Below are 72,089 nucleotides of genomic sequence, written 5' to 3' on the forward strand. Positions count from 1 at the left end.
TGACTTTTCTCAAACAATCTGTCCCAAATAAGCAAATATGGACAGTTAAATTATATGTTCTGTCAAGACTTGCCAGGTACAGAGAGGCAGTAAGAGACAAATTACTATATCTGTGGCTGGTTCGTCAACAAAACTTTAAGTGTCTTAACTGGAAACAAATGGAAACATGGATGGAAAATCTCATCTCTATTACTGGAGAGAATCCTTCTTTGAACAGTGAGGGATAATAGAGATAAGGATGAGAAACCTTGATTAAATAAAGCTTATAGACAAACCCAGTTGATCCATGTTCTTGTTTAGGCCCCTGGATTCAATTATGGAAGACTGTCTTGCTAATACATGTTTTTTTTCTGTAATACACTGCTTTTTGTTTGTATTTTTGTATTTTGTATTTTTTTTTTTGCATTTTACGTACCACATACTCATATAAAACACATGCTTTAGGCATGTTTTTCACTGACACCAAGATTTTAGTCATTTATTTATCTTTGACTTCTTAAAAATAAAAAAATAAAAAATATATATAAATGCCTAAACTGCCAGTCTCATCTTATTCATTGGCTGTGCACTTTAGCACAAACCACCCACTGCCAGACCTCACCTACCTTCCTCCCAGACTGAGCTGGGGCTCATGAGGCCTCAGACACACTTAATGGGATTATGGTAATATAATTTTGTGACGCTGACCTCGGGCTGGTGCCAGGTTTCTTCCACATCCTCAGACAAAGGCACAAAACTCACCAAGGGTTCTAGCAGGCTGGCCCGGCTCGGCCTCTTGGCACAGGCCGCTCTCCTCCTAGGGCCTGTGGAAGATGGATGGCTTTGGGGCAAAGTCTTATTTCCTAAGTCTGCTCCAACAGTAACAAAGCAAAACTGAGCAGTGACGGTTGTGAAATTTTATTGTAAATATAATCTCACAATAGCAAGAAGATTCTATTGTTGCTCATGTAATCACATTGCGATTTCGGCTATACACCACCTAATGCAGTTCAGGACGGAGGAAATGTGCCCTTTATTTGCTCCCCATTTACTCCCACAGTAGTTCTTCAGCTGAGGGTGTAGCCTCCATGGAAACAGCCTTGTAGTCAGCTTGTCTTGCCATGTGATTTAGCGTAGTTCATCTGGATGTGTCTTAATAGTTTCAGACACACTTTATGGACTGGATGAGTAATTTAAATTCCTTATACAGGTCATTGAAACAATCCTGTCATCAATAAACTAAATATTATCCATAATCTTTGGTTTCATTGAACATATGCAGTATTTGTTTTTTAAAATTGATGTTCCAAGCAAAAGACAAGCGCACCCACAAAGTCCATCAGTGTACGGTGTGCTTCCAGTATGTTGTTGAGATCTACTTTTGGTTTGTTTCGTTTTACTTTATTGTGTATCTTATTGTCGTCCACTCACCGTGGGTGTATCACCAGATTTTTTTCAGCTTTCCTTTTCTTTTCCTCTTCCTTTTGCCTTTAGAAAGACCACCCATAGGGTTCGGAGGGGGCAGACGTCTCTGCGGAATAATAATGGAGTCGTCCTGGGAAAATTGCCCATGGAAAGGCCTGTCTGAAAAAAAAAAAAGAAAGAAAGAAAGAAAAATTTGGTCTTGTTTCCGATCCTTCTCGGAAACATTCATCAGGGCACTCCTGCTGTTTGGTGGGCAGCCCCATTTCAGCCCCAGTCCACTCACTAGCTCGGCAGGCTGGGACGCTTGGTTTAGAAAGATGCTTTTCTTTTTTCTTTTTTTTGCTGTGCCCAGATTTGTTTTTAATATAGATCCCCAGTAATGATAGGCTGTGACTGTATATGTCGTTTCCTGAATATCTGATGTTGTGCAGTTGCTTTGAATTGTTAACAGAAGTTATAATCAGGGAAAACGTTATTATCATTTCTTGTGGCAATTTTTTGGCATGAATTACATTAAATTTAACATTACTTTTGACTCGCCTCTGGCCAAGACCGCCTGTGCCTGCAGAAAAGCCTGAGAAATGAATCACTGTGGTCTCACACAGGGAAAACCTCAATACTGATGTCATTTCCTGGCGTGGTGCTACCATTTGACAACACTACATGACACATCATTCTGATGAAATACGATGAAAGTCGCTATCATCATGTTCTCTATTATCCACGTTATCTGTTTTTTCTTTTTTCTACTGAAGTCAGAGGCTGTATTCAAACATGTCCTATCTAGACTCTCTGTGAATAATAAAAGATAAACATTCAAACACCTTTCCTTGTTAACAGAGTGACTTAGACTCACTTGATTCACCCTGAATCAATCAAGTGAGTTTAACTCGCATAGAAGGAAAACAGAAACTATACTTAGAGAAAGGATCAATTATAAGAAATTATCAAAAATATACTTTTTAGAAATATTAAAGCAAAAAAGGCAGGCTAATATTTTACCAGAAGTGTTAATATGATCACCTTATGTGTTCTGAATTGATCTGGATTGATTTTCTGGGGAGCTGGACTTGCAAGTGTAAACACTTCACATTTTCCCATGCACTAACACTGCCAACAACCTGAGAGTGAAACAATTTAGCAAAAATGTTTTGGTCATTTCCTATAACTAACGAACCTGTGTTTACTAAAGTTGACTTTTTTTCTTTGTTTACTGAACAGAAATGTTGGCCCTAGTTTAACTTTCAGGCAGCAGTTTTCATGAGGAGCCAATCATGTCCTTAGCACCGAGTCACGCCTGCTGGAGCAAGCTCAGGCAGCATCAAGACATTTTAAGTCAGGTAACATTTTATTTCCATTAAGAACACCGTGCTTAACAACTCTTGATGGATTTTTTTTCCTGAGATTTTCTGACAATCAGTGCTTTTAATGACAAAAGGGGCACTTTTCTTTAATGTTCTTCTGTCCTTTTCTCATGAACGCCCACATCACCGTTCTGCCCTGCTCTGAATCAGCGGTAACTGCCTTCCTTTTGCCCTGCTAAGCCCTGAGGCCCCGCTGCCCTGTTGCCTAGCTCCACGTTTGAGCCACTGGAGGTTCAGTGATGGATGTGCCTCAGGGGCTCTCTGTGGGAGGTAGGTTGAGGGCCTCACATGCCCCACATGCTCCTCACCGTTAGAGGGGAAGTTTACTACCTTTGTATTTAACCAGAGACACCAAAGTCAAGCCTTAGGACAGTGTCGTGTCCTCAACACAATAAACCTTAAGTGACCGCATATCAGTTTCTGAACGCTTTACCAGAAGCCACAGAAAATCCCAGATCAGATGAATGAAGTAAAGCTGGCGTTATGATGTCACAAAGCATTACTTTTATATTTTTTATTACTTTGATCATAAAACTAAATGTTAAACAGCCACTAGACATTTTTCACTCAGAATAGCAAACAGTTTAGATTATCTAATAAATAAATTAGTCTGATGGACATATTTTTAGAGAAGCAATTTCTCTTTCGCCCTCTTTAAATAAGAGTGCAATGTATGGTTAAAAAAAAAAGAAAAGAAAGAAAAAAAACACATAAAAAACTTTGGGAGAAAGTTACTCAGACCGATTCCAGTCTGCATTACAAGGAGGTGTTGAAATGGTTGATGGATCTAGTTAATATATCTGGCTCTCTATCCATAATACATGTTTTGTGTACCTTAGTATGATGTCTAAAAAGTAGCTACAGAACAAGGTAAAAAAAAATGTCCAGTCATCACAGTCAAATGAAGTGCAGCAGTGGATGGCAGGAAAAAGAAAAAAAAAGATTTTAGTCCAGTTGACGTGAGGAAAGAGACGTCATCTGTGAATGTGCCTCAAATTTCAACACAGAGCTATAGTACCTGATTGTGTTTACACTGTCACTGATTTATTAAGGTCAGCCATGCTCCAATGTTACGAGGCCAGTAATGACTAAAAAATATTCAGTATTTAGTTTGTTTCTTTAAGCCGTTGAGTATACAGGCGAGGGGGGCTGGGGGTGGACATACATCTTGGCAGTAGTCCATGGTAATAATGGACCTGTGACCTCACGGTCTGAGAAGGCAGAAGTGTCGATGTGCAGTTTTACTAAACTTCTGCTGTTGGTGGATGACAAGCTGGTTCCAAGTAATGCGGAAATTAAATTATCTGTGTTGTCCCCCCCCCCTTTATGTTCCAAGGTAATTCAGACTCATCCAGTGGCATCGCCAATCTGCTGATCTCATGTCAGCACCTTTTTGTAACTGGTTTGATGGGGATGTCTTTCCTCACATCAACTGAACTAAATCTTTTTTTTAAAATGCCACCCATTGTTGTTCTCCATCTCCAGTTATGACTAGATGCCTTTTTCCATAACTACTTATTACACACCGTATTAAGGTACCCGTACTGCCAGAGTGCCCCTGAAACTCTCAGATGTGTTGGTGAGAAATGCTGACAGATGGAAACCACAAGCAGCGCTGTACAAAAACACAGGACGAGACAAGACGGCCACATATTTCTCTGTTTTGCTTTTATTGCAAACAAATATAATACAAAAGATAAGCTTTTAAGAAAATGCCATGTTTACCTAGGGAAACTGCATTAAGAAGACGACAAAATGGGAACTAATGAGACAGAATATAAAATGGGGAACACAATGTTTTTGATAAACAAACAAACAAACAAAAAAAACCATGTTGATTCCAGCAAATTCTTTACAAAACGGCTGCTTTTATATTCATTTAGACATTTGTTAGAAATAGAGTGACAAAAGGAAAGACTTCCAGTTTTTCTTTTTACTTACTCGTGTAATTATAAGTATTCTGTACATAACTAGATCATGAATAAAGGAAACTTTTATAAGGAAAACATTTACAAATGATAAATAAACAAATTTGTACCACATATGACAGCAACCTATTTCTCCTCAGCTAGCTGCTGCTGAATTAAAACGACAATTGCAAATAGTTATTTTCAAATAAAATTAATGCTAAAGAATAAATTAAGACAAGGGTTAGGAAAAAAAGTTGAGGCAGAAGGCTTGATAGAAACACACCGGACTCAGACTTGATGGTTGCTGAGAATAATGGGGTCAAAGGTCACTTCTTGTATCTCATCAAGCAGGAAGTCAGAACTATGCTGTAGTTTTCACACTGCAATTCAAAGTGGACGAAGCCTCACTACCGTAGCTCTTGAGGCACCAATGGTTTCAAGGCAAAAAAACAAAACAAAACCAAAACAAAGCAAGCATTGCTGTTACAGCTAGCAACACAGTAAGGCCCTTAGGAGAGTTACATGGCACCTGCTATAGCGTTTCCAACACAATAAATTTGAGCTAAAGCAGACAAGAAGTAGAATATTTGACTAATTCACTGATGACACGGTCATATCATGGCCAAAAATTCTAATCTATTTCAAACGTGCGTCGCTCAATCCTTGCATCTCATTGGAATTACATTAAAATATGTACAGTACAAAAGTTCAAAGCAGAATATAGGCTATTATGAGACGGCAGTGTCAGTAAACGGTTTCTTACTTCCTGTACAAAAATACATTAGTCAGAAGTAAGGCCACTGAAGGGTGTTTTTACCCGGCATTCCTGCTCTGTTATGTGTGTTAAACCTTCAAATCGTGACGACGAGGGTGCTGATGACACTGAATATGATAGTAATGACAAGAGCAGAACACATACACAGTACATACTAATATATTTATAGCCAGTATGTCCTCACAGAGGATTTAACTTTTTTTAAAACATTATATCTAAAAAAATATAATCACAATTCAAACCAATACAAAAGGCACTGTTGTGAGCCAATCCAAAGATGTATTTTTTCAGAACCTTAAAAAAAAAAGTTCTTGTCATGTTTTTCTGTTGGCAATGAAAGGTGTGTGACGTAACGGTGCAAAGGCCACCGAGCAGAAAGAAGTCTGGGATATATGTGTTATATAGTCAGTGCTCAGACTGCCTCCTCAGGGCCTGGAAAGTTGTGTGTAAATGGGCTGCTCCCAGTGCTGCGGACTGTGGGTCTGCGGCACAGAGGGCACCCCGGTGGTGTCAGCAATTGGGGTGTACATCGGCCTCTGGCTGGGGCTCATGTAGCTAAAGGTGGAGTACAAGCTTGAGCCTTGGCCAGCTGCGTGACTGTAGTAGGAGTTGGCACCACTTTGGTGGTCTGAATAGTCATATTGTGATCTGGTGATGGAGGGGTAAGAATTGGTGCTGTAGTGCTGGAGGTTGAAGGACCCATAGGTGACATGCTGTGGGGAGCCCTGCTGCTCATTGTAGTGGCTGGGGCTCAGCTGCTCCGTCTTAATCTGGGTGGTTCTCTGTTGACCCTGCTGGCTTTGCTCTCCTCCTCCACCCAGAGTGGTCAGAGAGAGCTGCTGTTGTTGCTGCTGCTGCTTGGACATCCAGGCGTGGGCTCCAACACTGGCTGGCTGGCCGACAGAGGAGCTGTTGATAGGGTAGCCGCTGCTGTAGCCAGCCTGCGCTGCACCATTCACCCCAGCATGGCTGTGTGGTGGCAGGTACTGATCAAACTCATCAACATCGAAGCTTCCTATATTGGAGATGACATCAGTGCTCAGCTCACCGATGTCCACAGCTCCAAAATCAATGTTGAGCTGGCGGCTAGTGCCCTCCTGCATGGGCCGCCCCTCACGTTTCAGATCAGCTTTGCTGGAAGGAAGGTCTGTCTTCGGGGTGGTTGGGGGTGTTGGTGGACCCTGTGACTGACCTAGTGAGACAAAGGCAAAGTTAGACATTTGTTTAACATAACATTTTTCTTAAAAAAGTTTGAATTTAAGAACATGTTTCCCACATGAGATATAAAAGCTTAACTGTACATGCCTCCAGGAGAGGTTTATTGTAACTACAGACAGGTGTATTTGCATGATGGCTTGTAAAACCTAATAATCATTAACTACTAATCATTAACAGTTCTCCAGTTAAGGCCCTGAGGGCTTCTAAAAAATATCTTTTTAATCCATACTGAAACTTTTGAAAAAACATAAACATTACAGAAAATATATTTGCTTTTTATTTCTTGTTCCCTCACCTGAGTGCTCTCCCGGAGAGTGCACCTCGCCCATACTTGAAGCCGGAGAGTCGGCCTGCTGCAACGCCTTGAAAATGGCATTTGGAGAGATATGAGTTTGGTCGTTGTCCTCCGGTTCGCTTTGCCCGTTCTTGACAGACTTTCTCCGCCTTGGCTGATATTTGTAATCGGGGTGATCCTTCTTATGTTGCACTCGCAAACGCTCAGCCTCCTCCACAAACGGGCGCTTCTCTACCTCATTGAGCAATCTGAAAATAACACACGGAATTGTACAAACTTGTTAAACTGCGCTTGGTAAACAGTTGCAGAAGCTAAGCACACTGATTGAATCTGTGCAGTTGGTAATTAGCATTGATCATTACAAAAAAAGAAAAAAAAGTTAGCATCGTAATTCTTTAGAAGTCATTGTATGCATAACAATAAACTTAAAATACTCATAAAATCAAAAGCATAGGTGAGTAAAAGCATTAAAACCAAAATATTGCAAAGCTAAACTTGAAAGAGCAGGAATCTGTACGTTAATAAATAATGTGCCGCGCACAGCGGCGCGTAATAGCTCACTGTAAAAGTGAAGGATAAACTAAAGCGAGCCTACCTCCAAAGTTTGCCCAGGGTTTTGCTGAGTTCTGCGTTGTGCAGGTGTGGGTATTGATCGGCCAGCTTTCTCCGTGCAGCTTGAGCCCACACCATGAACGCGTTCATGGGTCTTTTGACGTGGGGTTTGCTTTTACTCGAGCCGTTGACGCGCACCGGCATAGGCACGAGCGTCCAGTCGTAACCCTTCAACACCTGAGACACCGCGTCTCTGATACACACGGGAAACTTTTCCTCTTCGGTTTCCTTCTTGTAGTCTTGACCCATGAGGAGGTGGTTGTCGGACGGACGAGTGTTTTCAGTGTCCGAACCCGACCCGGACGGACAAGGCGAGCCCGCGGAGTCCTCAGACATGCTTGGGCTGGGAGCGTCAGAGTGACACTTCTCCTGTTCTTCTGTCATCTTCAGGTAAGGGTCGAGGAGATTCATGCGAAAAAATTAAAGAACAGCTTCTCGCAGTTAAAAAAAAATAATTTAAAAAATAGGAGGAAAAATCCTTCTTTCTATATCCAGGTGATATGCCCCAAAGCTGCAGTGTCAGCTTGCCGGGGGCAAACTTTAAAATGAAAAATAAAAATAAACAAAAAAATAAGAAAAAATAAGTAAATATGGAAATATTTCTGTTCCGCTGAATGCTCACAATTTCGCAGAGAAGAAAACCATCTGTAACTGGTCGCTTTCGAATGCTTAGCTTCGAAACTGTGACTTTGAAGACAAACGTGTTGCAGGATTGCTGAAGAGTCTATAGACACGGGAGGCGATGCCTGGATTTATGTTTTAACGGCAAGGAAATGATTGGGGGAAACTTTTTAGTAGGCGGGGACGTAATTTGACTCTGCTCCAGAGAAGTCTTGCAGTCAACAACTGAAAACTCAGCTCAAGTTAGGAAAACGTGTTTTTCCCCTTATTGTCTTTCATTTCATTTCAACTTTGTAACTTTGTAACTTTTAAAAGAGCATGCTAATGATATAAACTGATTTAGTTACTCGTACATTAAAATCAGATAAAATGAACTTTCTTTTTATGGTAACAGGCACAAAACCCGCCCTATCTTTAATATAGGTATGATTCTCATTAAAACTCTTGTATTTTTCTTTTTTTAAACTTGATTATAAAATCACGTTTGTTTTTGTTTCTTTACTGAAGTCATACTTACTAATCTTCAACTTTTCTTTAACTTCTTCTTCTTAGATTTATTTTATTACATTTGTTGGTAGAATGTAGATTTGGGATGTTGCAGTTTTAATCCTTTGCTTTACCAACTAAGTTTATCCTTGTTTTTCTGCTATTTTTCTATGATAAATATTCAGCGGTGTGAGTAATTTACAGGAAATAAGTAGAACATTTTATTTATTTATATTTTATAAATACAGGGTCAGTTACGTTAAATCAGAGCTGAGGAACCGATGAAGAGTAGAGCTGATGTTTATGGGTCTTTGAATACAGGGAGGTAGTTATTGTCAAAAACTAGTGCTGCACAGAGACAGCTCTGCCAGTGAGTCCCTGCAGAGCTGCTCCGGAGCGGCAGCCTTCAGTCATCTCAGCTCCCTGCACAGTGCACATTGACCAACAGGGGGAGACAGCAGTCCAGAAACTTGAGAGGAAGCCGTGGATTTGTGGCGGTGCTGCAATGATTAAAACAAATCAGGATGGTATTTAATTTTTTTTTTCTTTTAATAATTTAAATGTAATCGCCAGTTCAAAATTGTAGCTTCCTATCTGTGGACAATTAGTGGTCCAAACAGGTTGACCGCTCACCCTCATGTTTTCCCCTAAACAAACTCAACAAGTGACATCACTGGTGGTTATTTCTAACGTCATTTAGACAGACTTTCAGTATTATTTGAGTGAGGTAGGTTAGCTTTGGATTTAGAATTGGACGGGTGATTTGTCTTAAGAACTTACACGCAGGTTATATTTAAAAAAAGGTTTTGTCACTCTCTACATATTTAGACACTAACTTCTACTGATAGTAGATGTACTGTCTTAAAAAATATAATCAGAATGCATAAAAACATTCATTGATTTTGTTTATACATTTCACACATTCAAAGTGAGGGCAACTTATTTTTATAAAAAGAGTGCATGAAAAACATGTCACAATGGCAAAATCTACTTTTCTGGATTTCCTCCAACACTTGTTTTCCTGTGGACAAAGGACACTTTGTTCAGAGTTCAGTCCCTCTAATCCATGTATTCAATTTTAGAAATGAAATCCAACTGTAAGTTATGAGATCACATGGAGCCACAGAAAGGGACTGAAAGCTTCCTATTTTTATCACAACTTTATGATTTGGATTTCTATTAGTGAACATTTACAAATGCCACTGTGAGAAGTCTCAAAATCTTTGCTGTTAATACATTTTGATATAGCTTTAATGTTGCTTAAATAGAGAATATTTGTCATGGTATGGTGTAGTCAAAATATGTGTTGTAAACATGTACATAAACTATTTTACACATGTTAATTAATCTCTAAATATTTTAAAGAACTCCTTTTCCCCCATTTAAGTGTTCTCTTTTAAAGGTAAAGGTCTATTGTTTCCTGTCTTGTTCCCATGATTTTCATTACATTTATTTTAATTCCCTTCTCATTGTGCTCCTTGCCTTCTTGGTCGACCAGATGTTGTGGCAGACGGCCCTTACAGCTTCCCTTCATATAACTAGATGACATAGATTCAAATGTAAAAAAGGCTGTTGGAGAGAAATACAGGCAGTAGAGGAACATAGTAGAGGTTTGTTGTTTTTCCTTTAATACAGCCTATAATACAGAGAAATCAGGTTCTCTGTATTTCGGCTGTAAACCTTGAGTTAGTAAAGTAACATTTCTGATGTGCCCCTGAGAGCCACTGACATTATGTGCTCTTGCATCAAAAGTCTTTTCCAGTACAAACATACTTGAATCTCATTAGAAACTGAATATTTGATCTAATTTACAGAATTTTCAGCTTTTAAACAGACATGGGAAGTGCAATAAGAGCTGTTGCCTTTTCAGTTTGCGAGGCAGCTCGTCTCGACACACTGAGGAGTAAACCCTGTGATGGCTAACACACAGGCATCAGAGGAGTGGGACATGTTCGCACCCTCACAGTGCTGACTGCTAAGAGTTTGAGGTGCCCTACACAGTGGCGTACGCTCGATCAAGGGGACACACATCCTCAGGGGCCAGGCTCAGTGCTTTCACGGAACACCCACCTGCAGGCTGAGCAGGTCTTGGGAAACTTCTCAGCTTGACTTCGAGCCATGGCGTCAAAATGTTGAGGCAAACACTGGGGGTAAACTGCCAAATCATGTCTTCCACCTCTCCTAGCGCTCTCAGATTCCACTGCAACTGTCTGAACAGACCGCCCCTCGTTTTTTCCTTCTTCCCCCCCCCTTTCATTTGTGTGTGAATGTGTTAGTTTAGTGGGTGTGCAAATCTTTGTGGTGTTCCTATTGAAGTGTGTGAAAGAAATAGAAATTATAGTTTATATGATGAGAATTGGTATTGGCATTGATCTTTTGTTTTCCATATTCTTGTTCTTTTAAAAAAAAAAAAAGAAAGATTTTATCCAAATATCTAAAATAAAATAAATAAATAAAAACAAAAAATCCCCCCAGAAGTGGCTTCAAGCACTCACAACTGACATCACATCTGTGTGAGACGTACCACAACTAGCACATAATTCACTAGAAATGCAAAAGACCACAAGAGGGAAAACTAACAAAATCCTTTTTGGCAAAACAAATCAAGTGTCCTTCCGGGTACTTCCTCAGTTTCTCTGTAACTGATTCTTAAACAAGCTATGTCTGAAACAGACCACACTGGTTGCGGTACCCACTGTCAATGGCATTCTCATAGGGATGGGCTTCCTCAGTGTTTGCCATTCCAGGTCAGAGTGCTTCGGCACTGCTTTGGCATTTTGCGGTGAGTAAAATTTAAGAGGGACTTTTTAAGACTTTGCCAGCCTTTTACTCCCTGCTCTGACTCTCTTGCACCTCCCTGATATCCCATTCAGAACCACAACAGCTCCACTTCATCAGAAAGACAGAGGAGACAAAAACAGAGCCGAACGGCTTTCCGCCCAAAACACTGCAGATACATTTAGAGGTCAATATTTCAGGAAAATTCTGATTTATAATTAACATAATTTTTAAAAAGCTGATTTCAAATGATACTAAAGTGCGCCATGCAGTCACCTCACTCGTGAGGTCAAATCAGATAACAGATTATAGCTTATCTATGTAACTAAGGAAATACCTTCCAACTGAGAAGCAGATGTATTCTGGCCTTCACCCCTGTACAGGTTCAGCTGTGTGTACTAGTCACTGCTGTACACTTTCTTGCGTATTTTCTTCTTGCTTTGACCTCCCCTGGAGATAGTGCAGCAGTAATCTCAGTCTTATCTGCTCTTGGCTTCTAGTAAACTGAAACATTGAAGGTACCTATTGATAGTGTATCTGTAAGGAAGGAAACACACTCTGATTTGGGAAGACAGTGGAACCAATGGTACTTGGTAAACATAAGCTGTTTGGATAGGTGCAACTGCCAAGCATCAGTTTTTAAAAATTATTTTTAATTGTTTTCTTCCTGGAAGCACACCTGAAAAGAAAATCCAATATTGAACTCAGCTGAGTGACTTTCAGGTACCTTTCATGCCTGCAGGTGAAGTGGCCTCAGACTCAGTTTGAATGACAATGAAATGCTAATGAAAGCAGAGTGTGATATCTGTAGGTCAATGGCCTCCATTTCCAATGACAGGGCCTGACCTATAATTATGTCTGAATGACAATAGCTCATTCGGAAGGTGCTGACAAAATGTTATGACATTACCCGAGTCTTTGCAGAGGTCGCTAAGGTGATTGCACTCTCAACAGGGGACCTCTGGAACGAGAGCAGGTGACAGTCACAAAGCATTACTTGAACAACATTAATGAGCTGCTGCTTTTCTTTTGACGTCAATTTTTTTTTTTTAAAGAAACACAGTAGATAATTTTTGAAAGACTATATAAAGAAAGTAGAAAGTTGAAAATCATACTCAATAAACTGTACTCTTGTTCAGTGTAATATACAGTCAAACAACCATAAAAAGCCTCATCGCCAAGATAAAAATGCCACAGTGACAATTTGCATAACAAACGCCAATAAATTGCAGTTTTTCTTTTTTGTTGCCAGTGAAATACTTTACCCCCCAAGCGCCGGGCCTTCTTGTTTAGGTTATTTTGAACAGAATGCAGGCAGAGTTGTGAAACTCGTCTCTGTCATGGATTTTTGCACATTTGTGTCTAGAGAGTAGCGCTGACTCAGACTGGCTGACAGTGCTAGCAGCTTCCTGGCACCACTACACATAAAAGCTCCCATCCACGACTCTGGGTGATGTCAGACCAGCGCCTACCCACAGAGACGCTTTTCACGTTGAACCTGTATGCGCCTGGGTCTGGTCTACGAAATGGAATATTATACCCCCTCCCTCCACCTGTTTCAGCGATCAGGTGAAAAGGAGACTTTTGTTGTCGCCCGTACTGTCGCAACCTAAAAATAAACTCTAATGTGTTTCCCCTACTTCCCCTTCTTGTCCACGTCACCTGCGCCTGTTTAGATCCCCATTTGTTTATTTCTCAGTACAGCGTTTGTTTATGTGCTGGCTGATATTTGCTTATTCTCAGTGACATTATAGTGTTTACACTGTTCTACACGTGGGTTTAAATACTAAGTAGAAATTACCCACACTGCACCTTTTTACTCCTCTGTCAGCTTTCTCCCCCCTTTTCTCTTGTTTCATTATCCTCCCAACTTAACCTGGCTCTTTCAGCACGGCTCATTTTCTGGGAGCACCGATGAAAAGGGGCCATTCTTTCCACACGGTCATGGAGATACTAGAAATACCAAGTTAATGAAAGAGTGATGATATCTAATCACCTTCCAGAGCATAGCACCTGCATCAGAGCCAGTGCCCCAACCTTTGCAGAAATCTCGCAAACGGATGCTCTACAGATGCACTTCCTCTTAGCTGCTCACCATGTGCCTTTGATACCGCTTGTTGCAGGAGAAGCAGGAATATCTTGTGTGGTCAGAAAAAAACTAGTCTTCTTAGGTGTTCAGGGATTTCAGCATTAGACCGTGGCAATAAGATTATTACATTCAGAAAGGGCAGAGGTGAAATGAACAATGACATACTTCAAGGGCTTTAAAACAGTGTCTTATTACAGTGGGGTGGGGGTGGGGGTGGGGGAAAGCCAAGTCTATTCTTGTTAAAACTTATTTCAGAGAAGGAAAAAGAGAAGGTGAACAAATTGCTTTTAGTGACTGTAACCTGTGGAGACGGGGTTAAATTTGAATTTTGACAACTGACAGCGAGACTCTGACTCCAGACAGTTTGGATTATTTCCACAAAATATGCTGCTTTTACTGTTATCATTTATGTGCAGTGGAAAAGTAATACCTTTTAAAACATAGTTAAAACTTAGTATGTTATTAATGGTTTAAGTGTAATAATACAACATTTTAAAACTCAGTAAGTTACAAATTACCTAATTGGGTTAAAAAAAGGAGCAATCAATATCAACTTTACTATTTTCTTTACTATTCCTACACCATTCAGTCCAATAGTTTCATACACAAAAAGCATGAAAACTGTTCTTAAATATGAGAGGCTTTCTCCTCACATTAGTCTTCTGAGTTTTCATCTTTTTTGAGTTGTCTAATGATCACTTTGCAGCATGACCCGCAGCGTATGTAGACTGTGAGAGACATAAGGTGATACGTGCCAAACATAACACAGCTCTCACGCCTGTGTGTATGTATGGCTCCCTTCTCTCATTCCTCTATTTCTTCCTTCCAGCTCCCTTTAGGTGCTTCTGTGTTCTGGCTGGGTCAGACACAGCAGGGAAGCGCCATCTAATTGGAGCAGCCCAGCGGTGCTGGCCCTGAACCTCCGGGAGCCAGTCTCATGCATTCTAATGTTACTCTGAAAGGAAATTGTTCTCCACTATTTCCTGATATCCAATATTTGAGCAGTTTGGTTACCTTTCTTAGTAGGAGTAAGAAAACTAACTGATTTACTGGATTTGCTGCACAGTTGAGTACCATCTTGTTTGCTGTAGCTTGCTGTGTCCGGGCATCAGTTTCTGGGCTATCTGATTATTGGCCCTGTATTTTAAATAGGAGCTTACACTATTAGCCAGTCATGCCAAAAAACTTGTTTTTCAAACAGCATTGCATCTTGTGGATGGTGGCTATTGGAACACAAAGCAAAGCACTGCTCCTGCTCACGAATAATTAACTATAGCAGAATTGGATCATTTAGCTTTAGCCTTTAAATGAGTGTCTGAACGTGTCAGTTTGGGAAACTGCAAGCATGCAGGTAAAAGTAAAAACAAGGAGGCAATAGTCAAATGAATAAATATGTTCTATATATTCGCTGAAGTAAAAAACAAACCAACAGGTAATTATAACGCACTGTGGCAAAGCTTCAAAGAAACTCTTGCAAACAAGAGATGGTGAAGTGAGGTGGGTGCAGCAGAGGAGCAGATCAGATAACTCTAATGATCGGACATGCAGGCAAGCAAGCATCATTAAATTTAGCTACAAACAAGCTTTTTTTTTATTATTATGAATGAATGAAACCCAAAACAAGAGAAGCAAGCAGATGGTGACTCTTGCTTTGATTTTAGAAGAAGTTGAGAGATAACACTCCATCTGGACAGAGAAGAGGAACATTTGAATCATGAAAAAGAGTATCAGGAAGCTATGACCCTCTTATTTCACTGCCACGCACACACTGTAATTAACCATCTAGAGTTACACAGCACCTACACCTCAGCGCACTCCTGTGACCTGAAACTGTGGCTCCAGCGCACTTTGGTTTGGTTGAAGTTGCTCACTGAAGCTTAACTCTTTTTTTTAACAATAGTATCTATGTAGAAGAACATGCAGGTGGCAGACCCTGAGAAGGAGCTGATGAAAACCAGTGGATGTATACAGTGTTGATGAGCATGTGGGGAGTGGAAGGCTTGGACGGTAAACCCAATCCATGTCTCTTGGGATGGCGCTTAAAGTCGTGCATGGAGCAGGGAGAAAATGGAATACCTCCGCACGTTTCCCACCAGCCCAAAGATCACAAGTGCAAGGGAGGGAGAGCTTGCAACAGAGACTGCGTGCAGTCCCACAGGGGGTAAAATGGGCAGTTTTTAGTGCTGGCTAACAGCAAGTAAAAAACAACAACATAAGGAAAAAAGGAGAATATGAGGTGAAAGGGAAAGAACGCAATGTTACTTGGCAGTTTTAGTTTAGTTTATATAAGAATTTTGTTTAGGAATTTTGCCATCTGGCTTTGACTTAAAGAGATAAGAGAGAAAACAGAAAGCATATACATAAACAATTATTTGTTTATTTTAAGAAACAGCTGTGAAATCCTTCATTCATATTGCATGGCACACATTTGGCCACTTTCACATTAGTACGAACCAAAAGCCAAATGTGAAAATGTAAATCCTCTTTTTAGGCGTGACTAGGAAGAGTCTTGTCCTTGGCGGTGACAGGACATACTGTACTCGGGCGCCTCCTCAGCAGGCGCCAGCTGATTTTTATCTGTGTTGAAAACTGTCTCCGCTTCCCCAACTTCTCCGCTCTCTGGGGTTCTGCATACATTTCTCACTGGCATGATTGAAATCAGGTATTTCTTTATCAGACCGGTCCAAAATCTACCATCTTTTGGCTTGATCATGAAGCAGTTATTACTTCTACTTACTCTACTACTTAACCCATCATTAAGCAAATCTAGCAGAGTAAAATGGATTTTCTAGTCTGTTGATACTATTCTGTTTTGTTTTTGTTTGCATAGCTTGTTTTGCTTTCATCCTCGCATTAAGGCAAGCCATTTTTGAACTGTGCCGTGCATCAGCGTTTATGTAAGGTACATAGGTCTTTGGTGACTGAATGTTGGTGATATATTTGTTATGGATACTGTTTTCCTTATGAATATTTAGCAGCTGAAGGTTAAAGTAATTCCTTTGTTGTACTTAGCTAGCATCTGGGTGTGTGCTGAGTGAAACCTGGATTCCCGTGGTATGGAATTAAAGAAAATCCTCTGGGTTTCTTCTTAAATCAGTCTAGCATTACCCTTAACATTAAGAGGCAGATTTTCTTTCTTTTCTGTTTTTTCTTTTTCTTTCTTTTTTTTTTTTTGGAGGACTTCTGGTCTTAATTAGCCAGTGAGGTGCTGTTTGCCTGAAGGTTGGCAGGGTGGCTGTCTCAAATACGGTGGATCTCAGTGCTCTGCACTGCCATTACAGTTTCAGTGCAACTATAATGGTGGAGCCAATTGCATAATAATGTTCTCATCCATCTGTACTGGAGACTAGAGAGGATTAGCATTCCTATAATGTAAATTGCTTAATAGGTAGACACATTGCTAACAGAGTTTTGCCTCCATCTGTATTATTTGGATCAGTTTTTTACTATGAACAGCAGAATTATTAATTTATCTTTTTCAGTAAAACATTCTGTGACATCAATGTTATCATCATTATCATCACCACTATCTATAAAATCCACAGTTTGATTACTGAGGCAGGGTGAAAAGTCACATTACTTGGGGAAAAAAAGCATCAGCATTGCTGGATTCATCACTTCACTTCCATGCTCAGTGGTATTAAATTGCTTTTTTTTTCTACTCAGGCAGCACTACTATGCAATTGATGAAGTGTCACTCCCAAATCAAAACCATAAAGGAATGCCCTTGCCTGCAATTCACTAAACCGTCTCTTCCCTGTTCTTCCTCTACTCCACTGCCAAAAAACAAAAAAAATAAAAAATCTCCCTGCTTTACCCTTCAATGAAAATCCAGATTACTAAACCTCACAGCCATTCACTCAGACAGACTAATGGAGGCCAGATATGCCTTACATTCTGTCATAAGATTTCTGCAACACTCAGAGCCTGATCACCATTTAACAGTTGTCTCACCAATTATTGCTTATGCTCTGCAAAATCTTACCTATTGCATATGAAAAGGTAGAATACGGTGAAACCAACAACAGATGTGTGAGCACCGCCTGCCTGAAAGAAAAAGGCCAACAAAGTTGCCACAGGACACATGAGCAGGACCGCTGCCAAAAAAGCATGCATTTAGGTTTGAAAGAAATGCATCAATAAGCTGATTAGCCACTCGGTGGCATTAGGAGTTGCAGCTTTAGCGATTAACCTGCATTTTCAGATGTAGCTCTGTTGCCGTATTAATGTTGCACATGAAAATTATGATATGCAGACAAAAATTTAACAGCAAGAAACCAATGTTGATAGTTAGGGTCCAATAACAGTTTATCACTTTTTTTTTCTGTGCAGCTCGCAACATTAGTTTTTGTGGTTATGATAAAATCATTGGACAGGAAACATGAGTTGTCTGATGATAAAGTTTTTAATTATGAAACCATTAGCAGATTAGATAACAGCAGTATTTGAAGTCAAAACATTATTCAACATTATTCATCATTAGTCAAGCATTATGGAAACCAAGTAACAACTGCAACTTTTTTTCAGAGGGAGGTTTGTGATCAAAAACTGCTTGTTTTTGCTGATGTTGTTGAGTTGTGAGAGTTTACCCTTGAATTTGGTATAAGGTGGGAGGATATCCGATGTCTTCTGGACAGCTGAACGGTCCTCTCTGCCTTGCTTCCTGAAGGGCACGAGATTCCAGCCCGAATCTTTAAATCCTAGGGGCTGGCTATAGCACCTCCATTTTCATTACTGTAGCACAATTTGTGATTTGCCTCAAGCAAATAATGTTATGGTTTTTAATTGTATGCATATTTACAATCCATCCATCCATTCTCTTGTCCTTCTTTTTCTTTTTTCAGGGTTGCAGGGGGCGCTGGAGCCTACTATCCCAGCTGTCATAGGGCGAGAGGCAGGGTACACCCTGGACAGGTCGCCAGTCTGTCGCAGGGCTAACACAGAGAGACAGACAACCATTCGCGCTCACATTCACTCCCACATTCACACCTATTGGCAATTTAGAGTAATCAATTAACCTATCCCCACAAACTGCATGTCTTTGCACAGTGGGAGGAAGCCAGAGTGCCCGGAGGGAACCCACGCAAACACCACGGCCTGATGGTGGAATTGAACTCAGGACCTTCTTGCTGTGCGGCAACAGTGCTAACCACCGTGTGATTGTGTGAAATTGTCACGTTAGCTACTGTTACTATTTAAAGGCAAATGTCCTGAGATCATTTCATTTGGAGAAGATTTTTATGATATTTCCACAGCCATTCCAAAGCTGTTCTATCTGTTATATCTTCTTCCACTTTTAACCTACTAATCGAAACTATATTTTGTCATTACCACAAACGTTAGCCATGCTTGAATCCTTGAAAACACAGACACACACAAAAAAGAAAACACCACTCTGTAAGGAGTACATCGATTTGGTCGTAAAAGCCACTTGTGAAATAAATGTATCCCTTAAAAGTAGTGAAAGGAATATTTATTAGATCTTTGTGTATTAGATGACTTTATTTTAAAGGGGTTTTTTATGCTTCCTCGGGGTGACTATAACCTTTACCTTTATTTTAGGGTAGTTTTTATTTGTATTTGTGGAGGTTTTATCACCGGCTTTCTCGAAAATCATCTAACAGTCATATACTTTAAAAAACATATGCCATATTGTTTTCAACTCCTTATTCGAATGTATTTTGCAGAATCAGCACGGAAAGAGAGACAGAAAGACATTTCTGCTGTGCAGCCTTTACACTTTCTCAGCTAATTTTCAGCCTTGCAGGCATTCTCATGCGCTGAGGTTTGAGCTGTAACGCATGTGCTTGGCAGTCATCTCATTTCTCTGTTTGAGTCCAGATGTTGCTTTGGCTGATGCACAGCACACTTGTCAAATGAAACCTAGTGATGTTTAAGTGGCAATTAGTCTCTTTGTGCTCAAGTGTATCTACACACTTGAATGTGCACAGACACACATACTCAAGCAGAAATCTGCCAACAAATCTGCATTTGCCAGGAGGTAATCATTTCCATGTTGTGCTATAAGAACTCAGCAGCTTTTTCTTTGCAAGTGTCTGCAAACATATGCAAATTAAAGCAATATTGCAACGGTTGCAATTTAAAAGACCTGTTGTGGGACTGTTTGTTATAAAACCCTATTTTGGAAGGAAACACAGCAGATTTTCCACCTGGTATGTGGTTAAATAACTTGTGCTATAAGTCCAATTTCATCTCATAACATTTGATCAGTTGATCAATAGTTTTGCTTTTCTTTTAAAAATAATGCCAGCAGTTGCTAAAACTTGAATTTTGTTGGCAATCCTGTGGAAAGGTTTGGGAGGGAAAGGAGTGGCAAAAGGAAAAGGGTGGAAACACTGGGTAGGAGGGGTGGTGCAGTGGCTGGGAGGGGCTGCTGGAGCTGACATTCCAAGTCCTCAGCCCTATTTAGGCTTGTAATATTTTCTTCATGTCCACACGGACACTGGTCATAAAATTGTCTGTTGACTTATTGCTTTATTACTGGGATATTTTTCATACTCAGATCAAGTAACTGCAGATCAGGCAAGCTTGATTCTGACCCCCACTAGTGAACAATCACTGTTTTTCCTGCTTATATTGGAAATTACTCACGTTGAAACAAAGCCTCCACTGTGGTTATTTTTCACCATCTGTGGTCTGACCTCTGATCTTCAGCAAATAAATCAGCTCTTATTAATCCCCAATTGAAAGAATCATGCCCAAAATATTGCCACGGCATGTTTATGTATGAATTGTCTATTTGTCACAACACTGAGAACACGTGGAGAAAAAAAGAGTGATCCCTGGGGCACTTTTATGGCTCCTGGTTTTATAAGACAAGGGTGGAATGGTAGAGGTGAGGGGGAGTCAGTGAGCTTTAACGGGCACTTGGGGTTTGATAGCTGCTGAGGAGCTACTTGAGGAGTTGTGTCATTTTACAGCTTGTGTTATAGAGGCGCACGGCTAAGTTGCATCCAAGACCTCAGCTGTGTAACAGACTGGCTGGGCTGCTCCAGATAGAAATGTGAGTCACGCAAGTGATGCTTTTCTCCTGTTATATGGGGAAAAGTGGGAGTTGGGTGGTGGATATAGTGTGAGTGTGAAAACCTAAATAAACCCACTGTAGGTTTCAGGAAGGTAAATACTACAAACACCTGGGTGTGAAGTGCCAAAAACCACTTAGATAGAAATTAGGAAATGGGAATTTGAGTATTCCCCTGTAAACTCTGGGAATAATCTTTTTATAGAGGGAAAATCTATAAATGTAATCTTTGGAAAGCTATGAGTAGGGTGACCCTAACTGATAAAGGAAGCAAATCTTTCTCAGTTGTTACATCAAAGGGTGAAAAAGAGTAAAAACTTGATATAAGAGAAGCTTAAAGGTTTGATGATTACTCTCTGATTACCTAACAAAATGCAACACTTTCACTTAGCACTTACTTGTCTGAGTAGTAAATCTGTTTGTTTGTTCTGAGTACACGTCTGAGGCTTGAAAACAAATCTCCCCCTCATTTGATTTCATCTATTTGGAGAAGCTCTTTTAGTCTTGTTAGCCTTGTTAATATGAGTGCATTAAGACTGTATGACAGGTGAATGATCACTGATCCCAGTACACAAACCAGATGTCCTAAATGTAAGTTTAAGGTCAGAGGTTAACGTACTGCTAGAGGCAATACAAGACAGCGTTCTATATGTGGGATTTTATAGGATTGCCACTGGATCCCAGGAATAGAAATTTATCAGATGATTTGTCTCAGTTTCCTGACAGAGAACAGTGGATTTGTATCCTCAAAATGTTATTTAAATCTAATAATTAAGATGCCACATGGATCAACAGCTTATTCATACATCAATTATAATGTTTATCTAAAAGTTTGCTAGGAAACTATTCCAGCAGTAAAAAAAAATTTCTTTAAAAAACTCAGTTATTAGATTGATTGTATTTGACTAATACCTCATATTAAAATAAAAATAAAGACATATACAAATAAAGGGCAAGCATCTGTTGGTAATTACTGACCATGTAGCAGTGGCCTTGATGAGAAAGAACACTTTTCTCACTGACTCTAAAGAAAAGTCGGCGTATGCCAGAGAAAATTATCAGTGGCTGTGTCCCTTGAGTTCTGCAGCTCTACATGCAGACCACCTGAATAGCTGTGAAATGCTGACCTGATCAGGCCTTCCTGTTTCCCGTTGTGTGAGCATGCATGGCTCAGTGCAAAGCAAGCACAGAGATGCTACGTGTTGGGCTTGCTTCAGATCCTGCAGTCAGCCAACTGTGTTGAGACAGATTGGACTTTTGTTTGGAACTGACATGTCGGGCCGTCTGCGTCTTGCCAAGTAGCCTTCAGAGACGAGGAGGGAAAGGAACTGCTCAGTAAGCCTGTCTCATCTCAGCATCTACCCGCTCAGCCCCGCTTTCCGGCCGGGGCTTTTAATTGTGTCTCTAGGTGAAGTGGTAGCGGCCCAGCAGTGGGGAGCTGACACCTATATGTGATGTGAATAGGACCACACACACACACACACACACACACACACACACACACACACACACACACATTCACACAAATACCATTATGTATACAGTACAATCACAGTTATAGGGATTAGACATGACTAATTTGGGATATTTAATGTCCACAGAAGTCCCTGGCACATACTAAGGTTCCCCTAATCATGACGCTTACACAGAGGCAGATACCACTCCAATCCAAAATGATGTCATTGCTCAGATATTTTGAGAATACTTCAACGTTTCATGTTTAGGATAGTGTGTATATAAGCAGAGCCAGAAATAACCAAGTTGCCTCCACCTTCAGAAGGCTATCCCATAACAGTGATGTCACCAAGTCTTCCTCACACCTATCTGAAAGTTGTCTTTTTTTTCCAGTACTGACTCAGGCTGACCACAGTCTGGCCAGCTTCCTGTCTGACCATCAGCAAACACAGAGAGACGGGTAGTAAACATAGGGGCATCCACCTGTTAACAGTGCCAAATCACACAGCCAAAAACAGCAGGGGAGACAGGATCAGCTCCTAATGGAGATATGTGCATGGTATACGTCTTGGGCTGAACTGTATTTTTACACTATGATAGAAAACCTTTGCTCCAGTTTCACGCTTCTCTTTCTGTAATGTCAATGACTTAACCATTTAACCATGGAATACAGTTGTGGTGAATAAAATTACTAATAGTAGCCTCTCCAAAACACACAAAGATTGGCACAGCTCGCAGTTTTTTTAGCATTAGGCTCAAACTCACGATCTTTGAGCCCGTCTCCAGTTGTCAGCTGTGTTACGTGACGTTCGACCACCTAGGTAAATTTATCTTATGCGTGTGCATGCAGCCGACCGGCCATCGTGTTTATGTAGCAGTAATTTGTAGACAGGTGGGATGAAGGCCTGTTGTTTTGCTTAACCTTCTCTGTGGTAATTCAGAACCCAGCTAACTAGACCTTACTTAACCCCCTGACTTTAGCCCCAATCAACACATGGATATTAGCCTCCATGTACCCCTACTTTTGTGTATCTGAGAACTGGTTTGTAGTAAAAACCTGTCAAAATATCCCACTGTCATTTCTCTTCAGCAACAGCAACAAGAGCTCTACAGTAATTTCCAGAAATCTGTCGAAATTGCTTAAGTCTTAAATTATGTATAATTGGTCCCTGCATTAGGTTACTGGAGGTAGCCCCCAATCATGTGGTTGTAAGCAAAAAGGGCTCTAGTCACTTCCAGCTGGTTAATAGCCAAGTGACTGCTTACTAACATCTTGCCAGTTGCTGAAGGCTAGCATAGATGAGTATTAGCTTGATGTAAAGTAAATTTACCTAAATGGCAGTGGCCCTTAAACCCAGCTCTGGTGAGTGGCTCTCGTTGACTGTGAACAATTTCAGTCATTGTATAATCCTGACTTGTTCTACTTCTCAGTTTCTCTTCTGTGACAGCTTCCTCCTTCATCTTTCCTCGGCGAATTAACTTCCTTGAATTTCTTCTTTGCTAGAGAACGTTCTGTGGATGTTCTTACTACTTCCTCCTAACTGAACCCCCCCCGCCCACATAAGCAGCATACGCTATGTCAGTATTATCTTTTTAGTACCTGGCTCACCTGTAACCTGAACTCACTAAAAAGCAGTGATAACAGGCTTCTCTGCATGGGGTCACACTGCATTAGGGTGAAACAGACTCTCTCTTTGTGCTTTACCAGTGAAGTTTAGGACCACGGCTAATCATGGGGGTGAAAGCGTACACCGTGCCAAATCAGCTCCAGCCAGGCCAGCTAAATTTATCTCAAACTTATTAACTTTGCTCAAGGCACAAATTGAAACCAGCTCGGGTGCTCACGCTCCAGAGGTGCCGAGTGTGAGAAGTGGCAGTATGATTTACAGGGGGAGCCCTGCCACAGATGCTGCAGAAAGGGGGAAGGAGGGGTGAAGTGAGGCGTTTTATATCAGAAAACTCCGGAGTGATCACTGATCAGGGAAAACCCAAAGCTGAATTAAACTCAGCTCATTTTGATGCCATCATTGTGAACACCAAGAGGTGGTGCCGCCATATGAATATTACTACTTAAATCTGCATTAGCAGGAAACCACCGGGCATCATCACATGAAATGAAATGCCAATTAAAATGCCACCTATATCTTTTGAAGCCCTTTAATCAGTTTTCTAATTTACTTTTCAATTTATCAAATTATCAAATTATCATAGCTGTTCTCCTTTCGCTTTATTCAGAATTCAGAGTGTTTTTATGGTGAAGTTGTATTGAGAATGATGATGACAATAATTAATATACATACATATAAAAGTTGTGAATTTTTAGTATTACTTCTACTGAGACTTCACGCTATATATCTGATGGCGTCAATAGGAAATCCTTTTAAATCCCCTCTTGTTTAAATGATTTAGTTGAAGTCAGATAGCGTCTGTGAGTGTGTGGTTCTGTGGATGCATGCCTGCCTGCATGCTCATCCCTCCCCTTTTTCTGGGCTTTGTTAGGCCAGGTGTGCCTGTTCTCAGTGCAGTGCCCGGGGAGCCGTGAGAACGCAATCGCTGGGCCTTCTCTCCCTCCTCTATCTGATTTATTTCAGCCTCTTTGGCATTTCAGCAAACAAAAGTGCCGCTCAGTATTGATCTGGATCTTTCCCATTTCCCCACTCTGCTCCCTTTGTTTTGCTCAGGTCTAGGATGGCTGCTTTAAATCAGACCCTCTTGACGTTTGCTTAATGTCTAATTAGCCATGGGTGGGCATGGCCTTTGATTATAGGAAGTGCCTGGGGGTGGGGCTGCAAAGACGGCTGAATTTTGACAAAACACTACAGACTGATCAATCATACCCTGACACATTGTTTTGTCTTTAATTTTAGAGTGCTTGGTTTAGGGATATGTCCTCCTGGTCACCCTCTCCTGATTTCCTCTCACCAGCCCATGTGCCACTTTTCTTGGACCATGATGCGTGTCTCAAGATCCACTTACACTGACTCCAGGGTGTGCTGTGACTGACTCATCAATCTAAAATTCACTCAGTTGATACTGATAACTAAGCCTCATTATTAGTATCACAGTTGTTTGTATCTGATCTTAGGCAAATATGTCCCCCATCATAAATGCTACTGAAGGACATTATTTATGTAACTGGTGTATTGTGATAAGGACAAAAGCAAGTTTAATTTATTCAATACAGCACCAAATCACAACAACAGTCGCCCCAAGGTGCTTTATATTGTAAGGTAGACCTACCATGCATTTTGTTTTGCTAAGAGGTTTGGATCGGGAGTATTAAAAATACAGCTTTCTCACTCAGGCTCCACAAGCCTTCAAGGCTTTCCCCTCTATCCCAAACACTGGCCAGATGGCCGGAAAGTTGACTTTATTTAAATCTGGTAATTCCGGCTCCTTCCCTACCCCTCCCCACCCCCCACAACACTCCACTCCCACTGCTCCTCCACTCCTTTGCCTTTCTATCTTCTCTCTGAAGATCACCGCAGTGGTGTGTCAGTGGGTAGCAGCTTCAGCTTAGCGTGGACATGTGAGAATGACACAGCGATGATATGGATTACGGTTTAATTCACACACAGAGAGCGCTGAAAGGAGCGCAACAATAACATTAAAGTCAGTTAAACAGAGAAATGTACTAAAATAATTATCTCAGGATGTACAGGCTTTTATTTTCTCTCCAAACGTTTAATTTGAGCTATTTTGCTCATTATACTATGGATACCGAAGAGGTAAAACAGCATTTTTTTTAAAAAGTGGGCAAAACATTGTAAACTGTGACAAATTTGCATCTATTATAATGTGCATACTGTACATAGCAAATACTTTTTGGCATGGACACCTCCCACTTTGGCAACTGTCACACTTTGTCTGTTAGATATCATTACTGCACCTGCCTCTCATTGTCTGTTTAAACTGTCATCCCACCTGCAGTCCTCACTACAGTGGCTACCTGTCATCTAGCTATTCACCTTTGACCGAGATGCCACGCTGACAGAGTAATGCCACTTATTACAGCCTTCATTAAATTGAAGGTCATAGGTCAACAAGCAGGCCACAGGACATCAGGCTGTCATTAAGGCTAAGTGCTTGCTTGTGATCGTCCTCTGTCCCACAAAAGATTCTGTTTGGTCTTCATGACTATATTGTTTCATTACATTTCCATCAGAATGAAATTATAAATGACTGATAGAGAAATACTTGAAAAGATCAGATCTGTGGAACATAAAGTAATCATAAAGATCTATGTCACTCTTTTATTACTCCCTACCATAGCAGGTCTGCCTTTTAAGCAGCCCATTTTCTGAAAAGAGAGTACTCCACTCCACCAGTCCTCTACTGTGTGTCCATCTGAGAAGGAAACTGAATATAAATCCCCAACAATGGGCAGAGTGCCGGGGGAATAGGTCGAAACGGCCATTTAACAGGTGCACCTTCGTGGCCTCCGAACAGTTCCCACACATATCACCGAGACTGGTGGCCTGCCCTAGAGAGTACCCCTGAATCACCATCCAAGATCAAGTAGCGATCAATTAATGGGAGAACAAGGTATCCGCTGGGGGGATGTCCAGTGTCCCACCCACCCCTGCTTTGACTCATAGAAGTGCCCATTTGCAACCCTATCTGTGTGGTTGCTCCATGTCAATGAGTGTGTGGCTGGAAGGACGGAGATATTATCGGGGTGACTGTGAGAACCGACACTGGCATTTTCACTGGGCTGACCTTTGTTTGCGTGAGCGAGGGCTGATTGGCGAAACTGTGATGAGGTCACCTGGCACAGCAGCTGGGGGTCCCATATCTATTGTTTACCTGAAACACAGGGATGAGAACTGGGGAGGGGTGACAAATAGACTCCCTGGTTTTGTGAGCACACATTAGACAGGCGACTTCACAAAGGTTTGTGGCCATTGTAGCCAGACTACATGGGAAATTGTATTTTTCTCTTACATAACATCAGTTGAACACTTGCAGTCAACTATTTGGAGTTTTAATTGTATTTGACATTCCTTTCCTATCTGTTTAAAGTAAAAAAAAAAATTGTGTTTGCTCATGAGCTGTTACCGATAGGCCAGCATTGATCAGTGAGTGTGACTGTGCTAATTGCATTCTTGTTCCTGAGCAAATATACTTAATCCCAGTCGCTGATAAAGTCATGAAAGCAAGTCTTACGCTGAAAACACAAAATGAAGGCAGTGACAATACACGAGGAAGCCTATAACTCATATTGAAGACTCGATAACCTTGATAATACACGACGGGTACAGAGCACCTCCTTATTCCTAGAATCTTCTTGTTATGTAAACATATACCTGTGTTCATACCTGTAGATTTTTCAGTTCACTCCCAGAATCCAAGTTTATATCCATATTGTGGCTTTTCTTTTTAAGGCTGGGAATGTGGTAAAAAGTTATTCATAACTTTTCCAACCCAGGCAGCTCCCAGGTGGCAGCACAGCCACCTCTGAAAGCCCAGGCAGTGAATAAAGCTGTAAGTTATAAACAGCCTTATATAACTTCACACCCTCAAATATCACTGGAACATTTTTTTTTCTTTTTTTAACTTTTGGGTAACCAGTGAGCCTCATTAATGCAATGATTGATGGCTAAACTGTTCTCTCAAATAACCTTAAAAAGGGGGATTAAAATCACAGTATTTATGCTAACACTGTTAAATATAAGAACGTGCAGTAAATATATTGCATGTTCTGTATAAAATATTCTATATGATATTTATAAGATGCATCAGTCCCGTTTCAGTATTGTAGTTATTTGAATTCACATCATTGTGAAGAGTCCCCATGCAATATGAGTCTGCTTTCCCCCTCTGATTAAATGGATCCTATACTTCCCAGCGCTCTGCGTTGACCTTTCTTTTCACCACCAACAGGCCACGGAGTGACTGACAACTAACCTGCAATTACTGTGACCAGACAACCTCAGCAAAGTAGCTTATAATCACTAGTATCAGGCAAAGTAGGAATATGGAACAGCCGACAGAGGAACACCCCCTAACACACACACACCAGACACACACACACACACACACACACACACACACACACACGCACACGCGCACATATCCCATTTGTCCATTACCCTATAAGACCAAAGGAGAATTGCACAAGGTATTAGTAAACAAGGGAGGTCTCCAGATTCTTAGGGGTTTCCTTTTGTGTTCCCTAGACAAATTAATTTAGCACCTCTGTTACAAAGCTGTTACTATGACAGTTATCATAACTGCTATGTTATCATAACTGGAGGATGTCCAAAAAAACCCAAGAGTTACATGTTAGACTCTGCAGGCCACAGCTAGAAAGTTACATATTAAAGTTCATGGCAGCAGTTTGAAAAAAAAAAAAAAGAATAAGACTGAACAACTGAACAACCATTCCTGGTTAGAAGGGTTGCAACAAACAAATTCCGGAATAATGTACTTTGAATGGACAGGAACAAAGTGGAGATGTTTAGCCATAACACATAGTGACACATTTGGTGAAAACCAGACGCAGCATATCAACACAAACAGCCCATATCAGCTGTCAAGTACAGCGGTGGAGGCGTGGTGATTTGGGCTTGTTTTACAGCCACAGATCATGGACTAAATTTGGTCGTGCAAGAGGACTAAGACACTCGTAAATCTATAACAAATGGCTGAAAAAAAGAACCAAGGTGTTAGTGTTAGGCTCAATCAAGGTCCAGAGCTCAAATAAAATGCTTTGGGGAGGACCTTAAGAAGGTCATGCAAAAATAAATCCCTGCAACCCTCAATGAACTGAAGCAACATTGTAAAGAACAGTGGGCTAAGATTCCTCCACTGAGGGAGAGACTGATCATTATACACAAAACAGTTACTCCAAGTTAGTGCTGCTAAGAGTGTTTCTACATGACTCTGAATCATGGAGTTTTGTATGTATATTTGTATGTATATATATATATATACACATATATATATATATGTGTGTGTGTGTGTGTGTGTGTGTGTGTGTGTGTGTGTGTGTGTGTGTGTGTGTGTGTGTGTGAAACAGAATCAGTATTTTCAACAGTTCAGCCCAGGTTTGATGCAAACGCCTGTGGAACCTTTTATGCAACCAGGCGTCCAGGACTTATAAAAATATTTTGCTTTCCACCCTTTTGAGCCTTTTAGCCCTTGCTAGAGGAAAAGTCTTAGCTCCAAAATACCCACACCGAAGAATCAAAAATCCACAGGGTCAAATGTCCTGAGTAGGCCATTTACCAAGTTTGTTCCACAAGCAGGATGCTCACACACAGACTGGCTCCATCCTCCCAGTTCTGCAGAAACATATGAAAACAGGAACAAATCCCAGCACAAGGGCTAGCACCAGTGGTCCAGAATATAAGAGGGTGTTTTAGTGTAGGGACACTGTAGATCACCCAAGTAGATTAGCGTCAGTGCTACAGGGCCTTGTGAAAATCTCTCTTTAATTGGCAAGGGAATTTAATTTGACTCATGCACTGTGAGAGACCAGTGCTCATTATTGCTGCCCAGTTAATGCATAAACAAAGGTCTCAGCAGGTCTGCACTAAGTGGTACCAATGATCAGATAGCAGCCCCTTGGTTTGAGAGGCTGCCGGTACAGAGGTTAATTGTTCTTACTTCATAAAATTGTAAAATTAAATTGATTTGTAAGACTGATAAAATTGCACTGTATTAAATGTAAACAATTTCAAATATAGAGTTTGACTGAATCATTATTGATCTTTTACGTCTGTCTGTTTTGCCTACTTTATTTGCACACCACTGCTGAGGGGAAAAATCTGCATTTGAGGCAAATCTTGGTGATGATTAATGATTGTTATTTTATTTGAAGTGATATCTTTTCTCTTGTTTCTGTGACAATGAAAGAGCAAGTTTTTAGACAATATGGTTTTCAGATATAAATGTAAAAAGCATCCTGAGTGGCTTCCTCCCAGTTTTAACCTGAAAGAATGTTATCAGCAGGATGAGGGGGAGTGCATTTGTTTCTGTCTGTCCACCTGCAGTGGGAAAAACCGATCCCTCAGTGCTCCCAGGGTGACTTTAAGTACTCAATGAACAAGAGTTAAGATTGGTTACTAATTTGACAAAATTGAGGCCAGTGAGCAGCATGACACAGCAGGCTCTGACCCTGTGGTTAGTAGCAATCATGCTGAGTTTGCCCACAGGCAGATGAAAGGGTCACAAGGGAAGATGTAGGTTGCTTCTGGAGACTGTGGCGGAGCCAGCCACCCACCCATGGGCCCTGTAGGGGTGGAGGAATGAAGGCCCAATAATCCAGGATCCATTAAAGTGTGACTGATGCCATTCTTTTTGGATCTTATGACTGGATATCTTGCCTGTGGCAGGCTTGACATGGGACAGACAGACCCACAGCAGGCTGCGAGCAATCCAGATTATAGCTGTCAGACACTGACTTCACTGTGGAATCTACTTCGCAGCCAAATTAATTTTTCCATTTCACTAATGGGTGATCTCAGTTTATACCAGTAACATATTTAATATGACAGCTTGTAAGAACTGCAAATGAAAGTCAAACTTGGAAGCTCAAATTAAATATCGACACACCCTGCTATGAGCTAAAAGGCATTTTTTGTATGATTTTGTTCTGTGTGTGTATCTGGGTGTGCGTATATTACATTCCTACATTCCTATATTACATTTATTTGGAATAGCCGTCGAATGAAACAATGTGCAATACATTTTAAAAGCGTAAAACATTCTTGAGCTTTTGCTTGTGATATGAACAGTTCATGATTAAAGCTGTAACAGTGGGCCAGGTGACCTCAGGTTTGGCCTAAATTAAGAAATGACGGACTCATATTAAAGTTAATCACAAGTTTGTACAAGGAACTGGAATGAAGCCACTTAAAGTGGTTGAAAATGAAGGCCTACTATTGCTTTTTTCTTTCTGTAGCTTGAGTTAATGTTTGTCTATTTGTGAAATGAAATAAGAGATTCAATATATTCATGGGTCCACAGTGATATTTTTCAATTATTATTCAGCACGACTGCAAATCTTTGTTTCTACTTGGTAGTTTGACCCACATAATCATATAACAGACTATTATTTTATTATGTCTCCACTTTTAAGAGAGCACCTCTCAGCAGGATCAGAACTTGGGGATCTCTTTAAGTAGCTCTACAGTTTCATCCTTGTAAGCCATGATAAAGGGGTTTTCACTCCCCAAATCCTGTTTAAGCCAAACTGTGCTAACTTGCCCCGGAGATCACTTCAAGCAGTGAGGCCACAGGGTCCACTTTATCCCCAGACACTCAGTAGACATGTCTTCTTAATGGTTAATGTCTCCACCTGTGGTGCTCCTGACTGTTGCTCAGATCCTGGTTATATTGATTGGTGGCAACTGGGGAGAGCTCCTCCAGGCTATGGCATTTACTTGGGGTTGTGACACCTTTTACCAGAGGTGTGGCAACCCACTGCTCTGAGGTTAACCCACTGTGAACTGCAAAGCGTAGACTCTAATTTGCTGACTATAGAATACAGTCAGCCACATTAGTATTTTAAGCAAGCGTATTGTGATGATATACATAATGAGTACAACAGGCTATGACATACAAGAGAAATGTCTCTTAGATAGTTTTAACACTTGAAGGCAAAACTCTTGTATTCTGATCACGACATTAGGTGGTGACCCCTGTGACCCCAGACCCTGGGAGATCTAGCTGTAACCAAGGGAACTGACGAAATGATGTGAACCTTAGGGAAACCCAGTCTGAGAGTTGAAGCCAGTGGTGTAGATAATGCTAATTAACAGTCATGCAGTGAAACAAAATGGCTTAATTGTACTGGATTCATCTCGTGCTGAGCCACAAAGGATAGGGGGAGGTTACGCTTCTAAACGTAGATTATTGTAATCCACCAGTAATTACTGAGCCACATCTTCTCATGGGAGCAGTGGGGCACACAAGGGGAGTAGACTTTGCATTTTTATTCATTATGGCAGCCAATGATGATGACAAACTGATACAAGTAAGTTTCCCAAGAAGCTGCACAAAATTCATTGCATGTCACTAAAATCATGCATATTTATGTGGTCCATACAGAGCTGCCTGAGGCGGCAGACAACTATGAAAGTCCATGTCAACAGAGCTGAAAGCTTTGACTGGTTTATGAGACCTTGTTGTATCTCAGAAAGAGCTATAATGTGTTTTATAAGGCTTCCCCATGCCACAATGGCCTTCGTTTTTTAGCCTTTTCAGAGCCTTGAAAATGTTACGCTTCTATTCTCCCTCTGAAGCCACAGAAAGCACACTTGGCCAAGCTGGCCCTTTCTGGCTTTTGACAGGAAGCTCATGATTTTAAATGTACGGCTCATGCATAATGAATAAGCCTGAACAGGATGTGAGGGCAGTGCATCGAGAGAGCACCTGGGCCAAACAAAGATGCCCTTTCTGCCATGGGATTTGTGCCCTGGTACCCGCTGTCACCAGCACCCTGCTCACACCCAGCTGCGAAGCATTCAAGCTCACCATGCACATTCATCTCGTCAAAGTTGACTCCAAAAAGTGACACTGTCCACTCAGACATAAAGACCTCTTTATGGGGTTATTAATGATAGGCTGAAAGCTGCAGACAAATGTTTTGGAAACAAGTTTGCTACTGTGTGTGGGTTTTGCTTTGTTTTAATGCACGATGCCCTGGTAAGGATGCATTTTAGTGGTATGGAGGAGCAATATTGTGGGTGTTGAATTTTTAAGCGGTTAGGCAGCACATCAAATTGTCATACTGTGTCTAAAGTCCGGGATCTGCCTCGATACAGAAGTATTCATCCAACCTTACATCAACAACTGCAGGGATATCTTGCAATTATTCCAGACCTTTACTGACAAGAGATTGACAAAATTAATCTTGGACTTGACCCCTGCACATGACACAATCTTGTCTGGTCTTGTTCTGTAGACAATGCAAATGAGGCTGAAAGGAATAATTAGCATCGTCTGGGATTTCATTTACCCTCAGTCTGAACAGATGATAAATGCTTAATATATTCAACCTAAAAGACAAAAAAAAAGTCGTGGTAGCTATAAACATGACCACACAACAACAAATTATCTGTGAGCATGTGTGCGTCTGTGTGCATTTGTGTGTGTATGTGCAGGGCCAGCCGACTTGGCATAGAATGACTCAGTGGCATTGTTGCAGTGTGTGCAGCCTCAAGCATGGCAAGATTTATGCCGACGGGGGTGTGTTGGAATCCAGGCTCTCTCATCCAGCCCAGCTGCATAGAGAACAAAACCAAAGGCCCAGCTGCAGATATTAGCATGGGCAGCCTCTCTCTCCCTGCCTTTGTCTCCCTCTCTCTCTCTGTCTCTCTCTCTGTCTCTCTCTCTTGCTTTTGCAGTCCATGTGTCCCCGTCCCACAAGTCTGTCACATGCCCACAGGGCTTTTGTGCCTGACTGTTGTTATGGTAATGTTTCAGCCCACAAGGGATGAAGAAAAAGGAGAGATGTTAAAAGTTGATTGCAGACAAAATTGAAAGAGAGAAAACCAATAGGAAACAAAGAGAGGACAAAATATAAAAGAATTCTTAATTAATTATTGAGTTCCTCTCAGAAAGTCAAGTCAGTCTTTCCAAACAAAAGAGCTAGCACACTAGCATTAACACTCACATGCACGCAGATACACACAGGCACAGTCCCATATGGAATGCAAACAACCCTGTCTTGTTGTTTAACTTACATGAGGACTGGCTGGGCTTGTTTAAGGGTAAATATAATTTAATTTGAATACATTATGTAGTTGTCCAGGGTTCCCTGATCTTTTATGTTGTGCAAGCCTCCTGTGTGGTTTATATATACAGAGTTTAACTACAAAAGAAAATTATTAATTGAAAAGAATAATAATAATAATTTATTCAGTGTTTCCCTTTGACTTGGAGACAGGAGACCCCAGCAGAATCATGCTCATGGAGAGTGGCTATCTCCCTTAACCTGGTAAAAATAAGAGAAAGTGATAACGGAAAAGAAGTGCATGGAGAAAGTTCAAACAAAATTACGATGAACATTTGACAGATTACTGGATCCAGTAACTGGAGATGAGCAACAAGTGGCTCAGGTGGACATATTGAGAAAGGTACATGGAAAGAGAGTAAAGGGAAGAGGGTAGAGCAGATATTTGTATAAGGAATGCAACAGTGGCATACATATCAGATAGCACTAGCTAAGAGATCTAGAGAAAAGTTGTCTAAATACAAACCAAGTAGCAAAGATACATGACAGGCTGTGATGACCTTTTCCCTACTGAGACCTAAACATTACCAGTAGAAAAAAAGAGGAGAATGGAAACATAACTGTATTTTATTTTCTTCAATTTCATAGCTTTGTGACAGAGTCCAGCATGTGCGATTAAAGCACAGAAATTGTAAAAAGGCCTGAAAAGGTTAGCGTCAGCCAGAATTGTACACAGTAAAGAAATGCACAGCAGCTATTATTATCATTCCCACCTTTCCAGGGTGTTTTCATATAGCGTCAAATACCATGATTGCAGTGGAACTTCACACGATATGTGTGTGCGTGCATATTTGAGGGTCTCTTTCAGGTCTGGAAGCTCTCATTGCAGTTCCCCAAAGTCTGTAGCCTAACCGTTGCATTCAGCAATACTGAAGAGCAAGAGAATCAGACCTCTGCACTCCATACTGTATATAAATACCACTGTTTTGCACATACCAACCTCTGTATATTTTATACATCTTATTTTATTGTTTACTTTATTTCATTTGTAAAACATGTATATACATACTATATACACACTCAAACACACACACGTAGAAAAACATATTTAGTATACACATTCAGTAATGTATATGCCTTTACATATTGTACATATATTTATTACTTTTTAGATTAGCCATTTTTATATTTTGCTTGTTTTACATTATTGTATTTTGCACAACTCTGTTGCTTGTGAAGCTCGCACACAAGAATTTCACTCACATGTACTGTACCAGTGTACCTGCACATGTGATGTGACAATAAAAGTGATTTGATTTGATTTGATCTTTAGACAAGCTATCTAGCAGTTTAAGCAATACAGTTCAAACAGAATAACCAAGGATTGACTGCTCGCTGACTTCTTCACAAACAACTGGAAAAAAAAGTTGTTATAGAGCTGTAGGTTTGACAGCTCAGTTGTTAACTTGCAAAGATTAGACAGATGGTTGAGCATGTCCCCTAAAAATAAATAAATACATAAACTAATTAAATAACCAGCGCTATATAAAATCCTGAATTATTTATATTTAGTTTCAAAACTTCAATTATAGAACATGAAACAAGCAGCTTACCATCAACTCCAGCACTTCTGTCCACACCAGTGTGCAAAAGTATGTGGTACAATAAACACGCTCAAGCTCAGATATGTTCTTTTTTGTTTTTCAGACAGAAAATAATTGATTCAGACTGTTCCACATTAATTAATACTTCTGTGGATGCATATATTCTGACTGTTTTTTTCTAGCTAACCACTTTGCCCTAGTGTACAGTAGTCAGATATTTAAACCTGAGGAAGACAATTAGATTAAGTAATTGTGTGTGTCACTCACTGGCTGTTTATTGACCTTAGATAAGCCGCAGGGACAGCGTGAAATTCATGTTTTAAAAGCATACATTTGCTGAAATCCATCTCCTAATTCAGAGGTATTTATCTGTTGGCGTCAGCGAGGGACACTTAAGTCTTGTGGGGCAACGTTTGTCAAAATAAATTTTTCCACGCTTGGCTAGTGGAGAGTGACAAGTGTGTATTTAATAAACTCTGATTTGTTTACCAGCTGAGCACTTACACTGACAGGCTCACGGAGCAATGACAACTTGAACAGTGAAATGCATGTTGAGATGCAGAGTTACTCTCGGTGTTTACCCAGGATGTCCATTATAGTCTGTGGCGTGGGGCGAATTTTGACTTTCACGGTATAGCATGTGCCGTGTTTTCATTGTTACTAAAAAAAATGAATTGAATTGAATTTATTTTACTTTTCTTAAAAGTATCAAAGTACATTACATAATTACTCATCTGAGAGTGTGACTTTTCTTTAGTTTTTAAATATTAACAGAAAAACTACACAAAAAGCAAAGTTGAAAACCAGGCCAAACAGACTGTGCTGTAGGAACATGTACAGGTAGAATTGGAGGCAACAATGGCAAAAGCCTGACAGCTCATCACTGCCTTTGTTTCACGTTGAAGATCAGCTGGGACGGCATGAACTCCGGGTTCTTCTCTGTTGTCTGTGCAAATGTTTACAAAGAGTCAATATTGTGTTAGCAGTATGATGTAGTTGTTTCTGTCCTGGATGCAGTTTTTGCACTTTACCATCGCGCTGTTGTTCTTTGGGTCAATAAAAATAAAAGTAATGCCCATGTCTCCGCTATTCACAAACTGCAAGTGCGCCTAAAGAAAATGACACATTTAATGCTTTTTTTTTTTTTGCTCTATCTGCCAATCATGCAGATAACTTAAGAACCTTTGTAACGCAAGATTTAACGACATAATTGTAACTGCAAAGTGATTACTAAATTTAGAACAACTAGATTTAGGACAATAAAACATCAGATTACTGTGTTACAGAAAAATGTAATGTGATTATAGTAAACTATTACACTCAACACTGCTCACCTCATCAGTCAAGCAAGATGCATGAAACTAATGCAATACCTAGCTTATCTGACATAGTGCTGGAAGTTGGTTTTATATTAATAGTATCCTCCCTTCTCCTTTGGTGCTTGGTGATATAATCCTGATGTTGGACTTTGCTCTTACTGCTGGTCTTTAGACTCTTAGGCCATAACAGGAATCTCTTTAAGTGGTGCACAGAACTGATAAGAAATCAGGCAATAGTGGTCTCCCATCACTAATGACTCTGTGGAATAACACCTGAAACTTTGAGGGCAAACCATTTTTGGTGTCTATGATAAGCCACCATGATATAGGCAATATATATATCAATGTAGATATATCATACATATTGCGATGCAAGTTGTAATTATTTTAAATCTTTGATTTAATTGCTCTATTTTCTCTTCTTTCCCACTGGAGTGAGTCCAGTAGTTGCCAGAGAAAGTGGGGAAATGTTCCTCCAGCCTCTTCTCAGCAGTGCTCATCAATGGTTTTTGTTCTGTATATACCTAATGAGGAAACAGTTTAACCTTATATGCAAAGAGAAGGGGATTTTTTACATTCACATGTAGGAAGCCATTGTGTATGTTTTGGTGTTGATTTTGTTGCTTGGTAACAATTGTGAAGGAACCTGTATTACATTAGATAGCACAGTCTCACTGTGTAAAAGGTCATTTTTGTCAAAGCCATCAAAAGTAGTTTCAGTGAATATGCATAGCTTTGTGGTGCATAAGACAATAAATTAGGAGTCAGGATTATAGGGATTCAAACTTGAACTAAATTCTTTTTTTATCAACAAAGATTAAATGAAAATAAAAATAACATCCCAATGATGACAAATGCAAGTTTGACCTACAAAGCTTAGCTCAAAACAAATAAAATCCAAAAACATATGGAGGAGTGACCATTAAAATGCCCTTTCACTCAGGAGGACAGTCAAACAGGAGGAGATTTACTGCTCTAATCAAAGCCCTGCCGGCTGCTGGAAATCGACCGTGAATGACGTCATCAACCTGTCCTCACACTGATGGTTTGATTTATAAAGTATGTGGGATGCTTGGGCATGGAAAAAAAAGAAAAGCGCACATAAACAGAATGTGCAGTGTGAAATCTTTGGCCCTTTGTCTTTGTGTTTGTCCTGCTTTCCATCAGTCTTTGTGAGTTTCAGACAAAGTTGGAAGCTCCTTCAGCGATTACTTCTCTCAGATAAAGACCGTTCATAAAGTTGTTTTGTATATTGCAAACAGGGAACACAGATGTAGGTCAACGTCACTGAACCTCATTAAATTGCTCTTGTTAATTAGAGCTAGAGCCAAAGTCTTTGCAATAAAGCACAACTTAAGAAGTCCTGCCTTTGAAAAAAGTCACGTTGGCTACAGGGCTTTTGGTTCCACATGGTCCCTTCTTGTACCACAACACGAAGCATTAAGTTTCCATGTTGGTAAACATCACATTTGACAAAAGCCCTCAGTATATAATAACCAGTGTTATCTTTACTGTGATCATTAGGAAAGGAGTTTATGTTGAGATGTAGGCATAGTTAAGGTTGAAAGTTATGTTGTTTACTAACAATTATATGTCAAAGCATTTCAGCTGATTTTGTGGAGTAACTTAAAAGTAATGGAAAATATATTGAATCAAATGTTCTTCTTCATGAAGTAAGTAAATGAAGTGATGTATTAGATTTTACAAGAGTAATAAGAAGTATTGGATACATCCAGTAGCGACCCGAACACTGGTGACGATCGTGCCCGTGCATCATTAAACACAGTCTGTCTTAACACCTTTGTGTCATAATATATAGTGTGTGGTTAGTTTGCAAAAACAGTCAAGCTCTCAGTTTTAATAAACAGCTTCGTTCCTGGAGGATAGTCCTGACAAATTCTTGACCCTGCCTTTTTGCCAAATTACCTTTTGGAAATTCATTTTTCAGATGTCAAATAAAGCTAAGCCTCCCGTTTCAACTAATGAGAAAACTTGTGCGAGGCATATAATACCCTCAAATTTAAAGTGCTTTTTCAAACATTCGGCGCACAAATCCAACATGTCTGGAAATATCCTGATGCGATGTTGAATGGAATGTAAACAGATAACCTTTTTTATGGGATTGTGCACTGGATTGAGAACAAGCTAAACGTTAGCCAGTTTTTCCCTCATAGAAATATTTTCATTGCTATCCATGATATTTAGAAACTCTGAGCAGACATTATTTAGATTTTAGGCTGCTTAATGTGGCAATATGGAAAGGGTTCAAAACATGAAATCATGTCAAATCTAATCCAGTCAGTTTGAGCTGATGTCTTTGGCACTGTGTGATACTGTGTAATAACAGTATTAAACAGAACATTAATAACAACAATAGGACAATAAATTAATTAATGAAACATATCATCACATAAAAATATATAGAGATGAATACTGAAATAAAATCTCTCGCTGCTTCTTGTCATTTTGTTGCAGGATGAGTCTAATTATGACAAATATGATATTATGAATCACATTGTTTCATGTAAAAAGATACTTCAAATGTCTACAGAAGTGTAAAACACTGAGGCAAGAAAAACTTGCCTTGGTGTGTGATTGGGTTCTCAACAATGATTGTGCTCTGAATGGCTTCACAAAGCCCAGAGCCAGTTTGTTTAAACCAAATTAATCCAAGCGTGGAGGCAGGACACTGAAATTGCAGGCCTCCTGAAAGGTGATCTGGCAGCAGAACCACAGTCTAAGTACTGAAGTTTACATAGAATAAATAAAAATAATGAAGAACAAAATAACAGTGCTGAGTGCCAAATAACCATGCATTTATCTTGTTCAGTCATGAGAGATTTTTTTATTTCTTTTTCTTTTTTTTTCATTATAAATTTATCACATGTGTGCGTTACCATTTAAAAAAAATTTAAGTAGAAAACTTTTCTAACATTTCTAAATTAAGCCTTGAAAGAAAGAAATAAACAAGTAAATAATTCAACAGATCAAATATAAGTGCTGTAAACATAAAAAAAAAATAAGACAGAGTAAAATATATACTTGAAAACAAAAAGAGAAAAGAAAACGCAAGATTTTTTTTTATTATTGGTGTGACTTCACTCTTTGTTCATTAGACGATTAGGCATGACAACCTTGTCCTGCACGTCTGCAACAGCGGTGTGGTAATCAGCAATGTCTGTGCACACCACAGTATGGATTTCAGACCTGGACTGCTGAGGACTTCCATGACTCACATGTGGTGCAGAACACCTCTGCCAGGCCTGTCAGATCCTGTTCCAGACAACTGCTGCTTAAATGAATCCTGATTGGCTATTTGGACAGGGAAGTGTGCAAAAGGTTGACGTGTGAGAGATTGAATCACTGTCGCGCCCCTATTTCACACTGTGGAGAGAAACACTAAGGGAAAAAAACACAATCCATAAGCTACATGAAATCCAATATTTCTGTGGTAACCTTTTATTTTTTTAATATTAATCTTTGTTTCTATCAAGAATTATTATGACATTTTGATATGATCTATGTTACTGAAGGCCTGGAAATTGGAATGTTATGAATGTCTTAACTATTAGGTCTATTTATTTATCCCCAAAGGGGCAATTTAGATACAACAGAGCAGCATGACGTTGAAGATAAGGACAGGGCATAAACAGGCAATAAGAATGAGATAATAAATACACAGAATATACAGTATATACACAGTTTTAAAATTACACTATAAAACTGTAAGAGCAGTTTTACAGCATGGCAAATGTAGGGGATAAATGAATCTGACTTATTTAGCTTAAAGTTGAGGATAACAAACCTGATCTATTCTCTTCCACATTGCTGTCAGTTCAACAGTTCTGCATAGTAGCCATAAGAAAAATGACCTTCTAGCCAGGTCTTGAAATTTGATAAATAGGACCAGAGATAGACAACAACACATGACATTTTAAAATGTGTTCCTATTTATTTGTGAAACACAATGATTCAACACATAGCAGAACCACTTTTAGTTGCAATAACATTCTGTTCTGTTCTTTCGGTCTTTCATTCTTGAAATCCTTGTCCTGTTGCATGAATGTAATTTGGACCAAGCTTTCACTGTTGGCCAGATTTGACCCCAGAAAATTTTGGTGTACACTTAAGTTCCGCAAAATGCCGCAGTCCCGTGGCAGCAGTCCAAACCCAAATCCACCACTGTGCTTGATAGTTGGTGTTAAGTGTCTGTGATGATTTCACCAAACGTGGCTCTTTGCATTATTGACATCTATACTTTGGTTTATTCTCACCAAAGAACGTTCCTCTTGAAGTCTTGCAGTTTGTTCAGATGAAACTTGCTTTCAAACTTAGCCATACTTCCATGTTTCTTTTATATAGAAGAAGCTTCCTTCTGGCAATCTTTACAAGCATAGTTGTTCAGTCTTTTAATGTAAATGCCAAAGTTGTAATTCATTTAACATGCTGAGGTTCATGGAGTCTGAGATGTACCACTTGGGGGTTTTTTTCTGAGCATTGCATGGTCTGACCTTTGCCTGAATTTACAAATCAGTGAATATCTTTTGTTGCTGTTGGGCACCAACAGTTACATCTGTAAGATCATTGCATTTGCCTCTTTTCCTTAACATTGTGTTAATCACCTAATTATGAGTTAACCTTACTGTCGTGTTCAGGTCAAGTGATTATCGGGAACTAGGTGCTCTAACTAACTTTTTCACACAGTGCATCTGCATTCCAGCTTAATTCTTATTAAATAAATAACGACACAGTGTAATATGTCAGGTTTTGTTATTTGCGGTAGTTGTCAAATTCTAAGACCTGATAAGGACTAGATTTTTTTTTTATTATGTCCTGACATTTAAAAACTACAATAAACCTTCATTAAATATGATCTACAGGATCTGAGGCTAACTAAATATGAATTGAATGGCATAACTCTTGCTGTTTAGTTTCCCATGCCATGCCCATGCCTAGACTCTGCCTGGCTAAAAATCCTAAGATACTTCAACTAGGCAGTTGCCTAGTCACAGCAGGAAACAATAGTCCAGACCTTGATGACACAAAGAGAGAACAAAAATCTCCACACCCTGAGAGCCCTTGTTTTTTGCAGAGAGCATTATGTTTGACTCTGCAGAATTAGACAACGTAACTATGAGCTTGCTGAGTAAGAACTGTCTAATCTGTATGATGGAAACAATTACGCAGTTGCAGTCCCTCCTGACTTTTTTCTCTGTTAGGAATGCTTGCCATTGTTCAAGTTCATCCACATACTTAGGTTGTGTGCTTGGTCATGTTTGCATGAACCGCATGGAAGACAATAGTGCTGCAAAATCTCTACCTGAAAGGCTAGTTTTTCTTGTTCCAGGGGATGGAATGTAGAAATCTTTGTGGTTTATGAATGTGATCTTGTTACCAGGATATATTGAATTAGGATTTCCCAGGGTCAGTTCAGTTTTATTCATAAAGCACCAACTGATAAAACATACAGCACCAACAGGCACCGAACATATAGTAGTAAGATCCAGATCTTTATAGAGAGAAATAAGGGAGTAAAGGCTAGTTTTAGGCTTTAGGCTTTTGTGCATGGGGTCCATAAGATAACAGAGCAGATCGACAGTGGATCGTCCAAATATGGTGTAAAGCCAGGAGAAAGGGTTAGGGTTGGATGGTAAAGCGTTCTGAGTATAAAGTGTAAAATAATGTAAGAGAGATAATCAGTTTCTCCAAAATGGATGTCATTCTCAGTATTTTCTTTCAGTTTAACTAGACACCAGCTCCAGGGCAGATGGTATGCCACCTACAGTGGACGTGACTCAGTTGTTATGGAAAATGTCAGAGCTCAGTTCGCCAATCACAAGGAAGAACCAGTTCAACACTATTAACTTTTGTTTTGTGGATTGCACAGTCATTTTTATCAATGACATTTACTCCATGGAGCTCTGTTCTTTTACAAACCTTTAAATCAGTATCAAGTTTTTCTGTTCTTTCTATTTTAAACTGTCATAAGCAGGGTTCTTGAGCTTGAGCAGCTTTTTGAAATTAAAAGTAGCACCCTTGCTGTTACCATTTGGAAGGTCAAGGCAGTGACACAGAATCACCAGGAAAGTGAAACAATATTTCCATGACGTCAAAAAAAAAAAATAGAGAAAAGCCTGAATACTGCAAATGTTTCCGTCAATTTGACCCATTTCAAGAATGCTTGTTCATAATTACTGTTCCAAATGTCTATTATCAGTATTTAATTTTTCATGTTTCGTAAAGTTTTTTTTTCCAAGTCTTTGCACAGTATCTGTACAGAAAGTGGTTTCTGGGACAACTCTACATTAATCAGGACACATGTTAATTCATTTGTGTATTTACATTAGGCAAACCATTAAGGTGCCCCATGTTAATTAGCCACTTACAACAACATGGGTTTTTAATGAAGCATGCATCCACCAGTCTTCTTCAGACTGCCGTTGATCTTATTTGTCACTGTGATGTTTACACCAGCCAAAGCCAGAAAATGGGTTTTTGATTTGTTTCAACAGCGCTCACTGTAAAGTAAACAATTTTTTTCCAGCCATTGGTTTCACTGGGTCATTATTACTTTTTCCTGTAATTATAGTGAAAAAAATGCTCATTTATGCCATTTACTCTTACTGTCACTCTGCTGCTGATGAAGAAATTAGTGCAACCTAATGCAGTCAGAGGGAATATGTAGATTAATACTAAATCGAAATTAAACTGGGGAAATACGAGTGGATATTGAATGTTTTTCATATTGTGCTAGGATGTAGATGTTAACTAGTGTGATTACTTGTTCTGTCTTTTTAAGCTGGTTCAATGGGACCTCTCAGACTTCCTGCCACCAACCATGGTTGGGTTACACCAAAGGGTGTATGAAGATTGTTATCATCTGGTGATCAATCAGGGTAAATAAGACGTCTTCTATGCACAGGAAATGCATACATTCTGCATGAACTGAATGGTTAAAAAGCCCAGGACAGCTGAGGATAAGTGGTTCTTTCTCTGAATGGAAAAATGAGGGAAAGTTAACAAGTATTGTTTGGACTGCAATCTGTCTTTGAGAGAGACAATGCCTCTTTGATTGTAGCCCCAAGATTCAAGTTCAATGCCACGGAATCAATAGTCTGTGGTACAGGGGGCCCCAGTTGTCAGAGGTCAAATGAGTAGGAGGGTACTTTGTGTGTGTGAGGCCAAAAGGGAAGTAGATGCGTTTCAAGGTTAGATAGAAAAAATGCCCTCCCTCTGAGAAAAGCAATAAAATAAGGTTGTTATAAGTCATAATGTTGGTACCACAGTTGTTGCAATCATTAGTTAATAGAGAAATGAATTAGTAGCTTATTTTCTTAATATGTTATGCTTTGGTAATACGATTAGATTGTAAGTATATGGACATTTACAAGTTTGGCTCTGTACAGTCTTAAAGTGCATTTACATCAAGCAGTCAAGATGTGAATGAAATATAGACTTTCAGATATAGTTTAGGAGGTTTAAGTTAAAAAAAAAATACAGACATTTTTATACAGAATGCCCAAGTTTCAGGTGCTTAAATGAAATTGGACAGGCTAAGATAAGTGTTTTTAATAAGTGGATGTGCATTTTTTGTAAGCGACTGCCTGAACCAACAGACCACCCCCACATACTGCGATTCCTCTTTTCCTCTTTTTACTCTGTTAGGCCTTGCAGCCCCCTCATTTACTGCACGTTTATGGGTCTCTCTGCATCCAGTTTTGTATTTAATAAGTGAAAACATGCTGACCTGGGTTTTGATCAGGTGACTGACTTAGCTATTGAAAAAGAAACCCTTGGGTTGTATTTGCTTTTTTCTTTGGGTCTATTTGCACTTTGAAGCACTGTCAGTTTTGCAGCATTTGGTTATATCTGAATAGACTATAGTCCTGTACACTTCAGAATTCATCCCACACTTGTAGCAGCAGCCACACCATTAATAAACACTGGTGACCCGATTCCATCAGCTGCTGTACAAAGGCAAAAATGCAAAAAAAATGTATGGTTGTGCACTAACTGGATCTAACCATATATTGCAATGCAGAGCATAATTCTACTTAATCTGCTGTGTCATTTTTTATTCATTAGAGTATCAATATGGTACATACTAATGGATACAAAGATATAAGAACTGAATTTTTTATTAATGTTATCAGTTGTTTTGGCCTCCCTACACTGATTAGATTGTGCAGCAAGTTCCTTCTGATACTATGTACCCAGTTTGTTTGTCTGGCCAGGTGTCTTTCAGTTAGCCTATTTGCCATGATTTGTGGCAAATAGTGTAACCTTCCTGACAAGTTGTATGATTTTAAAAATTCTCATTATCTTTGGAAATGATTTTATACATGATACATGTTTTTAAGGCCTGGTTCACTGTAGTTTTGTGCATTGACTATGCATGAATCTGATCCATAGACTAAAAGGGTGCAGCGCCATAATGAATCACTCATGGCCGTCTGGAAAATGTATCATCTGAGTATTAGTTGAGACAGCACCCTACTGTCTGTCTGAGATTGTTGGCCCTGTTCCCACTGAACTAGAAGCATCAAGAAAATGCATCAGGAAACAATAAAAGATCAATATTTAATGACTCTGTATCCATACGTAATCTTCAAAACCTTATTTTTTTTTAAATTTACATTTTAATTTCCATAAAAAGAAAAAACATATCTCCAGCCTAGTTATTTTCATGACACAGCTTTCTTTCCAAATATTTATGAAAAATGGAGAAGAATGAAAAAGCTAAATGTGTATTACAGATGCCGCTTTACCAAATGGAAGATGTTGTTTTTACAAACTAATCATAAGTGACTGGTCAGGGATCTAATCTCACACACTTACTTTCAAGATGAAACCGAGTTTAATTATAGCGTCTGCGTAACAGTATCACTATTCAGACTGGCCTATGGGAAAAGTAACTGTTTTTTTGACATGAAGTCTGATGTGTGACAGGAAGAATTTGTGGCAGGAAACTGTCAGTGGACTAATAAGGTGAATTTTATATTTCCCTCAAACATGGGTCCAAATCAGACGTGTTGCCACAGAGGAAGTCACAGTATATCCTCAGCACACCCATGTTATAGCCAATGTTATAGTTCTGCATACAAAGCTGACTGAGTTATGAGAGTCATGGTGTATTACCTATCTATCAGCTGAAAATGTCAAATATTTAAATTACCAGCATTTTTGTTTCTTTTTTGTGAGGTGTTTCAGTGACATGAACTGGCTGGGTTTAGAGTTTTTAATCTTGAGACCCATCTCCTTGTTTTTTCTATTTCCTAAAGAATACAAACTCATATAATAAGCTTAGAGTCCACACTTGGATAAACTTTGCGGGACTTGTGGAGGAATGCTTCATTGCACTGTCATTTAAAAGGGGAAATGTAAAACACATGAAGACGAAAAGGCTGTAATTATTGTCTTTAAGCTGTGGTGGGGTCAAAGAAGGTATACTTTGTGTTGGGAGTACTCTACAATTTACAGTTTATACTGAACTGAATATTTCACAGATTTAGTGTTTTACTATATATATTATAGGTAATAACACAAGTAAGTAGCTGGAAAAATGTTAATTTTTAATCTAAAAGATAATTTATAATTTGTATAATTCCCTTTTTTTCTGGAACTTAGTTAGCAGTTCCATAAACATTTACATTTACAATCACAACTTTTCCATTTAATGAATATATATTTATATACATCACATTGTAAATTATTTTCATAAAGTTACTGCCCTAAGAGAGTAGATTTATTGCTTAGCCCTTGTGCTGACATGTTAATTATACTGAAAGGAAAACAAAACTTGTGTTGGCACCAAATGTGGAGAGAGCCTGAGTGACGCTCAGCAGGAAAGTCGATTCACAGACTTCCAAGTCAACATTTATTTCTACTAAGAGACATGAGGCATGTCAGCAGTAAAATGAATAAATCTGCACATTTTTTTTAACTTATTGAATGGTAAAAGGTCTTATTTTTAGGTAATTTGATAATGTGCTGCATTTATATTACCTTGAGCTTGACAACAGATCTCCATGTTATTGAAGATCTATGAATGACAGGGCTTTTAAAAAGTTTATATAACAAAAAGAAGTAACACAGAGATTAAATGTGATTTCACACAAATGCCCAGGTCTGCAAAAGAATAGAGCACCAAGTGTTTAGAAGAATAATGTAGAGTGACAAAAAGAAAAATATGTAGTTGATCAGCTGACAGCACTGTTTCTAGGAAATGTGCAGTTTGACCTGAAATAGATTAAAATCTATCTTATGTTTTTATTAAATAGTACATAACACACAAGAAAGCATATATCACTGCATAGCTCATTGAAAAAAATTCCTGATCAAATAAAACAGATTAGAAATTCCCAGACTTTGATTGGTATGTCTCCCTATAAGCAGCCGCTGCAGCCGTGCGGCATATGTACATGACTTTATGATTGAAGAATCTAAATAGCTTTCCGTCCTGTTTTTTGTGGGGGTTTTTATGTGACACGCCAAATCCAGGAATGCAAGAGCCATTTCATCTGTGACAGCTGGGACTGAACAGTGTTTGAAGTTCATGCAAAGACGTGGTTTATCAGAATCAGCGCACCAAAGGATGTCTGATGCAGCCTAACATTTTCCCACACGTAGTAATATGTATGACATGAATGACAAAACAATGTATACAATTGTTAGTCGTCTGCTTTCATGGCAATTTTTACCGGCAGTTTCCTTGATGCATGGTATAACATGGGCTTAACTTCCAGGTGCATCAAGATGCAAATATTTATATGCAAATAACTCAAATATGATTCAGCAATAACTGCATTCTATCTCGGTTAGGAGTCCATGTTTTTCTAATCTAATATAGATAAAAGCATAACAGAAGCTTGACGACACTGACAGTGCAACCCTCTTTCTTCTTGCTAAGAGGGATAATCACTCTTGTATCACATGTTGTAACTAAAATGCATGATAGCACGATCTTACATGACGTTTCTGTAAAGTGGAACTAATGGAAGATCAGAGTCGGCTATTTATTAATGATGGGTATCAGTGGCAGATCTAATAAATTTTACATGGGGTGGCAAAGTAGGGGTAAGAGGTCTATGTGGGGTGGCACATACCTCTTCAGTGAAGAATGTGAAAATCCCCTATATGTAAAAGGAGTCAACAAAATATCCACAAAAACACTTTCAAACTATTTGTTGTATCATCATCTCTTCTGAAAAAAAAGACAAGGTGATTTTTTTCAAGGTTTAAGGCAGAAGAACTTTGCTCACACCCTGCAGTAGTCAATAGCTAAACTAAAGCAATCTTGCACAGGCAAAAATGTTTTTTAAGAACATAAAACTTGGGGGGAGCGGCAATGGTCTACAGCAGGGGGGCAGTTGCCCCTTCTTGCCCCCCTGTAGATTCACCACTGATGGGTACCTTCAGTGCAGAGTTCACAGCAGGGTTGTTGCACACGTTTTCTTTTTGACGTCGACAGACTGAAAGAAAGAAATAAGACTCATAAAAAGCATCAAAGATTGCTTAGTTTTGCCACATAATTTCCTTAGAGATTAATAAAGCATTCTGATTTTGCCACAAGATGCAGCACTTTACAGCAGCGATTGTTCAGTAAAATGCTGGTAGGCTTTTTTATACTAGAAATTGATTATAAGGTTACTTTTAGAGATGAAATATGTGCTGGATTTTAAATGATATTCTATTAAAAATTATGACCTTTAGCTGAAATTAGTTTTGTACTTATTTCAGCTATTCAAAGCTAAAGAATTAGTCAGTCAAACTCTAGATACATCACAAATTTAGTTCTTCACCAATTCAGTGAAGAACTAAAACCCCCTATGAAAGGACAAAGACCAAATGTTGTTTGTGTTCAGTTTGGAAAGCTGTTTGCAAAGGATTTAGGCTAAATATCATTCAGAGTTAGTATAGGATTATGAATTTGGGTTTGTTTGGGGATCCATGCAGATTATATTATTTGATCATCCTGACAGGCAGGTTAGACCTATATATCAATAAGATCTGAGAGCGGATCAGCCCAACCCAACAGATCAAACCAAAATCTAGGGATCAAAGAGACACATGCCTGGTTAAACAGACTTGTCTACAGACACGCTCTCTGACCACTCACCTGCCTCTGGAGTTCATCCACCTGCTTGTCCCACATATTCCCAGCTTTTAATTATGTTAAAAAAATACACAAAATAAAGACCTCAACTGGAATGGGACGCAAAACTCAACATAATATCCAGAAGACTGGCAAAAAAGGGGGGTGCTCGCCGCGACCCTGGAAAGAATAAGCGGAAGCGAATGGATGTATGGATGGCAAATAAGAAGGAAGAAATTTCCACTTATATGTCACATAAGAAAATGTGACATAAAAAAAACAGATAATCCACTCAATATTTGATAAAAGTGTCTTTAATGTATAAATATAAAGCTCACAGATTGACTTATTTTCTATAGGGAAAACAAAAAGTTCATACTTATACCTTATACCAGGGTTTCTCCACCGTGCTGTCTACACTGAATCAACCTATATCTTCATGATACAGCCACTATACACACGATATAGGCACCATCTTTAGCTGAATTTAGAACCACTTATAACAAAGTCACACTTTAAAAGTCCCTTATACAAAGTCTGGGCCATAACAAAGGTGTTTTATGACACCACTGAAATTAGCTGCAGCATAGTTTCAAGTAAAAGACACGGAGAGACTTGTGATCTGCTGTAATTACTGTGGTTGTTCATGTGCGTATGTGTTGAGGTTGTTTTCGAGTGAATGGTTTTTGTTTTTGCGAACTTGTGCTCATGAATTTCCTTCTCAGACCTTGATGGTAATGTGATGTTTTTTTAAAAATAAGTGGAGCCTATTTAACCACTGTTTGTATCCTTCTTGTGCTTATCTGGAAATCATTTTATGTTCACTTATTTTGGCGACTTGGAGCATTTGCTGGATTTAATTTGTGTCTTTCAATATCTTTAGAGTTACAGAAATAAAAGGGGTAAAAATTAAACAATGAAAAAAAAAAAAATATATATATATATATATATATATATATATATATATATATATATATATATATATATATATATATATATAAGTGTGCTCCATATGTTGACTTCCTGTGCTAAAAAAAAAAGTTCAGTATATTTAAACAGCACAGTAATCAAACCACATGTGCACATACTTGGCTATTGACCGTCCACGGTGTCTGTCAGTGTCTGTTTTGTTAAACTATAAGCTCTAAATCAACATATTCATCTCCTGAACTGAAAGTCAGAGTTAACCACTGTAATATATTTGCTTAGCTATAAATTAAATAGGGATGTTATCTGTGTTTACACTGGCTCTTTTCATATCATGTGTTTCCTTGTTTCAAACACTGAAAAGCGATCTCTGAAAAAAAAAAGTCATTTGTGACATTTGTAAATGAATATTCATATAAAGTAAGTCATACAAAAATGAGTTTTGTTCATTTCAAATTTAAAGAAGAAAGAAAACAATTAATTCTTTGATAAACACCAATGAATGATTAGACGTAAAGGTTTAAAGATTAACAGTCTCCACGATTTTCCTTGTTGATGGAAAAAGAGGAGAAAACGTACATGGCGCGCCAAGCAGACCTTTATTTACATAAATAAACATGGGTGATAAGCAAGTTATGCACCTGTTTTCACCATATAGTCTCGCTGACACACTGAAGAGATCAGGGAAAACAAGTTTTGACACTTGCATTTGTTCACTCTTTAACATATTATCTGCACGGACCTGGCTGCTGCATTAGCTCTCAAAGCTGATTTTCCCTCACAGAGTTCATCAGTCATTTTTCTTGTACATGATAAGTAGGCCCAAGAGAGCAGGAAACAGGCTCTGAGGGGGAAGTCAACATTAAAAACATTTCCAGGAAAAGAAACCTGATACCTATCTGGCACTAAAGGGGAGTACACCTCCTCATTCATCCTTAGAACCATGCAACCTTCACCTGGGACGATGAAAGCCTCAAGGTTTTGCAACCTCTGTTCTCTGACATCATTCTGGATTTTTTAAATATGCATTTATGTCTAACATTGTCTCTCTTTTTTTTCTTCTTCTTTTTTTTACCTTCATCACAGTATGATTGATTGGACTTGATTTCTCTTTGCTTTCTATGGTGCTTAAGCACTTGTCGTTGGCAGATGGCCTTTGTTTTGGTCTCAACCCCAATAGACTTTAACAGGGACGAAGTCTCAGAGACAGTCATTCAATTCAAATAAAACGTCTAAAGTTGAAGTATATAAATTAGAAAAATGCTTTTAATGTAAAATAATAATCAAAACGTCATAGAAAGTTTGTTCCTCAGGTTATATGGAGTTTTAAGATCAATACCGCTCGAATGTAGTCACATTTTTCTTATTTTCTTTTTCATAATCATATTTATCAATTATATTAATTGTCTGACAATATTTATTGATTTATTTATTTGTATGCTGTGTTTGTGTCACAGATTTCCTCAACAATGATCTCTTATTCTCATAAAAAATAAATAAACATTTAAAAAAAAACATATATCAATGATTTAAATAACCAAATGTTATCACCAGAGATCAATAGAGATATGATTCAGACGTGTCAAGTTAAGTCAGCAGAAGGACACTGTAGTTAAAATAAAATTAAAGATTAAAATATTGAGATAAAAAGATTTAAACCTCATGCTGGAATTCATCTTTTGACCTTAATGACACGAAGATGTAGGTTTGCACCATCTCCCACCTGAGCCCAGGTAAGCTTCAAGGAATCAGGAATGCCGTCACTTCATCCAGCATTTCACGTGTTTCATCTTTTACACAAAGGGCTATTTTTCAGCACATGTAAAATTATTAACATGGTGTGTTCACAGCTGTTATGCCATGATGATATTTGCAATATAACCGCTTTATTCTTATTCATATACTTTTAGCATGTACTCATCTCACTTGTTCCCAGTGTCAACAGATCATGCAGATAGCGGTTAACTTGCTGCTTTGATCTCATTGGAGTGGTTTTGTATTAATGTTGATCTAATGTTGCTTTGACAGATGAGGGGAAGATCACTCTGGTTCAACAACAAGACCTTAAACAGAAAAAAGACTTCATTACTGTATTTAAGTACAATTTACAGGTATCTGTACTTTACTTGACGACTTTACTTACATATTCAAAACAGGCTTGTTACTTTAGTTTTAATGCCTTCAAGCAACAAACAGATTTGAGGCTACATGGTGAAAACAAGGCAACAAAAAAACGCAGTCCTAATAGTCTATGAGTCACTAGTTTTTATCACATACAAGGAGATGAACGTGCCAAAGCCATATAATTTATGCATTATTTATGAGGCGCTAAAGTGAGCCAGAATGATCCAGAATGGTGTTTTTGGTCCAAAGTGTTACAGACAAGGAGGAAGGGTGCATAAAGGGAACGGTTTTTTAAATGACAGGTAATTTCAAATGCAAAGTTTCTAACAGCTCAGTAAATATTAGCAACCACAAATTATTTCTGCTGGGTTTGTCACACAGTGTGTCTGCTATCTAAAGCTAAATCTACCGTATTTTGCAGGGAGAGAAAGATGTAAGAAGGACAGGAGAGTAGAGGAAGAAAAGAGGTGATAACTGAAGCTGAAGGACTGCTCAGTAACATTTGATAAACTAGAAATTTAAAGCTTACATGTAATACTATTATTTTTTTAAAATCAGATATGGGATCTCTATACGATGTGAAGTTTGTTTGGGTTTTTTTTCATATTGTGAACATCGTAAAAAAACAAACCAAAGTGTATTAAGTTTTGTATTATTTGCAGCCTGCATGAAAATAATCTGCAGTTTAGTGCAGGATAAACAGATTAACAAAATTTACAGTAAAGCACTACAATGAACTGTTGGAGACCAGCTGTGTTTGTGGTCAGTGTTATGTTACATCAAGGATAACAGAATCTGAATTTACCTGAATTCCACCTTTTTACTGAGCATATACTGTCTGGTATAAAGACAGTATAAACTGTGTAGCCAGTGAAGGGTACAGGAATCAGCCACGACAGTTTATGAAACATCTGCTTATAATTTGTTGAATTCAGTTATGTAAATCCATAAAGAGCAGTAAACCTCAAAGCATCAGCAGCAGGTCAGCTGATCACAGCCACAAAGAAAATCTACTGCAGTTCACAATAGAAATTATTGTGAGTAGCTACTGCAAACAATCTTAGGGTTCTCCCACCTGCCAAATCTCACTTTAAGCCCCGACTACATTCATTTTTCTCTTTAGGTGTGGAGCCAAAGTCACCTACCTACAATGTAGCCAACGGAAAATAGAGCCAATTTTTAAATTCTCTTTCTTTTCCTTTGCTTGATTCTACATACAGTCTGTGTTCAAACTGAGCACATTCATTAAAATTGGAATTTGTGTTGAAATACAATTTTCCTTCTATGTACCAACATTATTTTACTATTACATGAATATAACACGAGGACCTTTGCACAAAAAAGGTGTTAGGCATGTCCTTCAAAGACATATTCTTTAAATGTTTACTTTGAGTACATTTCAGAGCCTGTACTTTTCACTTTTGCTTGAGTTAAAAAGTTGAATCAGTACTTCAACTCCTAATTGAGTATTTTTTAACACAGTACAAGTATCTGTACTTCTTCTTAAGTAACAATGTTTTTAGTTCTATTGTAAATGTCTTATGCTATCCTCAGTAGAGTGTTTATAATGTGGCATTAGCTTTTAATTTCCGTCATCAGCCTACTTTTCCTGTTTATCAAATTTCAAACTGGGCTTTTTTGTTTAAAACTGATGAGAAAACACACACAGCCTGGCAAATCCCTCTGAGCCATGGATGCAAAAAGAGGCTCAACCCATGTGATAGGCCTTTTGGAGCCACAACCTTGTTGTATTGGGGACTGCTACTTTCTCGTTTCTTCTCCAGGCTCGAGACGGGCTGATGAATCTTTTTACTGTATGCTCCATGTATGACGTTTGTGCCAAGGGCACTGCATCAGCCACAAGAGTAAAACCCGTCCAATCACCGACAATGCAGAATAAATGAGTAGAGTCATCTGGAGGTCACGATGACAGCTGTTGGCCCACTCTTAAGCAGAGTTCTGTTTTTTTAGATTCGTTATCCTCACCCCTCAAATTAAGAACAGGGAGGAAATTACAGGGGATTTTTTTCAGTAGCATCCACTACTGACAGTAAAAACATGCAGAAATGTTTTTTATTAAATAATTTATTTTCAAGATCTCCTGTGTAGAATGGTATCGTCCTGTCCAGAGGCTGTCTTCACCCACTACATTTTACAGTTACTTCTGTCTTGATTTTATTCGACTTTACGTTGCTGTGCATATAAAATGTGCACTGTTGCTGCGCAGGTTATTCAAGAAAACTGAAATATCTAAGTTATTAAAGTCATTAACCTTAACCAAGCAAAGGGAGAATACAGTTAGTGGCCTCCTGAAACCTTCTGAAACTACCAGACTTTCCCCCTAATTTGAAATATTTTCTTCCTTTAAAGTAGATGGTCATGCAAGGACATCTTCAGTTGGTTGTTTCAAACAGTGGAAACTCGTATCTGCCAGCATTGCCTGAAGTTACAGATCTCTCAAGGTTACAGCATCTGCTTCAATGAACAGCTACATGACTTTTAAGTTCGCAAAGCGAGACTGTTTCAGTGGCATATTGGTGCCTTCAACCTTCAGCTAACTAGGTGCTTCAAACACTTGATGAGGTGACTAAAAAAAGAGTAGTATACTTTATGTTTTGCTTGTCAAAAGATTTGTTTTCATAGTTTGACAGAAACTGCCAAACACCTTTTTTTTACTGTAATCTCACTGAAAGTTCAAACTGAACTGAAACGTTTGTTTCAATTTGTATAAAAGTTCATGAAAAATCAGGCTGTAACCGCTGGGTGTCCAAATGTAAAAGGTGTAGTGGCCCTGTCTGTCAACTGGCATCTATCATCGAGTGGTCAGCAACTCTACAACGTGGCCAAAATATACATACAAACTCCAACCAGCAGAGACTCGCAAAGTACACATTGTTGTGCAGTACAAACAAACCTCTTCCTACAGCTCACCTCGCCCGGTGCTGTTTAGGATGTTATGTAACTGAATCTGGACACATGCAAGTCTTTGTTTATCTGTTTGGTTTTATTTGTCTGTTTGTTCGTTTGTCCATTCAGTTTCTATGATTTATTATGATTTTTAAAATGTAATTAGTTTTTTCTGGTTGATAAACTTTATTTTAAAATTACATCATACACTTGGTTTCCCTGCTTTCACTAAAATACTTGAAGTAATTGGTCAGAAAACTGAAAAATTACTAATCTGTCCTTTGAAGTATTCCTTTGTTGTTCACTAAGCAGCTCTCTTAGAAATTTGAAGTGTGTGTGGTCCGGTCGGCTTGTGTTTACAGTCTCTGATTTGAGTGGAGGATGCCAGTGGTGAAGAGTGCGCAGCGTGGTACTGGTTGGATGCCAGTGTCACCGGCCAGAATCTGTGACCAGAGACAATGTTGCACCCTAGGTAGTGAAATCTTATTTACACCATCTAATCATGTAGAAAGCAGCATAGAAAGCTGTCAAGTTGTTTCGCTGTGCTTCTTGTCATCATGTGCAAGGATATGGGAGGATAAAAAGAACGGGATTTCTCTTAAACATGTACTTACGTAAAAGTGACGCACATCCAACTTTACAGAGGTACATCACATTAAGAGAAGGGAGTTGGGAGTTTCTGGCCAAGGTTCTTTGTTTGTGTCCAGAGCCAGGGCTGTGCTGTCTACATGTCTACTGCTGCATGAGGGCGGGGCACCACGTTACCTGGCAACGACAATAGCGGTCCCTTTCAAGCTGTAAACCTGCTGAAATCTTCAGCTGCTTGTTTGCGTGTAGAGACTGCAAACGGTACACACACCCCACCCCAAAACTAACTGCAATGGTGTTGGGTGCAGGAGGATGTGGTGCTCAAATAATCCCTATTAACTCCTGGAGTTCCTGTAAGTCTGACTTGTGTACTTAGAACTCTTTAAATTTAAAACAGCACATGCAGACTGGTTTGCAGCACCGGTATGTTTCTTACCAGACACAACACCTGTGTTTGAACAGTGTGGAGAACATGCTCTCATAATCAAAAGAACATTTGTGTTCAAATGAGGTTGTACGCGTACCCGTGTTGTCGCCTCTCACTCAAAAGCAGATGAGTATAATAAGACATAAAAAAGCCCACAGTAGATCATATATGTAAAAGAGGCTCAGCTTGCAGAACAGGGAACTGCAAACTCTCTTTAGCAGTTATTCAAATGATTTACAGTGGCAAACTGATGTGACAGGTATCATAAACAGAAGCATTTAGTTTTGAAAGGTTGCGCTACAGCATAATATACTTCTTACCAGCATAAGCATATTAAAGATAAATTCACTATTTTAGGATGGGATTATTTTGAATTCGGATCATATATAATGTGACAGAAGCATTAAACTTCTTTAATTGTTAGCAGATCCTTTTTGCAGCTCTGAAACTGTGGTGCGTTTTGTTGTAAAACCAATCCCAGCTACAAAGTGCCAGTTCGAGTTTAGTCTGTTTCATAACTCTCCGCCTCTGCTGTGTTTAATAAGTCAAGTCACCTAGGGAAAGACACAGGTTTTGCCACCTCCATAAAATTGGTGGGGGATTTTGGCCTGTTTTTCCAAGACTCTGGCCCGTTCAATACATTGGGGAAACCTAAGCCACTATTACCACCACTTTTACACATTTTGCCTCGCAAGTGTTGTGGGTTGAATTAAATTGCAACATTATATCTTCAACTCAAGGCTTAGCTTTTATAATGGGAGCCCATTGCTGGCATTTTCAGTCCTCAATCAGAGTAATAAATTGGGTCTGATGGTTAATTTTAGCTGAAATCCAATCCCTGACAATAACTTACAAGCCTTGTGGGACCTTTTAGTCAAACTGTGTCTGGCACTGCCACAGTTGAAAAGAGCCTTTTAAATAAATGTGTTTCCCAAAAGTTGCATATTTTCAAAGCGCCTCTCATTCCAGATACAGGGGTCGCACAAATAAAGTGAAGTTTACCGTGTCCAACACCTATGTTGATTTGTGCCTTTGGGGGTCACGTCATCCGCAAGTCCGAAAATCGCTACGCCTCGCCACACCACTCTTAATGAATTTTATCATAGCGCAGCTCGTGAAGGTCACTCTGTCTGTGCTGACCACCTCCTCCTCAGGAGCGTCTAGCACAGTGTGATTTCACTGTGTGGCTCTCAGTCAGTGCATTAGCAGTGACGTGATCATGATTAATGCTAATCATGCTGGATTTACTGTGTGTTTATTTTATGGCGCAGTTGGCAGAGTCAAGCTTGGCCCATCTATGAGCGCTCCTGCTGAAAGCACGGGGAGGTGGACGGGGGGATTTGGACGATGTTTGCCTTGATATTCAGCTCGTAATGCTGGCTTGTCTGAAGGCCTCATGGCTGAACAGAGGTTGTGTTGTCAGTCATGAGTGATTGCAATTATTTCCTTCTTGCCTAAAAGTCTGATTTCTATAACTAAGCTGTCTCTTCTGATAAGGAAAAAAGCGCTCAGATCCCACATGCTTTAACAGTTTCACTACTGCTGATTTTGAGCTAACATGTACACTATACATGGCAACATGCTGAAATCGGCTTGTTGAGGCACATAGCTGCTGCATAATCCACAGTGTTGTCTCTAACATCTTGGCAGTTTGTAGCACAGAGGGCTTTAGTTGTCCCGAAGACAGTGCAACACTGCCACCATGTTGACCACATGTACTACAGTGTCACAACATGCATCATAATACATTTGTTTCACCACAGCATTACATGCAAAGAAAAAAAGACACACAATTGGCTGTTTAAATATAAAAAATCATGTAATTTTAATGTTAAGATTTAAGGAAAGAGCTGTAACTTGTAAATCCAGTATTTCCAGAGATCTGATACCTGAAGCTGATTTTGAGAAAAAAACAGGTCTCTATGGGAGGTTGAAGTCTTCGTGTCACATGCCCTGAGCTTCATTTCACCAATTTCACTTTAACATACTCTCCAATATTTGCTCCGGCCCTGCCCTCAAGAAACACAGAATAACAGAAAAGGCTCAGATAAAATCCCTGTGTGTATTGTATCTCCCTTGTTTACACTGACGGATTCACTTACCACTTGTGTTAAATGTAGCCCCCTGTGTTATTCTACCAAGCAAGAAAGAAAACAATTACTGAAAATGAGGCTGAGTTGAGAGGAGGCCTGTGTGTAAAATAACAAAGACGTGCGACTGTTTGGATCTGATAAGCTCCATCGAGTGTTTCCTCTAATGCCTCTGAAAATAAACAGCGAGGCCGATGAGTTGAATGGAGGCTTGGTTTGGGTCCTAACCGCTGCTGTGGCACAGAAGCTTGTTTTAGGGGCCGGACCAACCGGGTTCAGTACAGAGCCCCCATCAGTGGCATAGGCGCCAAGTGAGTTAAACGGGTTAGTGTGTGGCCATCTGAACCTGCCGTGACACACACTCTTTCACAGAAATCGAAGGCAGGTGGGACGCAGACACACACATGCATGCACGTAGCTATACGGGACGATTCAGCATGACAAACAGTCGAGCAGCATCTTTTTATTTGTTCTACATCTCACGCCTGTATTAGCTTACCCATCTTATTTATTGATTTTGATTTGCCTTTGACAAATATACAATTTTCTCTTCAACAAAACCAATCATTTGGTTAAATGCAGAAAAAGGCATTGCTTTTGCATTGTTTTTTTCTGTTGTTATTTCAATTATATTTAGATGTTAGAAATAAAATGATATCTATCTATCTATCTATCTATCTATCTATCTATCTATCTATCTATCTATCTATCTATCTATCTATCTATCATTGTACTGTAAAAAGAAATAAATCTGTAATCAAACCAATTTTTCTACTAATTTAACACAATTTTCCTGTTATTTTTAAATATGTGAAATGTCAATAAAATCACAAAAATAGAGATGTAATATTTTATTCCAGAAAATGTATTTTTAAGTTTGTGTTATTCTATGGATTTTTAATTTTGTTAGTTTTTTTTTTCTTTTTTGGTTTGTTTTATGCTTATGACTATTGTTATTATTATCACATTTTATTCTCTGCCAAACAGTCTAGACAAACCTGTGCGGGCCCACACATCATGAAAATTCTGGGTCTCACAAATCTATGCCACTGAATAAACCTGATGTGGGTGTTGTTAAGCCCACCAATTTCTAATCCATCCTTTAAATGGACCAAAAAATAGGGCATGCTTCAACACGCATCCAAGAAGATGTTGTCAAATGGTATAAAAACATAATAGCTTGAGGCACATTTAAGTTGTTTAAATAATGTGAACACATAAAATGAATGAATACGATATGCACATTGTAATTAATTATTTTTATCACATGATATGTCACAGCAATGTAATGAAAACTACAAAAAAAAAAAAAAAACTGGCATATCATTGAGATTATCTGCCCACCAGGCGAGTAATGTGAACAAGACAGGGAGAATGTGGGAATTTCACCATCAGACAGGTGGAGACAGGACAGGCCTGCCTGCACACAGTCTGCAACACAAACTCATTCATAAAAAAAAAAAACCCACACAAAACAAAACATGCTTTATCTTGCAGACATGTCGAGTCGTCTCACCTGTTCTAATTACTTTTTGAACTTGACAGTTGTTTCATTTCTAAGCATCAAGTTAAAAAAAGGCTTGCAAAGAATTTATAGCACGGTGGAATCATTTTAAGCTGTATGCATGCATAAATGTATGCATAAAATATTATGTATACACACACTCACAGCTACGATAGCTCAGAAGAACAAAGAAATGAGGGCACGGAAGATGTCTGGGTCAAGGCCTAGAGACATAACGTCCTAGATCTGTCAGTTTAAAGGACAATATACTAGAATAAGATCATGCCATGATTATGAATAATCCCTTTGTCAGCATTAAGAATAACATAATATCACATAGTCCTGTATGAAGGGTCATATATTTTATGTTTTAGTATTACGTAATTTCCAGAAGAAAAATATTATGGCCAATATCTTGTTTAGTAGCAGAGTTTTTGTAAATCTAGCAGCCAAACTATAACGTTCAGGACCAGCTGACATGAAGGGAAGTATGATATCCAGTCAGTGCTTCCAGCAACACAATTTTTAGGAACTTTGGAGCCTTGGTTTGGCTCTGATTGCTCATTTGAGTTCATGGGCTTAAACAGAGACACTTAATCACAAGTGCTCAGTGGAGTTTTTCCCGGACTGTACAGGACCTTGCCAAGACCTCAGGCAGCCACATCTCTGTATTGGAGGAAAAATATCCCCCTCAGATTACTGCATGACTCACAAGAACAACTACCTTGAGAGAAATACGATACACATATCATTTAGATTTTAACATAACACTACCCGTATGCCAATTTTTAGTCAAACATAAGTCGCCTTATGACAAGTGTTAAAAACAACACAATCAGGGATATTACTTCCATGTAAAATACCTGTGCACAATTAAGAGTCAAAACTGTGGGGAAAAAAAAAATCACATTGAAGTGAACAAGCCTCTAATGTATAAATATTGTTGTTTGAATTCTTTCCTGAAAGTGAGATGGGGCTCCAATAAAGCATGTGTTTGGTATTTTGGTAGATTTGGATTACACTTTTTTGTTGCTGTACATTTCTGTTAGTCTTTCATCCATCACAACAGATTCTGTGTATGTTTAAATCCACACACACGTGGTCAGAAAAATTTGTAGGTGTTGGGAAGATTTGGATAAGGAGTTGATGATGCCAGTGCTCCAGCTGATTGACCCTGAACTGTTGAACTGAGTAGAAGAAGAGGGTAAAGGAAGATAGAATGCTTAAAAGAACACAATGTGAAAGTAAGGAAATGGCATTTATATTTAATGTGGGTTTTTTTTTTCTTTTTTTCAATTATTTCACATGCATAAAAGCTTTTTCCCTGCCAAAGTTTTAATCTGGCATCTTTACCTCCTCAGCCAACATAGGAATTGAGCAATATTTCAAGTGTGTGGCTTTTCCTTCACTTGCTTTTTCTGTCGTACGATAATGTAAGAAAAATATTTATTTGAAGTGGTTATCTGAAGGCTCTCGTCCTTGACGAACAGGTAAAACAAGCCTCAGCTTGTTATGTTTTAGGCCAGTCTTATATACATATAAGATGATGCTGTTTCAGCTAAAAAAGCTAATTTACTTGTGCTACATAGAAGCACAAAAACTGCAACATTTTATGCTGTGTTCAGATTAAATTTTTACAACAAAAACACAAGGACAGGCTACATTAAGTGGCTGATCAGCACTCACCAAGCTGATTTTCTAATGAGCCAATTAAAGCAACAAACAAATTTCGGGTGGTCTTTCTTTTATTGTTCTGACATGTTCTCCATTGCTGTTTACAGGGTGGGCAAGGCTGTGTGCCCACACCATATAAAAATAGCTTAACACACCTGGAAAATTAAATGCTCTTGGCAAGGATTTGTCTTCCAAGGAAAGGGGGAAAAAATCTGTCACCTCTACTCACAGCTAATTGGCTGTTAACACTGTTTTAATAAACTTAAGCTCAAGTGTTCATTGATGTGCAAATGAACAGGCACAATGGAAAGAGACGTTAATAGTGTTTGAATATGGAGCAGCGCTGAACTGATATTATGTATGACTTCACTATGATCAGCATTGCTCTGTCCTAAAAACAATAAATATCTGTTTATGGATGGTTCACTTTACAGCACGTTCACATACAGTTAAACACTTTACAGTCACACTCGCATGTTTTAAATAATTTCCAGTGAGATCAAAAATAAACAGAGAAAGTGCTTAAATTTGAACTATCCCATATGGAAAAGATATATATAAATCTTATAAAGTTTGTATCTGTCTTGTGTGAAACTTGTATGAAAAGCATACAAGAGTGAAAACAGATATAAGATCCCTTGAAAAATTATATAATGAAACTTGTATGTTTTGGATACTTACTAAAACAATATATGAAAGTAATGAGAAAGTGGCCACTTTCATGAGTACATCATGTAAGCCTTATATGATTTACTCATAAAAGTGGCCACTTTCATGAGTAAATCATATAAGTTTTTACTATTTCTTTTCCATATGGGATATTTTAGCTATAACACAAATTTGCTGGAAAATTTTTAAAAAAATACATTTTTTTGTGTCAACAAAGACACAACTTCCAGTGTAAACTGGGAACAGGAACAGTTGTATTAGATGGAGCTGTGTATAATATCACATGTACTGTGTAAATAGCAGCACGTACTGCTAAACATGCATGAAAACAGGTCTCCTGAGTGCTGCCAACCACAGTGCTGAGTTGTTTTCTTCCAGTGTACGTGCATCTAGTCTACCTGTGGGCTTTCCTCCAAATATTTGAATGCTGTGAGCTTAAGAAAAGAAACAAAGCGAAACAGAGCTAAATACAATTTATTTTCCGTGATTTATTTTTGGACAATGACGCATACAAGGTAGTAGTGAAGGTATTTTGCTCTCAGAATGTCTGTCTTCTTATAAATTGTGGCAGAACAAGTTCTAGGAGGAAAGGTTATGTCACATTTACTGAAACCCTTGTAGGAACAGACTGCCTTCTTTGTTTTCACCAAGGCGTCAAACAAAGTTGTCCGACCACTCGGTGTCTGCAGTTTATTGTTTCACAATCTCAAATATTACAAAATTATCACTCGACGATACATTTTTTCAGCATTATAAACAGGATCTAACTCTCACAAACACCATGCATCTTTTTCAGATGATTGAAAAGTTGTATTTTTCATTAAATCTTAGTATAAGAATAATATGTAGGCATACATGTCTGAATGCACAGCTTCTTAATAAATAAATAAATAAAATCGTAGATCTGACCGAGCTGTCTACTATGTGCAGAGAATGAAAATGTAAAAGGAATACTGTTGTGCACATTGCTGAGCAGGCAGGTTGATTATGGGTGAGTGGGAGTGTAAATGTCACTTTGAACTGATGAACAGCTTTCTGAGCTGACTTGTCAAATAAAGACTTTCAGTTAGAGCGAAGGGACTAAATGACCTAAGTAATATGATCTGATTTCTTGAAATGTCTTTTGTTTTGTGTCACAGGTAATTCAAAGTTATTTTTAGTCACCAAGAATCTAAATTTACCCACAAGTTATAAGTAGTAATATTAAAGAAGCTTGTGTGTCGTGTAAATCAATTCTAACAAAGGGGACCAATGTTCTTTTATAGTGCGAAATGGCGAAGCTGTTCGAATGAAGCTCACTGAGACAAAACCTCTGTTAAGCAACACAAAATGCAGGTGACCAGCTCATATCCAAGTCATGTGGCTGGCTGTCAGGCTACAACTTGAGGCCCGGCTGATTGTTAACACCCCACAGTGAGACCTGTTGCCCCAGGCAATTAGTCATCCTGACAAGCATGGCATATGTGCCACCCTCTCTGGTCATGACACACTTGTTTCCAGCTTCTCCCAAGCTTTACACACTACTCTAGCTCTGATATATTCATAACGTATAGTGGCAAGAGTGACCACAAGGCCAATGAACCAAAACAAGCACCTATCAATTACTGATGAAAGAAGCCTTTTACCTTTTTTTTTTTTAACAACACCTTCAGAGTTAGGACATCTGTTTGGGAAATGTGCTTGAAAACAGAGCAAGCTCCTAAGAAGTCATAAGACAGCAAACCATGACTGGCCTCGCTCGTCTGCTGAAGCTGTTGAAAAAAAGTTAGTAAAATAATAATTAAACTATGCTTCAAGAAATAAAGGCCACCACAAAAGGATTTTACATAGGGAACTTATGAGTTGATGTAGCGAAATTACTGGCTTAAAAATTGTTGGGATTAAATAATTTTTTTTGCAAAATGAATTTATTTACAAAATGAAAAAATAGAAGCAGAAAATCCCACAATGACAAAAAAATTGTTATGTTTTATAACAAATTCTTAGAATTTAAACATACACGACTGATTAAAAAATCACTCAACTAAACTATTGAAATAATAGAAACTCAGTCACTGCAATTCAAACTAATAGTATATTCACAGCATTTTAATTGTGCAGATATAAAAAAAATAGATATTTATAGATAGACCACATGAGCACAACTCTGACTGCTAAATAACACGTTATAAAACAAATATTAATCAGCTGAGCGCTCATAATTCTTATAGTATTTTCTTCAGTCTCAGGAATGTTCAGCAGCTACTTACAGAAGGACAACTTGAGGGGGGAGATGCATTTTTTTTTAATTCAGTCAGCATGATTTATGCTGTCATCCATACTTTTCATCTCCTAATACCATTTTGTTCTTTTCATGCTCGATTAAAAGTTTACCCCAGATATATGGTTAAGTTTTGGGGATTCCTGCCAATTGTGCCAAGTTTGTGTAAAAATATTACTTTTTATTAATGGGTCAGAACTTTATCCTCTTAGTATTTTATACAATCTGTGAATATGTTAAGCACAGGTTTGCAAATGCTTTCAAAGTTGCCATTCAAGGCAAGCTTTAAGAAATATGAGCGGTGATTTAATATTAGACAAAGCAGGGATTCAGAGCGATGGTAAAGCCATTAGAGCTTTCTCTTCTCTTTCATCATTTCCAGGATGGGAGGCCTCAGGTCGCCTGCTGCAAAGAGGAGACGGTGATCAGCGGATCAAATTTGGGGCCATAGATAATGTATGTGCTTAATTTACAGCTTGGAGGTTTCTTAACCTTGTCCTGTGCTGGTCCTGAGGTGACTAGCAAAGCTGCATTCAAAAACTCTGAGGTGTAATCAGCAATCAGAAAAAGGAAGCTGGATGTCAGGCTTTTAAAAATGGTTTCCTCAGAGGAGTTTGATTTACTGTCTCGAGCACAGTTTAACCTACAGTGTGTGTGTGTGTGTGTGTGTGTGTGTAGGCAATAGAGGGGAGGTATAGGGAATGTCTGAAGAGTGGTTGAGCCCAAAACTACAAATTATATTTAAAAGAACAATAGCACAAATAAATTCAAATATTATTATTATCGGTCGTGTCAAGTTGAATTAAAAAATGGAGGTCGCGCCCTTTGACCGTGTTACCCCATAGGAGGCAGAATGTGACCACAACGGAGCTGACCGACTTACTGAAACATATAAAGCTGCATAGTTTATATATATTTTTTAAACTCAATAACTACAGAATTACCATTTAGTTTAAATTAAATTACCTTAATATTATCAATAAATACTCCTCCTTCTTATATTGGTTGTTATCATACGTTCAAAACTGATGAAGCTTTGTATAAACACTGCCTGCTGCACTGTGAGTGCCAGGACATATATGGTGTATACAAGTAATTCATACAAACCTCACAATTGTATCTATTTATATATTTGACAGTTCAGTTGAGCACAAAATCGAATGTCATAATACATCATAACACAGAACTGAGAGATATAGATAGGAATGATGTGTCATATATATAATGACAATGACAATATAATGTAATATAGAATCATACTATTACCATCATGTGTGTTTGCATGCTTTCTATCTACCACACCTAATACGGGCTGTTGCCAGTTCACTACCACTGTCATTTGAAGTTCCTTTGTATTGTATATAAAACCCTACAATATAAAGAAAGAGAACCCCTGTGACCCAACAAACTTATAAGCAAGTATTTGGCAAAAGTGTGGAGGGAAAAAAACTCTCTTTTTAACAGAAAGATACCATGCTCAGAGAGGTGCAGCCATGATATGACCCACTGGGGGATGAAGAGAAATAGAAGGCACAAAATAAGAGCTCAGAGAGACCAAAAACCTTGTTTTTCAAATAAACCAGACAAGAACCTGGAGTACTTGGAGTCTAAAACTTGAGGAGAAACTGCTATTTGGGTTTCAGTTATATAAAAGAGAGAAGAAGGAGGTATTTTCTTCCACACAACGCTCACCTTATTGTATAAGTTACGGCTCTATAACAAACACATGTTGCATGTAAAACAGTAAGCCAAAAACATAATTTAATCACAGAGAGAATAAGTCTGTTTTCACTATTTTGTTCTCTTTTCCTGCCTGTCTGTCCATAAAATGATAAAAAAGTTCATCATTCTTCTCCTTCACTTGCTTACAACAACACTGGCCGCAGCATTGGGTTTTATGGGTTCTTATAAAACTCACAGGTAACAGTAGAAATAAATGGCAGATCATGTGAATTTTAAGCCTAAGAAGAAAATATGTTTAAAAGACATTAGAATGCATCATTTAATGCTGCACGCTTCATGCGTTTCATGGTTTGTTTGATTTTTGAGACCCTTTGAAAATGAACGTCATGCAAAAAGTCCCGAGATACTCACCAGCAAAACTCCAAACGCCTGCTCCTGCCTTATAATCGCCAACATTATCAAGCATGTCTTTTTTTTTTCAACAAGAAAGTCAAGTTATGCCTTCGCAAAATATTAGTCTTTTCTGCTAAACAGCAATAAACAAATCAGTGTAAACCCAGAAACACATTTGCAGATAACTTATTAGTCTGGTGTTATTGCATACACATTCATCCCCACGTCCTCCCCCTGAGACATTCGCTAAAGTGGAAAAGGTGCACATTATTCATATTTATGGAAATTATCTAAAAGAGCTTAGCCCATGGAGTGCAGGCCTCTCAGCGGGTGCCATGCAAACATAGATGATGATCCCTCCAGCAGATGCCTAACAAGGACAGACCTGGGATTCCCATCAAAAGGCCACTGTTGGGTTTCCAAAAAAAAAAGAGAGAGCAAACAGAGTTCAGTCACTCCTTCTGGAAACTGTGTTAATGTGACTTAATTGAGGATAAACTGATGAGTTTTTCTGCTTAAAGGGGCTAGCTCTGCATATTAGACACCTTGGATTTAATGCTGAGTGTGATGCTTTTGGACAAAATATCAAGTTAAAAATGCAGAATCCAAGCTACAGCTAATTTGCACTAATAATATAGCAGGAAGTACTCACACTACAATTCAGCACATGTTGATAATTTAACTCTCACCTGGGTAAATTTAATTTTAAGATAAAAATTTGCTATATCAAAACTGGTGACATATTCAAATGCTGTCATTTGATTTAAAAAAAAAAATCTTACACGATGCTCTTCCCTCTTTCTCTTTTTTCTTTGTTTGTTTTTTCTTTTGATTTTCTTTGAAGAGGAAAAAAAGTCAAGACACTCAAAAATCTTCATAGCAATCAGTATACAACCCACAGTAAAAGTCTGTATACTGTTATTAAAGTGTGCCGAATCTCTGTTGTAGTTTCTTTACCTTATCACACAACTTGTGTTTCAGTCTCCTAATCGTGTTTAATGCCTAAATGTTTATGCTGGCCTTCACTTCAAAGTAAATGAACATCCTGAACAGAGACTGAGTCTGCTGTAAGAATTTAATGTTTCGGGTAAAGGTATTTCAAGAGAGTGACACAATAATTTAGCTAAGACTACACAGCTTTTAGACAAGCTCACACAATCACATAATATCTGTTGACTTTAGTCAGCCTCACGTGTGTGCCAAGAACGGAACCTTTCACTGAGAAGTTTTAACATGAAAGGTGTGTAAGTAAGAGTAATTTTACCACTCTATGTTTTTCCGATGAAATTAATGAATTCAGTGAGTAAAGCAGGCCGTATGATTACTGTGAATCACTCCTATTCAATCCCACTGAAGCGAAACAAACAAGAGCTATTGACCAAAACATACTTCCAGTCTAGGCTCCTGTTGAAGCTAGTATGGATCTATGGTTCCCGCTCATAAGAATAAATGCAGAGTTTGCTTTTCAAAAGTATAGCAACCCAGACTGAAGTGGCCTTTCACTTATTTTTGATGGCCTCGTGTGAGAGAGTTTATATATCAGCCATTTCACCTTTTTCAGCCTTGGCTCGGACAGCAGGCGCCGATGGAAATGCAGGGTGGGTGCCACTGACCGTCATGCCATAGCGCTCTGGCCTCCCTCCTTTACCAGCAGGCAGACAGGAAGGGTAAAACCTGGGCTTTCACTAACACGGATAAACGCTGTTTCAGTCCATGTAACCTGAGCGCCAGAGGGAAAAGCACTATGAATTACAAACATTTAATTTGTTATTTTCATTACTCCAGCTATTAATAATAAACTTTGAAAGGTATCACTTTTTTTAATACGTGTTTTCTTTTTTCATCTATCGAAATGCATTTATTGGAAGAAATTATCATTTCAGGGGATTTAAAGGCAGCTGAGTAGCAGATTCAAATTCCCTTCTTAGCATTTTAGAGGGGTCCAGAAATTGCATGATGATCTTGGCAGGTTGTTCAGGTTGCTGTTTTCTTCTTTACTTCAATTACATGGGTCTTTCCTGTGATCAGAATCTGGCAACCACAAACTCTTCCCTCTGAACATCCTAAGGCTATATTCCATCCTACGGCAGAGAGTAGAACATCTATCTGTTCAGGGAAAAACACCTCACAGACCAATAAAATCTACAAAATAACACTAATTGTAATTTTAGCAAGAAAAATAAATACATACACAGACTAAATACGGCAGGGGCCGAAAATTTCTTTTTTTTCTTTCTTTCTTTACTGATTTAAAAATTTGTTCTGTGCTTTTCACACACATTATCCTTGCGATGCTGAGTGACGAGTTCTCAGGATTATAAAGGAAAACAAAATAAGATGGATTAAATGACATCATTCTTCGCATTCTTAGAGTGGGAGTGAATCTTTACTGCAGTATCTGACAAAATCAAGTGATTCTTTCCTGTGTCATTCCTATCAAGTTGCTCCCTCTAGTGGAGCAAGGAACAGTTTTTCAGTAACTAAAGATGTTTGTTTTTTTCTCTTATATCATAAAGTATCATAAAAACACACTTTTGGGTGATGAAAAGCACAGAAAAGAACTGAGTTTTCTTCATTATAAAACAGAAGAGCACTTTAAACTGAGAAGGGCTCCAGAATCAGTGGCTTAAACCTCTCAGAGCCTTCAAATTATTCTTCCGATTCCCCACGTGCAAGCCAAATGTTTATATGTTTTATCATATAAACATGAGTAATGAAAACATTACTGTAGCTAATGCCGTCTGAGGCCTGTTGAGCTAATTTCAATTTAACCTCTCCATCTGGGGAATCATTAATTAGTCAATCAATCGCCTGTTGCAATGACAGGGCGCCTGGGCTTTAGGGCGCAATGGAAACCACAGCTGGCCATATGTAAATGGGAATTAATTAACAAGCTTACGTTTCAGCACCCGTATTTGGACTGAAAACAGTCTCAGGAGTCTAAGCCAGGGGCAGGGGAGTCTCCGCAAGCCCGCTGTGGTCACATCCCATCTCTGTCGGACAGAATAATTTCACCTCATTACCTCTGCCATGTATAAATAGAACTCTTTCCACCCACCAGCTCTTTAACAACATGTGCTCTTTAAACACCTACAATTAACCCCTTGTGACTAAGGCCTTGTGTCTGCCCCCATGTTGCTAGGTACGTTCCAGCCTCCAAGTCCCCGTGGATTACACCCCGCTCGCACTGAATCCATGCACCCCATTCAGGTTCAGTCCAGACTACTACACCTTTGGCTCATGTTCATTAACACAGTCATATATCTTGTGTTGTGTTTTCCCTCCAGCAGGATTTATTGGATGACTGATAGAATTTACAATGTGTCTAGAGCAGCATGAAGCACGTCACGACAAACCATGCATGCATCATGATTACTGTTTTCTCCCTGTGTATCTAGGCATTCTGCACGTATCATGGTCCACCCTCTTACCCGCCACATATGCACAGAAAAGTGTGAGCCAGCTTCTAGACAGTTCTGTCTAAAAAGAGACTCCCTGGGGTCCACTTGGTAGAAGTTATTTGTGGCAGGCATCCAACTGATGGACTGTAACACGCCTGACATCACAGCTCGTCAAATAGAAAGATCTAGTTTTTCCAAACCCAAAGGAGCTCCCCACATCTCAATCCCTCAGTCATGAAGATTTGCATGAAAGGCCTCTTCTGGTATACATGAGGTAAGGGCTGCCACTCACAATGGCTCCAATGGATGTTTTTTCCCCTTTCAAGATCATAAAATGGAAAGTGTCATTCACCTCAAATCGTCCCGTTCTCTCCTTTATGTAAGTCTTTATGGAAAATGATCAGTTTAAACAAACCTAGTGTGTTTGTTCCACAGTTATTCCAATTTTCTCTATTCAAACAAATTAAGACACTTTGAAAATGAATAACACATATGTGACTATATAACAGCCAGGTCCATCCGCGCTGCAGTGTAGCTGAGATATTGCTCCTAGTAACAGACTGGGGACTCACTCGTTTCCTCCCGATAGCAAATAATTCAGTCAAGTGCTACCTCAGAAGAGGTGAAGCTCACAATGGATTTCTCAGATATTCAGCTCGAAACCACAGCTTTCCTCACCCATGAGCACCACCTATAATCACTGTGTCAGACTCCGGCTCTGCAGCGACCTCAGACAAGTTGTTCTTGGACAGGTACCACACCAGTGGCTAGAGTCACCCGTGCTAAACCTGGCAGGCTAAAGTACTTTTCTCCAGACTGATGTGGGGAAAAAAAGACCACTTTGCTATCAATTTGCTTGAGTTCATTTATCAAGTTTCCAGATTTATATGTAACTACAAATCATAGCTTTTGCCACATGTTGTTTGATGAAGATCTGAAATGTCTGGAGTGAATCACTGTTGTGTTCTGTGATTTGCTTTACAACTATATTGAGGAAGTTGCAGTCCTATCCACAGACGACCTGTGGACAAGACTGACAAAGGTTTGGATCAGGTCACTTAATAAATGAGCACTGCATCGAAGAACATTACCCTGTTTCTATTTTTTTCCTTGTAGTTTATAGAGCTGTTTTTCTCCTCCTCCCTTTCCAGTACGTGTGTGCTGATAATGACATTCCCATCCTGATTGTGGTATGCTCCATGACTTTGTTTGCTTGAACTTGCTCTCTAGGGTGGATGTAGAGAAGAGCAATATGCATGAAATATTTTGTATTGTCAGACATACTATAAATAGGTTGGGGGGGTTTTCTCACTGCAATGATATTTCTTCATGTCCACTGTGTGCTTTCTTCACAGTTGATAATCCAAAGTACACTGCTGTGGTAATGCCTTCCTACTCTAAAGGTCTCATTCCTTATCACACTCACATTCATGCATGAGGAGTCTAAGAGTCAGGAATCAATCCACCAGCCTTCCACTTGGTAGACAACCCACTCTACCACAATGCAGGCCTGCCTTTAACAGAGCTGAACATCTCCACCCTGTTCCCTCCATGCCTCCATGCTCCTCCGTGACCAGATTCTTGTTAAAGAGCCCTTGTGCTCAGCCCCCTTTTTCTTGCCACCTTCGAGTTTCTGTTTAGTTCTTCAACCAGTGCTATGCTGAATTAATACTTCATTTGTCTCCACTTGGAGTAATTTAATAAAATTGAATTTGATTGAATAGAATGTGCTCCTTGGTCTTGACCCAGGGCCCCTCCACAAGACAGGGCCAAATAATTAGCTAATAATGCAGGGCCCACCTTAGTTGATATTGTGTTTTGGTTGTGCAAGTAACCCATTTATAAGTAATCAAAGTGCCAAAATCAGTGAAGATAAATGAATGGTCCCTGGAACCACTCAGCAATTGTAGCCTTTCAGTTGTTTCTCTCTTTGAATGGTTGCTTATCCAACCTCAGAGTCTTCTCCAGATGTGCTAGAGGCTGAAGATAAATCTCAATTTGTAAAGAATATTATGTTCCAATTACTTTTTGGTGTCAAGCTTCACATTAATCTCTCAGTTTGTAAATTTAGATATCAGCATTATTTTTGACAAAATCTGTGTTATGAGCACTGAAGATTCATTTTAAAGGCTTTCCAGGATCAGTAAACTGTAATGCTTTTTTTTTTTTTTTAAAAAGATGCTAGTGTTTGTGACTTTGCTAATATCAAAAAGTTGATTCATTTTGTCCAGATTAACAGAATCAACTTTTCCTTTCCTGGATGATTGAGCATACATCAGAGACTTTGCTAATAGTTTTGATGGACTATTTTTCTGTGTGGTGCAGTTAAAGGACACTCAAAAGGAGCCACTATAGCTTGGCTGGTTTGGGCGCGCTAACCTGACCACAGTCACCAGATTTAGAAAAAATTATTTCAAGTTAAGAGAAACATACCTTTAAAGGTATCTAACTTACAAAAACATGTTTATTATCTCTTAGATGAGGATATATTTGAGTTAGAATTTAGTATAATAGATCCGTTGTTAAAACGCCTACCTTTTAAGCTAATGCATCTTCTCTTCTCAGTGTTAGCTACATTAATATATGAATGAATGAAAGTTCATTGTGGATATTGCATGAGGTCATATTTTGGCAACGGTTTCTCAGACACAAGTCTAAAAACCATGTTTTTCTTTTCTGTTTCCACAGTCTTG

The 72,089-nt window shown here is 38.9% G+C and overlaps 1 protein-coding gene across 1 annotated transcript; it reads right to left on the reverse strand.

Annotated features, from left to right (window-relative positions):
• Positions 1–5,709: 5,709 nt before the first annotated feature.
• sox9a (SRY-box transcription factor 9a) lies at positions 5,710–8,323 on the reverse strand. The gene is made up of 3 exons (XM_063471893.1): positions 7,562–8,323; positions 6,967–7,214; positions 5,710–6,645 (listed from the first exon to the last, which is right to left on the reverse strand). The coding sequence occupies exons 1-3, from the start codon at positions 7,987–7,989 to the stop codon at positions 5,879–5,881; spliced, it is 1,443 nt and encodes a 480-aa protein (XP_063327963.1). The 5' UTR covers positions 7,990–8,323; the 3' UTR covers positions 5,710–5,878.
• Positions 8,324–72,089: the final 63,766 nt, after the last annotated feature.

This window comes from Pelmatolapia mariae, linkage group LG4 (genome assembly GCF_036321145.2).
Source record: "Pelmatolapia mariae isolate MD_Pm_ZW linkage group LG4, Pm_UMD_F_2, whole genome shotgun sequence".
Classification (NCBI taxonomy): Eukaryota; Metazoa; Chordata; class Actinopteri; order Cichliformes; family Cichlidae; genus Pelmatolapia; species Pelmatolapia mariae.

What these genes read in the sequence shown, in the direction of transcription:
- sox9a (XM_063471893.1), bottom strand. Translation starts at nt 7,989, where the DNA reads ATGAATCTCCTCGACCCTTACCTGAAGATGACAGAAGAACAGGAGAAG. An exon ending in ACCCTGGGCAAACTTTGGAG is followed by an intron (nt 7,215 to 7,561) that starts GTAGGCTCGCTT and finishes TGTTATTTTCAG; the next exon opens with ATTGCTCAATGAGGTAGAGA. An exon ending in CTCTCCGGGAGAGCACTCAG is followed by an intron (nt 6,646 to 6,966) that starts GTGAGGGAACAA and finishes TTGTCTCACTAG; the next exon opens with GTCAGTCACAGGGTCCACCA.